Raw genomic sequence first — 71,447 nt, forward strand, 5'->3', positions numbered from 1 at the left:
TGAAAGCTAAGACCAACAAAACTGATCGAAATCGACTTTTTTTCTTGCTCTGTTGCTCTGTTGCTCTGTTGCCATGTTGCCGTCACTTAAAAAAAAAAAAAAACATTTAAAACATTATCACTTTTTGTTGCTCTTTTGTGGCCTTTTTGTCATTTTTTTGTCTTTCTTGTGGCTTTTTTGTCACTTTTTTGTGGCTCTTCGGTCACTTTTTTTGGTTGCTCTTTTGTAGCTGTTTTGACTCTTTGTTCACTTTTAGCGGCTCTTTTTCCACTCTTTTTTTTGCTCTTTGTAGCTCCCTTTGCTATTTTGATGCTTTTTTTCCAAGAAACTTTTAGATTTGGGTAAAGCCAAACTGGAGAAATGTGCTTGGTTCAGGTGGGGGTTAACGGGTTGAACCACTGTCAGAACAATGTGGTCGACTGCTTCAGGAAGGGCATCCAGTGTAGTAAATGAATCATACAACCAATTCAATTCAACAACAAAAATCAGGATGATAAAAAGTGAAATGTATTTTTTTATTATTAAAATTAAAATTGTTCTGTCTATACTCTCCAATAATTATAACGATAAATAAAACATGAGACAAATAAATCTCATCGAAATCTGTGTGCTGCCTCGGCTTCCGTAGGAGACCGAGCGTGCGCAGAGTGACGCAGAGGCGCTGATCGGGCAGAACATTTCTACTGTTCAAGATGGCAACGTCGGAGCCGGTAAGACCCGCGGGAGAGGGATGAAATTCAGCGCATAGGGAGCACATCTCGCACGCACGCATCACCGCTCTCTTAGGAAACATTGTAATCGTTGATAACCGGCCGTCACGGCGGCAGATTTCCGTAACAAACGCCATGTTTCGTGTCGCAGCTGTGGCATCGGCGTGGATCGGAGTTAGCGCTAGCTCGGAGCAGCAATGTGATGATGAGGCTGACTTTGTGGAGCAGGGAGCGGCGTTCATTCAAACTCCACTCGGGGCTGTGCTCGTATCACGCCTGACCATCATCACCAACACTTGTTTTAGCCTAAAATGTAGCACGTTTGTCAATAATGAATCAGCCAAAAGACGACGTGATCGGTCTTTATAACCGATTTGGACACGTGTGTTGTATCGCGTTGGTCGCTAGCTTAGCCCCATCTGCTAAAACTACGGCTAATGAATGATAAACTTCATGGAAAATGTAGATTACGTTTACACCAACAACAAAGCCGCGCACTGTGTTGTTGTTTAATCTGTGTCTTCGCGTGTGTTTATAGTTTAGATCTGGCTCCTGAAGGCAAAACACTGAATGAATGAATGTCGTGTGCTATAATAGTGTGGCTGTAGTCTCTCTAACGTATATTGCGTAATGCTGCTGGTCTTTATGTACCCATTTGATTTTAATAGCCTGTACAAATACTTTAAACGTGGCATTAAAAGTATAATCATATTATAGGACGCGACACCAAAGCAGATCGTAGTATACTACTTCAGTTGGTGCGTATATGGGTAATGGCACACTGACTGAAACCTTATCACTTCCACCTCAGTGTTGGCACTGTACTTCATTCATTTACAGTACAAGCCAATCCCGATCACAACTACTTTATGACATTGTGACCCAGGATAACTGATAACATCCGCTCTTTCAGCAATGTTATCTATTTAATAATACAACAGTGCATTTATGAGTCCCCTGTGTTATCTGTATTTTACTGCTATATTAATTTGTGAGCTCTTAACCACATTCCTCATGCTTATTTGAGTAATCCTCTATATTCACCACACTTTAATCGCAAAATATCAATCAGCAAAATTCAACTACGATCACATCCTTCATACTGGTGCTGCTGTATCAATCACCCATCACCAATCATAGGTGTCCAAAAGGTGACCACCACCAGCAGCAGCAGCCACTTATCGCGTGCATGAAAAGGACAGAGTATTAAATGTTCACATTTACACAATTTTTGTTGAAACATAGTTAACACCTTTATGTTTAAGATTTTGCTAAAGATTGTACCCAGCTTTCTTTAGTTGCCTGGCTTTGCCCATCCTTTCAGATTACTTTAGTGCTTAAATTGCCACTAAACATAATTAAGATTCCGGCTTTTTATTCTTAGGATTCATACTGGTTCATTTACCCGTGTGAAATAATAATAACTCCCATGCTAAGGTGTAGAAGTAGGTGAGCACAAATAAGGCCTAAAAGAGAGGGCCTATAAGGTGGTAGTAGGATTGTGGATGTGGATGTGTATTGCAGAGTCATGCAAACTGCCCTGGCTCGTTTGTTGTGAAAGCCGGCTGTAAAACGTGTTACTTTTGTGTGTGTTTCCACAGAAAGCAGCTGATACTGAAACAACTGAACAAACTGAAAGCCCAGTCGTTGCGAACCCCGAGCCGGATATCAAGCACCCTTTGCAAAACAGGTGAGGATGAAGTTTGCTGAGGAGTTGGATACAAAGTGTGGATTACTAAGTGCTTTAAATACAGTGAGGTGTACTGGGTTTGGTGGGGGAGGTGTGTGGTCAGAAATCAGGCTGACGGGATCATGAGTATGTCACATTGTTGTTCATTGTCCTGTGGGTTTGAGGCAGGTCAGCATTAGGCCTCTGCTTTGACCCCTGACATAATAATATGGCTGTTTCAACTTAAAAATGTAGGTAATTTTTTATCAAAATGCCAGTCAGTTGCATCAAAGTTAGTATTTTTTGTTTAATGAGAGGCAAGGTGGGAAATGTCCATCTGTCGACAGTGAAGCAGGCAGGAGAATTGTCCCCGTCTCCAGGATGTTCCCTTAGAGACAAGTCCTTCACCAAATTTCCTTCTTTACGCGTTGCCATGAATGCAGTCGTATTATGTGTATGTGCTGCTTCACAAATCTACTCATATACTCATATTTCATGTGGGGTACCTCAGGGTTCAATACTCGGTCCAGTTGTTTTTGCTTTACTTAAATTACTTATGTGAACTATCAAAGAAAACAAAAATGGTAATATTTGCAGATGATACTGCCCTGCTGTTTTCAGGAAAGAATCTACAGCAGCTAATGGTTGACGTGAACATATAACTTCATAGGTTTAAACAGTGGTTTTACATAGATAGATAATCACTCAAACAAAGAAAGCTCGGCTTATGGTGTTTGTAAATAAGAAAATCGATGTGCACATACAAATTACCATTAATAATGAAGTGACCGAACAAGCCGATTAATAGTTTTTTGGGAGTAGTCCTGGATCAAAAACTCAGTTGGAGATCCCACCTAACTAATATAAAAATAAGATTATTAGTAGTGTATAAGATAAGATAAGATAAGATAAGATAAACCTTTATTCATCTCACAAAGGAGAAATTCACTTGTTACAGTCGGCGTTACTTCACAGTCTTATTGTACAGTCTGACAGCAGTGGGGATGAAGGCTTTGCGGTAGCGCTCCGTCCTGCACTGAGGGTGTCTCAGTCTGCCACTGAGAGAGCTGCACAGCTCTTCTACAGTCCCGTGCAGTGGGTGGGAGGTGTTGTCCATGATGGAGGTGAGCTTGGCTAACACCCTCCTGTCCCTCACCTCCTCCACAGAGTCCAGGGGGCAGCCCAGGACGGAGCTGGCCCTCCTGACCAGCTTGTTCAGTCTGTTCTTGTCCCGCTCTGTGCTGCCCGGGGCCCAGCACATTGCAGCGTAGTGGAGAGCAGAGGCCACCACAGAGTCATAAAAAGTCCTGAGCAGAGGCCTGCTCACTCCGAACGACCTCAGTCTCCTCAGAAGGTGGAGGCGACTTTGGCCCTTCTTGTACAGGGCGTTGGTGTTGTGGGACCAGTCCAGTTTATTGTTGAGGTGAACACCCAGGTACTTGAAACTGTCCACCTCCTCAATGTCCTCCCCCTGGATGTTCAGCGGTGTGTGCGGTAGTGGCTTCCTCGTGAAGTCCATCACCATCTCCTTCGTCTTACTGATGTTCAAGCACAGGTGGTTGCGCTCACACCAGTCCACAAAGTCTAGGATGACTGACCGGTACTCCAGGTCGTTCCCCTTAGACACACAGCCCACGATGGCGGAGTCGTCGGAGAACTTCTGGAGATGACAACTGTCCGTGTTGTATGTGAAGTCCGATGTATAGATGGTGAAGGTATATAGGGTATATAGTATTTGTATATACTATATACCCTATATACTCTTTATTGTACTCTTGTATTGCCTCATAAGTTATGGTATTGAAGTCTGGGGAAATACTTTTAAAAAAAAACATATAAATACTCTTACTGTACTCGAGAATCACACAAACCCTCTTTTTCTAAAGTCGCGTGCATTAAAAGTAGAGGATTTGATCAAATTCAAAACTCCTGATAATGTTTAAAGTCAAACATAATCCGCTTCCTTCAAATATTCAGAAGATGTTCAGCATCAGAGATGAAAGATGTAATCTTTGAGGAAAAATGAACTTTGAAGAAAAAAAAAACGGTCCGCACATCTGTTCCTAACTCGGAAGAGGGTAAATCTTCAGAATGACCAAGATGAGGAACTTAAGGTTCGCACCTCATATGAGCAATTCAAACATAACTGTAAAAAAGCAATACTTGAGCAAAATACTACTGTCAAACCATGACCTAAAATGTTCTGCGTCTGCATCTTAATAATGTGATCGTATTTAGGTGGACTTTATTGTCGTCATGATCTGCGAATGAATTGTATCAATGAAATGAATGTCAGCAGCTATGTTTTGACAATGTATGAGGGGGTTGGCATAAGTTTTCTTCCGCCTACTCCCTTTGAGAATATTGTTGTTACAAATATAACGACTCTATCTGTGACCTTGAAGCCCAAACAAACTAAACTAATTTCTGACTTTAGGGTTCTCTTAAAACCCCATCCGTGTTCGTGTGCGCTCTGTCACACCAGAGTTTTGGAAAAGAGAGACAAACATCTTCATTGATAAAACAGAAGAAAATGCCTGGTTTAAATAACTACTTGAAAACCTGTAGGAGCTGTTTACGCTGTTGCGAACAGCAGTATGTTGGTATGGGACGCACATATCTTTTGCAATACAACACACAACATGTCTCAGCCGCTCATGTCGACTGCACAGAACAAGGACTGACGGAGGCCGGTCATGTGACAGCGCCTGTCCTAACACCGATTGGCTGACCCACGATGGCAAAATGTCGTCTTTTCAAGCGTCTCACATTTATATTTAGTCAAACAACAGTCTTGCCTCAAAAAGCCACAACATCCAAAGGTAGTTGAAACATGGCTAAACCGTCTTCCTCTGTCCAAGTATGTAGAAGTATGGTTTGGGCATCAAGGCTTGCATTGCAGTTTTTGTTCAGAAGCAGATCGGGAAAGGACTGGACCGCTGCGTTTTCTCAGACTATAAACAGCCTCCTAAAATCTAGCTGTTGTGGACAAATCCAGCTGTAGATCCATTATTGTTAATCGCTCACTACACACGAGTCAGGACTGCCTTTCATTATGCCAAACTATTTACAAATCCGTCCCTCGTGCTGTTGGCCACAGTTCAAATGATCGTATTTCTCAATAATCATGTGCTAATGTTGTGATGACAGGCACATGCGGCGGTAATAAATGGAACAATTGGTTTAGCCTGGTTCACAAAGGGATGCAGTGTGTGGCCTTTGAAACATCTGTAGTTTTATTCAAGGACGCATATCATATAAAGGGTTTTGTGGGTTGGTGTTGAATAAAGAGAATGCAGGAAAGTTAATGCGTTTCAAAAGTTGCCTGTTTAAAATCTCAAATGTCACGAAGTGCATGTCGTAATACAAGAGTGTCGTCATGTTTGAGTCAGAAACCCACTAGCTAAGCTTAAAATAACTGGGGGTTAAAATACACTAAACCTCAAATGAATAGCAAAGCCAAATTTAAAGTGGATTCTCACATCCATGTATTGAGGATGCCACATTTAGAAAGTTAAAGGTGCACTATACAACTTTTTAGGCAGAAAAAAAGTGTGTTTCATCTCTAGTGACACAGTGGCTGTATGAGTGGTCAGCAATGACGCCTTTACTTTCCATCACAGCGGTCTCTACAATGCACCGGGATCAATTGTTTTGTAGGTTTTCAGGTGAGAGGCTCCGTCAACAGTGTAAACCTTCCAAACAGTTGATCCTGGTGCGTTGTAGAGAGCACTGTCACAGAAAGCAAAGGCATCATGCTGACCTGTCATACAGCCGCTGTGTCACTACAAGGTGAAATACGCACAAATATCAACTTTTTTTTTCCACATAAAAAGTTGCATAATGCGGCTTTAATTTAACAACTAGACGGTTGATGATATTTTCAGGCTTGTGTGAATTTTCGCGAGCGCGTCCTGCCTTTAATGTCAAACGAGGCCGGCCTGACCCAGTGCCCTGTGTGTTTACGGCTCTGATACTACACCAGCCGCTCAGCGTGGCCTTACGTAACGCCAGTTAGTTGGCGACAGGCCGCGGGTGCACAGGGTTCAGCCGGTGTCCTCCGCTTGCCCCCGGGACGCCCCACCCTTCCTCCCCTCCCTCCCTCCCACAGATAAAAGACAGCAGCGTCGTAAACAAAAGCATTTTGTTTGTGTCTTCCTGTTGCTCTCATTCATATGGAACTGCAGTGGAGTTTTTTATTATAGTTAAAGGTGTGTTTTACGTTGGTGAAATGTGAAAAATATGTTACTTTTTTGATAAAGTACCTGAACGTTTTCCTAATATTTGTATTTGTATCTAGTTCAACAAAACCTCCTTAAGTCTGTGACAATGAAAAATTGACATTCACAATACAAAAGTTAATGCTACTTACAGGCAGAACAACATTTATTTTGAATATTTGAATGGATTTCACAAATGATATGCTGTTTTACACTCAAAAATATACTAAAAACTATAGCATTTTTCTTTTTTAAGTCATCTGGGGACCCCCACCCAAGGCCTGGCGACCCCCAGTTTGGGAACCTCTGGCCTAGTCGTTGTTTCTAGACTTGGAGGCTGTGGCGTCTGGAAAAGTTTCAGTTTGGCCTGAATCTTTTCTTTTCGCGTAGATCTTTAGTGTTTTCTTACTCTGGGTTAAAATGTGTTTTTGTTTCGTTGTCTTCCTCCAGGTGGGCCTTGTGGTATTTCAAAAATGACAAGAGCAAAAGTTGGACAGAAAACCTGCGTCTGATTTCAAAGTTCGACACAGTGGAAGATTTTTGGGCGTAAGTAAAAGCTGCTAAACCATCAATGTCTTAATGTGTAAAAGAAATACAGTTTGTTACAGAAATACAGTAAAGCTGAAATCCGAGTAGCAGGCTGGCTCATTTATACAGATTTAGTCACTTTATCATTGTTTATTCTAAAACTGCTCTCACTTCCATTGTTTTGTGGGTATCAGTTATGCCCATGTAAACAAAGACTAGTTTTCGTCATGTTGACCTGACCTGGACAGGGCTACAAATTAACTCTTTTTCTTGGTAGTGCTTGTCAAAAAAAAACAGGGAGGCTACTAATAAACACCATAAACATCGTGTTATGCAGTGCAGCCCGCCATCTCTGCCTCGGGTGACCAGTCCTATGGCACTGAACAGTTGGAAACTTTAGACCAAAAGTGAGGTCACATACGAAACCCACAGAAAAAAGGCTTTTAAAAAAAAAAAAATGTTACATTACATTATTGAAATGTACAAAACATCAGTATTGTTGCATTTTAGAAGCAGAAAACGTCATTTAGTCACATGGTGCACCTATGAATTCGGTGGCGAGTCACGGGTCTCCATGGTAACGCTGAGAGGAGGGGGCTGACTCTCTCCTTTTTCCTCACATGCTTTGTGAAGGACACAAACAAACAGAGCGATAGATACGTGATACCCGTCTCTTCCCTGTTTTTCAGTTCGCTCACTCAGAGTGTGAGTGGAAAATGTCCAAAAAAAACGTTCCAAAGTCCGCTTCATTCTCCGCGCCTCTAGTTAATTCAGCGTTCGTAAAAAAGGACGACGCAAGATTATTTAAGGTAGCACGAGAAGGCTTTCTTTTAAGGTGGACCAGAGCATGTGCATTCTGCACTGCAACGAGGAAGAAAACATGCAGCCAATTGTATTTATATATTTTTAGATCGCTTAAAGGGACTATAGGGAGTTTAAAAATGTTAAAATGATGTATTTTCCTCCCGCTACATGTTCCAGCCATGTCCTAATGTGTAGAATGAGCTCAGACCTGTTCACCACAACTGCCTCTAAAATCCTGCACGGTCACTCAAAAACGTGTCACTTTGGCCCGAATTGCCGTCATGCACGAGCTTAATATAGAAGGTGCAGTTACACATATGGCCTGAGGTGGCAGTAGTGAGTATAAAATGGCGAACTTGCATCCAGCCCCTTTAAGCATGAATTTTTAATTTGGAGCCCCGTCTGGGAAGTGGCACTGCATCATTAGCTGGGCGGCCACTCGTCTGGCCTTTGTAGACTAATGTAAGAGCGGAGCAAAGCGAAGGCAGCTGTTTCAGCAGGTTAATAGTTAGAAACAGAAGTTCCAGCACTGAGCGGGAGTTTCCCTGCAGCTCTCATCTCTGCCCATGGATATAACTGAAAATATTTTATCTGCACTCTTGCCTTTTACTGTAATTGATCAATTTTACTTGTTTTCTTGTATTTATGCAACTGTGAAGCACTTTGAATTGCCTTGTGTATGAATTGTGCTCTACAAATAAACTTGCCTTGCCTCTGTCCTAGAGTTTACAGCGGTCACTGTGTCTGGCACAGACCTGATAAACTGCCTCTGCAGTAGGGCTGCAACTAACGATTATTTTGTAATCGATTAATCTATCGATTATTTTTACAATTAATCGAGTAATCGCTTGGCTGTGAATGGTGTAGGAAAATTGTATTTTTTCCAAAAAAATTCTCACATATAGCTTAAGTGGCGCTGCTTGAAGATGTGTTGATGGAGTAAACTAAAGAGACATGTTTGTTGGAGGCTCTATTCATGAAATTTACACAGACCCTAACTATATAAACAAAGTAGGTTTTCATCAAAAATACTAAATTATTATGTCATTTTTGCTTCATTTGAGTCTGTGTGAACCAGAAAACGATTAATCGATTACTAAAATAGTTGTCAACTATTTAAATAATCGATTAGTCGTTGATTAATCGATTAGTCGTTTCAGCCCTACTCTGCAGAAATGCAAGGAGCTGTTAGACACATGCGTCCATCCTTCATCCACACACATAAGGGCTCCATGTTAGATAGGGACTCCAAAAGTGGAACTTTGTTTTTTTATTAAAATCAGCTGACTCAAAATGGCGTCTGTTCCGGATAAACCTTGAGGTCGGCTCACACTTCCTCACTGACGTTGACCACATGTGTTTGTGTTTACAGGTTATACAACCACATACAGCAGCCTAGCAAACTCGGATTCGGCTGCGATTATTGTTTATTTAAGGTAAGCAAACGTAACTCAACTAAAACTGTACAAGAACATACTCTCTATCAAGAAACCTTTAACCTGCATAGTTTTCAACTTAAATGTATTGAAATGGGCTGAAACATCTCGAATGTACAATAAAAAAGTCAACACATTAAATTTGTGTTGAATTAGTCAGTATCAAATGTACAATATATTTTGGATCATTATAGCGGGAACTGTAGTGTAAAATGTTTTTCTGTGTTGTACTGGTGTCAGGACGGGATCAAACCCATGTGGGAGGACGACCGGAACAAGCTGGGCGGCCGGTGGCTCATGACCCTCAACAAGCAACAGAGACACAACGACCTGGACCGCTTCTGGATGGAGACGGTGAGGCTCGCGATACTGAATGTGAACTACTAATGTGAACATACATCGTCCTGGTCCCTGAAGTCGCTGTCCTCTTTTCCCGCAGCTCTTGTGTTTAGTGGGCGAGTCGTTCGACGAGGCGAGCGAGGACGTGTGCGGAGCCGTCGTCAACGTCAGACCTAAAGGAGACAAAATCGCCATCTGGACGAGCAACTGCCAAAACAGAGACTCCATCATGACGATAGGGTGAGTAACTCGGTCCTATGGAACATCAATGAGCTGCGTTTGCGTGATGACGTAATGTGCAAAAGAGCCCTTGGGTTTCAATCACTGGACTTTCTTCTTTTTATCAGAGACAGTTTTTAACCAATATACAAGTCTCATCGACCTATATCCCACTGTATTTTTTTAGCTGCCTTTACGTAGCAAAAATGGCAAAGACTTAAAGGAATAGGCCACCATTTTTACATACTGAGATTTGTTCTTACCTGAGCTTAGACGAGTTCATTTGCACCTGTCTGGTCTTCACGTGTGCCCTTAGTCACAAAAACACAGCACAGACGGCGTTAGCATTTAGCCTCTCCTCCTTTCCTCTATAGCTCCAAACCAGGTGAAGATAGAAGCTACCAAGCTCTTCCACGTTTTCCCTATTTACATATGGTTATGTGAAGTGTTTCACAATAAAGTATAATTACACAAAATTAAACTGTGGATTTTCTAAGCAGATAGAAAAGGGAACTATATTGTAAGGCGTAATAATACCAGGAGTACATCGGCGTCCGCGCAGTAAACTGAAGATATTACTGCGCGGACGCCAAAGTACTCCTGGTATTATTACGAGCTTGGTAGCTTCTATCTTCACCTGGTTTGGAGCTATAGAGGAGAGGAGGAGAGGCTAACGCCGTCTGTGCTGTGTTTACGTGACTGAGGGCTCGCGTGAAGACCAGACAGGTACAAATGAACTCGTCTAAGCTAAGGTAAGAACATATCTCAGTATGTAAAAATGGCGGCCTGTTTAAGGCTCATTCATAGTTCATAAGATGCAAGAACTTTGTTCTTACACCGAGAGCTTCAAGAACAAAATGCAATTTTTGTCTAACACGGAAATGTTATCAGTTAGAAGGCATTTCGAAAGCATTTTAACAATAGATTCAGACGGCATCGCGTCATACAAGGGGGCGTGGCCTCACAGAGGAGGAAGGACGTATGTTTAGGAAAACTCTTTTTAACCATTTTCTGGCAGAATATTAACTTATTGATCACACACAAATCATCAGTAAATCAGGTCCATATGGATGTTTTTTTCACAGCAGATTGTTCAGTAGAAGCAAAAAAAACGGCAGTCATAGGTAGCGTTACTAGGTAGCATGATAGAAAACGGACACTGCTAACATAATGATACTAAGTATTCATGGGCTGTTGAACGACTTTGCTCCTGCTCCTTTGTATAAACCTATATTGATAATTCAGCATTTGTTAAAGTAGTTTTGGAGAAATTATAGAAAGTTTAGATTTTTCTCCTCTTTGTTTCACCCTCAACTGCTTCAAACATGACCATATATGGGCGACTCCAGCGATGCCGTCTGTATCTATAGGAATATTACCTGTGCCACATCTCCATTCATCTCTTAACCCCCGCCTCAACCGAGCACTTTTTCTCCAGTTTGGCTTTACCCAAATCTAAAAGCTTCTTACAGCCTGTAGGCCAGTGCCTCATTTGAAAGCTAAGACCCACAAAACTGATCTAAATTGATCCTTTTCCTTGTGTTGTTGACGCATATTCACTTTTTGTTGCTTTTATATTGCATTTTCACCTTCGTTTTTGTCACTATTTTGACGCTTTTTCTCAAGACGCTTTTATTTGAGCAACACCAAACTGGAGAGAATCTGCTCGGTTAAGGTGGGGGTTAAGGGGTTAAATACTAAAGGCTAAGGGAATGTCGTCATGTCTGAAGATTCTACAACACCATGTACACAGCCCGTTCAGCCACTAGATGGGGACCTTGCACTAAAACTCTGCCTACTCTTGTGTCCACAGGCAGCTGTACAAAGAGCGGCTCAACATCCCCATCAAAGCCCTGATCGGATACCAGTCACACGACGACACGTCCAGCAAAAGCGGCTCAACCACCAAGAACATGTACTCAGTTTAACCATTTCAAACACGTGTAGATCTAAACAATTCCCCCCCCCAGCCCAGCACCACCACATTAACACCTCCATCTTCAGTTGTCGGCTACTGTAGTGTTTCCCTCCTTTTTTTTAAAAACGAGAGTCGAGCGTGTTCACGAGCAGCCGCCCGTGTGTGAAAAAAGAAAGTTACTTGAGAGAAAATGTAAAAAAAGAAAAAAAAAAAGGTAGATTTAAGCGCAGGGGAACACGCCGAGTTTACTTTTAAATCGAAAGAGCGCTGGAAGGCTTTTTTGTTTTTCCGTCACTCCCGTTAAAGTGTTACACAGAAGAAAAGATTACTGCTGCTCATTCTCCGCAGAACGATATTTTAAGGGCAATTTTATCAAATCCGAAGTGTTAGAAATCAAAGCGGGGCTCGTACATGCACCAGCGTTCGAATCTACAGTATCTTAAACACGAAAAAAGCGGTGGTCATGCTCCAAAATGACACAGGTTTTTTTTTTGACTTAAAGGCCACTTGTTGTTTCAGCCAGGCTGGAATCTTTTGTGAAATATTGCTTGTAGTTTCTTTGAACTCTTTTTCTTTCTTCCCATGACTTTTTATTTATAATGTATGCATTGCAGTTAGTTGGAAGACATTTTGACTTGTGTTTTTTTTTTTTCCCCCAATGCCCCCTTCCTCCTTTTGTTATTGAAGTTGATAATGTGGACTACTGCATAGAGATCATTTTCGGCAGCGTACCGTTCAGGATTAGGTGTGCTTCTCACTGTTTCTTCCTAACAGACTGTAGATATAAGGCCCTGCTCGGGGGCAGGGTCACTAAAGAAAAGATAATATTCATTGTGAAATGATTTTTGCTCATATTGTATCTTTATTCTCTGTAATTCCAGGATGTATATTACCTTCTTTCAAGTAAAGGTTAAGTGCTTTGCATTAAAACCACACGCTTGCCGTCTCCTTGACTGTTTTGCTCTTGTCTCGGATCTCACTTTTAGTTTGAATGAAAAACGATATCAGGTCCTTAAAGGGACTATACGGAGTTTAAAAATGTTAAAACTAAGTATTTTCCTCCCCCTATATGTTCCAGCCATGTCCTAATGTGTAGAATGAGCTCAGACCTGTTCACCACAACTGCCTCTAAAATCCTGCACTCAAAGTTGTTACGAAGTGCCGTCATGCACAAGCTTAATATAGAAGGTGCATTTACACGTATGACCTGAGGTGGCAGTAGTGAGTATAAAATGGCCAACTTGCATATAGTCTCTTTAAAGGTGCATTGTGCAACTTTTTATGAGGAAAAGAAAAAAAAAAGTTGATATTTGTGCGTATTTGACCTTGTAGTGACCGAGCAGCTTTATGACTGATTGTTTCGATCATGGCGGTCTCTACAACGCTCCAGGATCAACTGTTTTGCAGGCTTTCTGGCGAGAGGATCCGTCAGTAGTAAAAACCTTCCAAACAATTGATCCTGGAGCGTTGTAGAGACCACTGTGATCGAAAGTAAAGGCGCCATGCTGACCACTCGTGCAGCTCCCGGGTCAATACAAGGTCAAATAAGCACAAATATCAACTTTTTTTTCAACATAAAAAGTTACAAAATGCACCTTTTAAAAGCGCCACCCTGAGAAAATTAGCCGCCTTTCAACTAGAAAGTAGATGTATTGTGTTTTTTGTTAAAGTGCATCAAACAAACCCTGCAAAATAACAAGGGCATCACTGTAAAAACCGAAAGGTCACTGTGCAGTTTGTGACAGAGTTTTAAATATCTAATATAATAATTTCTCTTTGGCTCCAGTTTACAACTATGTTCAACCTCTTCACCGTTTTCTCCAGTTTGGCCTTACCCAAATCTAAAAGCGTCATAAAAAAGCGATGAAAACGCAACTAAAAAAGTGACAGAGATGGAAAAAGAACGTATATAAAGGCGGGTAGTTAGAGGCGCAATGGCAGGGAAACGCCATTTTGTTTTATATATTTCATGTCAGGAGAGTATTCAGTGTGGCTTATGTGTGTAATGTATTTCTCTCTTTCCAAACAAGAGACACATCCATGGGGCACTTACGTTTTTTCCTCCAAATTCTCATAAATTTTGCCCAACGATCTACAAATAACAGTGACTCTTGTTTATTACACAAATTCACATAAAGTTAATGTCAAACCCAAACTCTGTGATGTGGCGGTGGACAACATTTGGAGGCCCAGTCTTTTGGATCCACCGCTCTAAGCGATTGTTCAAGCGGAAGCAGCTGTTGTCAATAAGCTAGCTTTGTTTTTGACATTTCGGCTCAACATTAACTTGCCATTCTCACGTAATACGACGCTGATCACCAAAACAGGTCAGTACTTACAGCTGTCTTTATGTCTGGAAACGCGGCCGTTTTTTGGTGTAAACAAACAGTATAACTATGGCAACACATTCCTTTGACAGGAGGGAGTGAGTCAGACGGGCGGAGAAATCAACTTACCGCAAAGCGTTTTCGACCAGGACCTTTTTTGAAGCGAGATGCTGCTTTAGTGCCTCCTCTCGATGAGGGATCAGTGGCTCTACTCTGTGCTCCTTCATTTTGACTGCTCATGTCCAATATCTCTGTCCTTTAGGGCTGTTTATGACAACCACTTAAGTATTCATTTTTCAAACTCGTCAGTGAGGTGTTCTATCACATTTCAAAGTATTGGAGGTCAGTGACAAGTTACGTTTTATTTCACTTATTGCCAACAATAGCAAATGTGAAGAAATTAACACACAAGTTAGAACCAAGTTTGCCAGAATGCAGAAATGTATTCTCTTTCTTCTTTGCTTAACGACTGTGCCACCTTAATAGGTTACATTCACCTGACATAGATATAAGATAGAGGAGATACCCGGTTCAAAAGCCCCTTATGAGAGACCAACAGGCCCAGTTTGAATCGTGAGGCCGTCCTTCTGTGGACCCACCACCTGCAGAAGGAGCCATAAGGGGCTGGTGCAATGTGATTTGGGCATCTCCAACGGCTGCCCCCCCGACCCGGAGACGGAGAAGTGGAAGAATATGGATGGGTGGAGATAACCGATGTTCCAGTCAGCCCCATTCGTACTGATCCCGAGTGGTCTGTGAAATAAACATGGCTGCTCAATCTCCTCCTACACAGCCTGTTCCTTAAAAAAGGCGGGAAGCCCCGCCCTCGCAAGGCATAGACTTAGGCTTACACTTTTTAGTGCTGATGTACAAAAAACAACGGTTAATAATATGATGCATAATCCAGTGTTGTCACATGGGTCACAGCATTTTTTTTTTTTAAAAGAAAGAAAAAAAAAACTAATTTGGGCAGTGCAAATGAGGTCCAAAGCTACATAGGAACCCTGTTTACCAAGTGTCTTTTGGAGTCACCCCTGGCCACAGGGGGTGGTATTAGAACAATGTCAGCTCCCCGTCGTGAGAACCAAAAAGTCTTTTATTGATTATTTCTCTGTAATTCCTGAGCCAATTCACATAAAGTAGAAACGACCGCGAAGTTCAACGTCATCTCTTCCAGCACATATCAACTATTGTCTAATTATTTTCTCATAAATGTGTCCAAAAGTTGTGACAATATACAAAAAAAACGTGTGATGTTGGCCAGTAGAAATTACTTTCAGCCATAAGGATAAAATGGCAGGTTTGTGAAAAGGGAAAATATTTGGACCTTTTTTTTTGGGGGGGGGGGGGGAATGTCTTTCAAAAACTGTTTTCTCTCCCATAGAGTTGTACTGGCATCTGCCCTTCAACTGAAATTTAATTCTTTAACATGAACACAACCTATTAAAAGATTCTGGACGGGCTACTGTGCTGAAAGTGCGTTATTCATTTACAATGCTACTCTTTGTGTTAAGAATAGAATAAAAATACATTGTTAAGATTTGCGTGTAACTATTTGTCAATTATAACAGGTGACTAGTCATAAATAATCCAATTGGCATTTAAAAAAAACAACTGCGATTTAAGGGTTCGATTCACTGAATGTTTTTGGCTGACTTCCAGTGTAGGGCAAAGGCTACTTCCTCCTGTCTCCATTTCCAGCAATAATTTGATCCTAGATAAAGATACGTTTGAACAGCTGAATGATTCTGTTGACTTATAGAACCGTGAACACACATCCCTGGACTTCATGTCGTCTCTCACGCTGATAGTATGAGATGTTCCTGAAGATAATAACTCGTCAGTCAGCACCAGCTCCTCAGTAAATACTTGTCCCCTGCTCACCCACACTGAACACAACGCTCCGCACGCACCTATTGCTTTTGCTATTGTGACGATGACAATCACTGTTCTTTAAGCCGTTGTGCGTCTAACCAGGCCAGTTTCCCCACATTGTTGGCGGTTTAGTCATTGAACTGAGCAGGGGTGGGGAAATCAGCCAACCGAAAAAAGAAAATGTCAGGGCTCAACTCAAAGTCCCTCAACTCATTATTCAGTAACTTAAAGCCACGCTGCGTAACATTTCACCCAATAAACATGTGGAAATACAAACATCAATTTCTGTACGGGTGTTTTTATTGGTGACAAAAATACCTAAAAAAAAGCATACATCCACATGTGCAGGCTTTTTTTCTGTTCTCGTAGCTTTAATGGGAGCCGAAAATCGCCCGCTTGTCTCCATGGAGATGTAGCTGCTTTGCCTTGACTGCATGTAGCCAAAAAGATTTAAAATGTTACATCCAAATAGTTTGTTTATATTGTGAGATTTACGTCATTTTAGCTGCTCTTCTGACGCAGCGACATTTCCTGGAACATTCTGCAGTGTGGCTTTAACCTATATTATGTATGCTATAACTAGCCCAGAGGACAACTTATTGAAGACCAAATGTATCTAAACAAAAACAACATTGTTTTTTTAAATATATGTATACATTTTATTAAAGTGCAAAGGCATTAGAAGAACTAAAGCACAAAAAAGAAAAGGCAAAGATTCTTATAAAAGTTGTACGATCTTTGGCTTTACATTTTGAAATACGTTATGACACAGTTGGTTTGCATTGTTCTGTTGGCATCTGATATGTTGTATTGAGCAGTGTTGAGTCTTAATAAATAACTAGAAAGCCGACCTACAAAGTAACACAATGTCCCAAGTGAGGCTTCCTTCAGACCTGGCATTTGCAGCTGTGTTTTTTCATTGTGATATTTACACGCGTGCACACGCACACGCACACACACACACACACACACACACACACACACACACACACACACGCTCTCTGCACAGCAACTTCCTGTTGGCCAGTGTAGGGTAAAGACTACTTCCTGTCTAACAGCTGCTCATTACCTGGATAATTACAACATATTATAAACTTTCTCAGGATGTAATTACTTAACCAGAGGAGGCATCTTTGTTTATATCTGTGTTTTTTTATTCCAGTTTAAACATGGACAGGAAGTAGTCTTTACCCTGTACTCCCCAACAGCCCGGCCAAAGCATCTCATTTAATTCACAAAGGACCAATGAAAAGGTGGGAGGAGGACAGAGGCCTCGATGGCGGTACAGTACGACTTTCCCCGCTCCCAGCTGTAAGTGTTCGGTCAGCGGTTCCCAAACTGTGGTGCGTGTCTCACTGGTGCTGCAATCTTGGACTTCACTGTAATTTGTGGTATTTGCACTCATGCTTCAGCACAAGGTTTCTATAGGTAGCATGTTTTTTAAATGCCAAATAATATATTTTAATGCGCAAAATAAAAAAAGGTACATATCAAATTTCTTAAAGGAACTTTTTATGTGGAAAAAAAAAGTTGACCTTGTAGTGACCCAGTGGCTGTATGGGTGTTTTTCTTTTCCAGCACGCTCTGGGATCAATTGTTTTTAAGGTTTCTTGTAAGTCCACATAAAATGTTACATAATGCACCTTTAAGATTCCATCAGAGGAATGTGGGGAAATATCCATATTCAAAAGCAAATTGGACACAGCCTTTTGAGGTAAGACCTTTTACTGACCCAGTGGAGCTCCCATGATCGAAGGTAAAGGCGCCATGCTAACCTCACTTACCATTGGGTCACATTTAGGTCAGTCGTACAAATATAAAGTTTTTTCTCTATTAAAAAGTTTCATAATACACCTTTAAAAATTATGTATTTCTAAAGCCCCTCCCTTTGCCGACCTCTGCAATTTATCACAATCCTCCGCTGTAGTGACTTTTATGGACGCGCCAACGAAACATTAGGTACACATTGATCAACTTTAAAGTGTGATTATAATAGTGGTACACACTGAAATTGCCTTATTGATTTGTATGTGGACCTGTTTCTGTACAATCAGTCACTGTGTGTTCTCTGCACCCCCCAATCTAATCTCTCAGTAAACATTCAGTCCACTGTCTGCCTGTCTGTCTAATCCCTCTGTCCTGCTCTTAATGCCAGGTCTGAAGGAGGCGTCTGTGCAAAACCTTAGTCCTGTTAATAAATACAAACACTTCTGTTGGTCCAGCCACAGCCCCACCATTGTCTCTCAGTCCATTCTGTTGGTAGTTTCCCCAAAGATGGTCGCCGTTTGTCATCAGGACAGTGTCATCATGAGCGGCCTCTGCTCCTCCCTCTGACCCAGCACATTGGAGATCATGTACGAAGAGAAATAGTAGAACTCTATGGCATAGGAGAGCTCGAACAACTGCAGGTTCACACTCAGCATCCACTCAAATATGGCCGACACGTGGAGGTACAGGTAATCCTCCTGTGCAAATAAGATGGTGTCTGTGGGGATCAGGTTAAGGAGAAGTCTGTTCAATGAGGAAACGGCAATTGAAAATGATGCTAAATCATTTGTGCTTCCTGTTGCTTTGATTGTTATCATTATTATTGGCAAAATTACAACCAAATAAAAGCGAATCCTGCTAATCAGCTATGTGCCAACTCATGGACATAGAACACACAAGGTTAAATTGAAGATTTGTCCAAAAGGTAAAATGAAAAGTTATAAAATAATTTCACTGTATTTTCAAGTATTGAGTGTTTTCTTTGGTCGGTGGTTAGCACATAGTGGTTGGTTGTCAACTGCTACAATACCATGATCAACATTTCAACTTATTCAGTGAGTATGGAAAAACAATTAACTATTCCTTTAAATAAACAACTATCTGCCAGAAAATACATTATTTTACATTAGATAACAGAGATAAGCTGAAAAGTGTTTAATGTGTTGGAAATCAAGATTCTTATATGGGTTGCGGCTAGTTATTCCAGGGTGATAGTGGAACCACTGCTCTAGACCAAGATCTGCAGGTTGGTCCAGCAATAAAGACAATAAAGTTCAGAGTCACCCTTGATAAAAAAAAAAAGTTTTACATTTTGCAATTTAAATAGCATTTATTTCTGCACCAACACCAATTAAATGAAGTAATCTCAGGATATCTCTGTGGGTCATTTGCCAATACGACCTGTCCTTCTTTGTACATAGACTTGAGTGGATGCACAAGTTACTGCAAAGCTATGTTGCAAGCCCACAATAAGGCCTTTGTGCGTCAGTGTTCACAGGTAAAACCCTGAAGGACTGTTAGTTTTTTATAAAAGGATACAGCAGATGGTGACTATGGCCTGGATGAAGGTGGACACAAGGCGGTACGGGTAGAGGAACTTTTCCAATCCGGACAGCTGGCATCTCCCGGTGAGCGAGGTGAGCAGCATGGTGTAGAAGCAGATGCACACGAAGCTAATGGCAGCGCCCATGTAGTGCAGGAGGGCCAGGGAATCCGGCTGTAGTCGCACACACCAAGATTAGTCAACATGGAAAGCACTGGCCACCATTGTTTGTACGCAAGATTCCAACTTCGTCTTGAGCAACGCTGTTGCTGCTCTTACTGCTTGAAATTGCACATCTCTCCACCCACTAACAAGTGCCTTTGTTAGGAGATCAACTCAAATTTCACCGACTATCGTACACTATTTTTGTGTAGTTGCATTACACTATATATTATATCGGTTCGCCTCATTTAGATGAGCCAACAAGTCCAGTTTTAACAAGTCTTATATACGGACAATCAGACATATATAATTGTCGTCCATGTACTCGTAACTTTTATAAATCTTTCAAATTGATATATGACTTGCGATGTACCATGTCACATGACCCGTGTAATCAAAAGCTGCTATGTCTATAAAGGTGTGTTTGAGCTACTTTGATTGTCTGAAGAAGCGGTGAGCAAATAAAAAAGCTGGTGAGCATATACAGTTGTCCAGATCTTTTCTATTTTTTCATTAGACTTGTTCTTTGATCTGGCACACTGGCTTAGAATTTGTGGATGTGCTTTACTATACCTACAAAGTACATTATATATTAGATCTAATCTATCTTGTTGTATTGACTTTGGGCCCAAACCTTGAGCCACCTCTGTTTGCTCAGCCGCACCAGTCACTGCCCACCTCATAGACGTGTTTCAGGATGTATACTGTGTACCTACATTACAGTTCCCGGCTATAAACGCTCCCAGGCTGGCCACTAATCCCATCACCGCGGCGATCCGGCTCAACATGGAGGAGCCGGCGTGTTTCTCCATCACGTGGGCATGGTGGAAGATGCAGAAGAGCAGAACTGCAGATGAGAAATCAATTTTACTATATAAACACAATATATATAAACTGTTTGTGAGTTTTATGGAAGCAACACATACACACACAAATTGAGTACCAACAAAATGAAACTGACTGACTATTGTTTTTGAGTAAACTGTGTCGCTGCCAATATGTTACACACGTTTTGTACTTAGGAAAGCCTGTATATAGTAAACACACTTACACAGGAATGATCCAGCATTGATTGTTGCTGAAAAAAGGGAGTTTTCCGGTGCATATGTTCCACTCGAGCTGTAATCGTAGATACAAAAAATTTAAATAAAATGGTGCAACTAATAACCATTGGATAATCCAAGTTTGAATGGTTTGTGTGTTGCCTTATGGTGGGGACGTAACAACAGTTGATTGAGGTGTTTCCTGTGCAGAAGTTTTGACCGCTCCTGGGAAAATAATTCTGATTTTTTAGAACAGTTTAATTTTAGCCACAGAACAAAGACTGAGACTATACTCACCAGTCACTGAGGGAGCACACGTGGTTGTTGGAGTAAGCAATGCCATATCTGGAAAAAGAAGAAGAGTTTTGAAATGTTATGTTTGCAAAATAGCACCAATTATCAACTGGTAGGGGAGAATTTAAGACCATTGCGAGTAAAACGTGAAATGATTAGGTGTAACATTTGATTGGAAAATTATATTAGCCAAAGTAAAACAATAATCAACAAAATCCAATCAGACTAGCACAGGTTTGGTTTAGGAAGAAATGTTTGGTGATATGTGCCACACTGTTAGTCCTGAGCAGTATACTATATTTTTGAATTACACATAATCAACAAAAAAGATTGTGAAGAACTTAAAGAGTTACATTAATTTAAAGGTGCATTATGCAACTTTTATGTGCAAAAACAAAGTTGATAATTATACTTATTTGACCTTGAAGTGACCCAGCAGCTGTATGAGCGGTGAGCAAGGCTCCTTTGCTTTGGATCACGTTGGTCTCTCTACAACGCTCCAGGATCAATTGTTTCCACTGTGATGGAAAGTAAAGGCGCCATGCTGACCACTCAAACAGCTGCAGGTCACTACAAGGTCAAATACCCACAAATATCAACTTTGTTTTGCACATAAAAGTTGCATAATGCACCTTTATCAAGCTGAAACAAAATATGCAATACCACACACGACTACTCATACCCAATTTGAAGAGTGAACCCTACGTCACTGATGACCAACATTAGTGATTAAGATTATCTCGAGAGTGCTCAATATATACTACTGCTTCATGATCAATTTTATTTCTGTTTTTTTTTAGGATTTCTGGTAGGTTTTCAGAATGGAATGTATATGTAACCATGGAGACGGTTCATCAGCAGTAAAAACCAAAAATACAATTGAGGGGTGTCCTACAGGCTATTGGGAGTAAAGACACTATGCTAACCATGCAAGCATCCGCCGGGTCACTGATAATACTTATGCGTATTCATATTTAAAAAAATATGATGATATCCGCCATGTTCGTGGGTGTTAGCAAACACCTTCCATTGACTAACATTAGCTAAACACAGTTTAGAAAGTCGAGGGGAAAAGCTGTGGAACAGCTCCGTTAGCTGAGTCACTACTGGTAAATACATCTAACTTACTGTGGTGTCCAAGTGTTTTAATGTGAACAATAACTCCAGTATTTGACCTTTTAAAATCTCCATTGGTTTATTAATGCTGCAAATCCCAAGATGCTTGGCGATATGACATCACGATCCTGAACCCTATTCCTGTTAGTTTCAGAAAGAATGCTATCTTTTAGTTTTAATGTGTTACTGCTGTCTCTAGCTAGGCTCCTCTTACTGTTAGCCAAAGCATCTCTGGAAATATTTGCCAAGTACAGGACTATCGCTACGGCAACTTGGCCACATTTTAGACTTCTCTGCCAAATGGGAAAGTTGGCAACAGATTGGTTAATTATTCATATTAATTAATTATTATTTTTTTAAACATGACTTTGAAATGAATGTTCAAATTGAATTTCAGCCACCCACAGGCGTTCCCGTACGTACTGTACCTCTGACTAAGAAACACTGATGTCCATGACGTAAAGTGACCAAATGACTGATGTCATGTCAAATCAAACGAACAATAGAAAGAGCATGTTCAGCAGGTTGTCCCAACCTCACGCCTCCTTTTCTCACACCTTAGAAAACTGTCCTGATCACATTTTTTGGGCTTGCTAGCTTATGTATGCACAGATGTAAACACTATATTAGCATGATTTCACAATCACATCCATCATCTTGAGTTTAAAGGGCACAAACATCGTTTGAAGAGCATATGATTCAAGAGACGTCATGGCGCATTTGTGGTCAACTGCTCAGGGCTCGCATCATTAGCTTCATCACTACTGTGCACAAGGAGAGAATGTCCATATTTTCATCATCACAAGACAGTTATTATAATCAGGGTAATCAGTGCGGAAAGAGCTCAATATGTGGTTAGCATTGTTATAGAGCAGCCAAAAAGCTTTGGGGTCGAAATTAGTATCGATAATAATAAAAATTGCACATTTGAAAGTATTAAATCCCAAATCATTGAATTTAGACTCTTTCGAAAAATGATTGCAAACAAAATGGTAAACATTTATCTCTATTATTGCTGCAAGATTCCATTTTTTCTATTATAAGCACTACAACATCTACTACTACAATAGGAGGCAACACACATACATCCTGTATGAGGTTTTTGTTGTATATTTCATTTTAAGAATGAAGAGGTCTATAGCCACCTGTGTTGCATGTTATGTTTTGAGTGTCTTGTACGCTCATGCAGGCTGGACACTAAACTTTGTGCATTACACTTAAATAAATCAAATCAAGAACTTTTACAACTTTTACGTCATACTCTTTCACCATATACCGCAAACAATTCAACTTCTAAATACTGCTATCACAGATTTAACTCTGGACTACCAAACACATTTTATTTCATTTATGTATATAAAATACAAAAATGTATATAAAAGACAATATACATATTATATGTAGTTTGAAACCAAAGTAAAGTAGAAGAGGATTTCTAAGAGAAATCATCTGGACTAGGCTGTTTTGATGTAACACTCCTGGACGACTGAGTTACACAGCGAGTGAACACAATCCTAAAGAGATTCTAAACAAACAAAAACTGTACGTTTTTAGAGATATGATAATCCAACTTTTCCTGGTAAATGAAGTAATCTGTGCCATGTACTTACACTGTCCACGTGCCCACGAATGAAATGAAGGCGAGAGTGATTGGGAAAAGTATCCACAGAACCATGTCTTGATGAAAAAAGAAGTGGAAAAGTTTACAAAAATAATGTACAACTGAAATCCCTTTAAGTCTTAGCAGGCGACGTCTTCAAACGGCTGCGAATTCCTCTGTTCAGTCACAACACTGGAGATAAGCTCTGTTCAGGGGTGTGATGGTACTGTCAGTCCTGGTACTTCTGCGAGGAGCCTCCCTTCTCTCCACCGTTCGCTCCGCGGCACTGCCTTCTCTCTGGGTGCGTCTCTATGGGGCTGCCACTCCTCTCTCGCAATACCTTATTTCTGCCAGAACAAACGTTAAGACATGGAAACAGGCTTGGCCCCTCAGGCAAGTGCGCTGTTTGTCTTATTACACAATAGGCATCTGGAATCTGTTGAAGTTATAACCACACTGCGGAAAATTCCAAACTGACGCAAAATGATGGCATATAAACAAACACAACAGCAGACATCCAACAAATGCTATTTTTGAAATGTGTAATCAAAATGAAAGTGTTTGGAGGAGCAACTGATGTATTTAAGCCTCTTGTTTGGCTGTAGTCAAATAGGGCAGGTCTGAGGAGAGATGAGGAGTGAAAACGCGGCAAACAACCGGAATGAAATGAGTTTTTTGACCACTATTTTTCCCCCCCACATATTTTCAAACTCCAAACTGTGTCAAACTCAAAGGCTGTTGGCTTGAAGTGTCCCAGATGATAGCGATGTTTGTAATGAGAGAAAGACATCTGAAAAACTCTGGAACATCACAAATTGTTGAAAGCTGGTCAGTTGGATGCAGCAACTTTGACATTTGAAAACATGTTATGGGAGGAGACTGCAGAACTATCAAACGTTTTGTAGCCAATAGCCAACAGAGTCGTAAGAAGCGTCAGAAAAAGACTCAAAGTAACGGTCAAAGACTTATGAAAATCAAGCATGAAGCCACCAGGAAATGGAATCCATTATCTTCCCATGCTGTCATTTTCAGCAGCTGTAACCGACCTGAAGTGTCCAGAAGTACAAGGTGTTCAGGGCTAAAAGACATCACCAATGTGAGAAAACCGATAACTATTGATCCAAGACACATACAGTGGGGGGGAAAAGTGAGCACACCATTTGGAATTTCTTAAAATGTGTCATAAAATGTGGTCTGATCTTTATTAAAATCCCAAGAATGAGTTAACAGTGTCTGCTTAAACTAATACCACCCAAACAATTACATGTCATCATATTTTTATTGGTCATAACATGTAAACATTCACAGGACAGGGAGGAAAAAGTGAGTGAACCCTTAGATTCAATAGCTGGCTGACGCTCCTTTGGCAGAAACAACTTCATCCAGACGTTTCCTGTAGTTGCAGATTAGACGTGCACAACGATCAGGATGAATCTTGGACCATTCCTCTTTATAAAACTGTTGCAGTTGAGTGAGATTCCTGGGATGTGTGGTGTGAATAATTTTCTTGAGGTCATGCCACAGCATCTGAGACCATTCTGAAGTGGATTTGTTTTTGTGCTTTGGGTCATTGTCTCAATGCAGCACCGTCCTCTGTTGAGCTTCAGCTTTTGGATAAAATGGCCTAATGTTTTTCTGCAAAATATCTTGATAAACTTGTGAATTCATTTTACATTGATGATACCAAGTTGTCCAAGCCTTGAGGCAGCAAAACAGCTCCACACCATGAAGCTCCTGCACAATACTTGACAGTGGGAATAGGGTTTTGATGTGATGTTCTGTTCCATTTTCTTTCCTCACATGACGTTGTGCGTTCCTCCTAAACACTTCAACTTTGGTTTCATCAAACCACAGAATATTTTCCAGTAGTGCTGTGGAGCATCCAAGTGCTCTTTTGCAAAGTTCAAATGTGCAGAAATGTTTTTTTTTAGACAGCAGTGGCTTCCTCCATGGCGTTCTCCCATGAGCCTCATTCTTGTTCAATGTTTTACATATGGTAGTTGTAAATGTTGGCCTGTGCCAGTGGTTTCTGTAAGTCTTTAGCTGACACTAGGGTTCCTTTTTACCTCACTGAGTATACGCTGTGCCCTTGGAGTCATATACAGGACGACCACTCCTTGGAAGTGAAGCAACAGTACTGAGCTGTCTCCATTTATAGACAATTTGTCTAACCGTGGATTTCAAGACTTTTAAATATGGTTCTGTAACCTTTTCCAGCTTTATACATGTCAACAATTACTGATCGGTCCTGAGAGAGCTCTTTTCAGCAAGGTATGGTGCACATCAGACAATGATTCTCAGCTAGTGATACTTCTTAACTAGTGTGTGTTTTTCAGTGGGGAGGGCAGCTTTCAGCCACACCTCAGTGATTGGACTTCAGGTTGGCTCACACCTGACTCGAAAGGTCTTCATAAATTTGTCTAATTAGCTCTTGGAGAATTCTTAGCCAGGAGGTGTACTCACTATTCCACGCTGTCATGTGAATGTTTACATGTTATGGCCATTCAAAATAGGATAAAATGTAAATGCTTGGGTGGTATTAGTTTAAGCAGACACTGTTTACTCATTCCTGTGATTTTAATGAAGATCAGACCACATTTTATGAACAATTTAGGCAGAAATGTAAGAAATTCCACTCACTTATCCTCCCACTTCAGCACTTCAAATAGGGATAAAACAAAGGCTACCTATTAAACATGACATACAGTATTTTGCAGTGGATGCATTTGACTGCTGAAGCAAATCTGAAGGTGTCTGGTCTTTACAATCAGAGAAGCACATCACCTCATGACATAAGCACAGAGTGTTTTGAGCTCTTCAGAGGACAAACAGAATATGCAGGATTACTCAAACATGCATAATGTAAACATGATGATCTACAGGTCCTTCAGGGACTGGTCTGCAGGGGAAGGAGAACTCAAGAAGTAGCAGCGTTTACAGAAGGGATAATCGGACAGTTCAAACATACCAAGAATTCTTTGGGCAGCGGTGCTTTGTTCCTGATGCCATCCAGGTGTCGACTCCAAACACCCTGGAAAAAATGGTTTATATTATCACAACCGGTAAGCAGTTGCAAGTATTTTAGGATGTTTCGGGGCATTTTCAAGGTGGTGCACATAAATTATGCCACTCACAACCCGTCGCCAACTCTTATCACTGTAAACACTGATCAGAATGTACACAGCTGTCACGCGAAGCACTCCATAAACTCAGGCTCAAACTGACTGTCCGCACTTTAGATTAGGCTTTTAATGGAGTTTTCAACATGCACGACTGTGAAATATGAATTGATTGAGCAAATTGCTAGATATTCAATATTAACAAGAATTGGCAAGTAGTGAATCTTCAAATAAGTTAAAATAATATTCACTTAAGTTTAAGCTTTTTCATTTTCATATATCACATGGCGCTTCTGTCGCCAATAAACTTGCTCACAATGGAGAGAGTAACTGCATTTCACTCGATTAAGAGTACTGTTACTTCAATACAATCAGGAGCAATAACTACTGTTACCTACACAACTTTACTGAGCACTCCCTTGGTGTAACATTTAATAGTGACGCTTGGACTAACTACTGTAGAAACATTCTTCCAATTCTTGTTTTCTTGAGGCCACATGCCCAGACACCTAAGGAACGCATCATTATATAACTTTGTTTTTTAACTTCACAATGCAGTAAAGAGTTATTCAACTTGCCTGCGGGCTATTCCTGGCAGATACAAAACCTTAGCAGCAGCGTAACACTGACACACAAGACTTACTTATCTTGATGGTTCACACACTGGCCACTAAGACAAGTCTAACCAAAAGTGACTTCAATGAATCAGTATACAATTTAATTAGTTAAAAAAATATTTTTAATCTAAATGAGTTTTATCCTGGATAAATAGATGATTTGTTCGACATTTGAAACCTCTTGCGGTGAGCCAAACTCTTCTGAAGAATCAGCGAGAACTAAAGAAGCCCCTTGGATGAGAGGTGAAACAAAAATCTAAACAGTGCAGATGACTATTTTAGAAATATTTTGCAACAATTTAGCATTTTAACTTTAATTCTATATTTTATAATAAGGGCTACATTATATAAAGCTTATAATACAAGTTTTAGATATATTATATGTAGCAAAATAATACTGTGCTGGAGAATAGTACCTTTTTGCTTTTGACTTTTCTCAATTCATGATCAAATAGGCCCTCGGGCACAATACACTGATGATCTTTCAAGTATCATTTCAAGCAAACCAAAAAAATAAGGGTTTTATTTCTTAAGGAAAATCACTTTGACCAAAGTGGTAAGTGGACGCTGCGTGACACCTGTTGATATCTATAAACTAATTGTGTGAAACATAAAACACAAGAAATACTTCAGAAATCTATGAACATTCAACACAAACGTACCAGATATATCCCATCAAAGATGAGTGAAGTCCGAGGAAGCGCATGGTGTTGAGGTGAGTCAGGAGTTCGCCTCGTCTACCACACGGGGTCCTCATTTCCAAAACAAACAAGATGGCGGCGCGCATCAGTTGGGCTCTCCTTCAGTTGTTACGGACAAGAAATGTGGCTCAAATTCGGTATGAGACCAAACTCAAAACGTTGTGAAGGATATATGAATTTTAAAAAATGTAGTGTTATAAGAAATCTTAGCGCTATTGTTCCTAAATACAGTCGTAATGCTAAAGCTAGCCATTTTTGTAGTGTCGCAATGCTAACAATAGTGGTTCATTATTTCTTTCTGGTGTTTAGGACCATGTTGGTTTTAGTCTAGTCTTACATGTTGAAGCATCAAGTTTGTCGCTCATACTGGATAATAATTTACTACATTTGTTGCCGGTCTCTTTTGATGTGCGTTATTGTTTTATTGTGCCTTAGTCATTACTGTTGTTTATTTTCAGGATCCCCGACATACCAGGGGCCTCGTATCACACGCAGACCGGGGGACAAGCGTTTAGAAGACTCCATCCTTTGACACGGACCACACATTTGTCCAGTGAGAACCAACACTTTCACTCTAAACACATCTAGTATATAATACAATGCAAGAATGTTTAATGTTTCTTGTGCAGTTAGGACTTTCTCCATTGAAACACAAGACACTCCAAACCCCAGGAGCCTGAAGTTTCTGCCTGGTAAAGCTGTTCTGGGGAGTGGGACGCAAGACTTTCCTACACCGAGCGCAGCTGAAAGCTCAGCTTTAGCCAGGTTTGTTTGCTGAATTGTAAACAAATAAAGTTCTTCTTCTAAAGGTGTAAAATAATTATAGGCCCAATAACTCATTAATTATCTTGGATTAAATTTTTATATATTTTTTTATTTATATAGCACCCAGTGAAAGAGATACAACAGGAAGAAAAAAAAATGCTGTGTGTTCATCTCTTGAATAGAACAAGTGAATACATATTATGAACTATTTTAATCAATTGTAAAGTCAAAAGTAGCACCAATGCTAACGAAACATAGAGGCCACTGATGTCTAGTTTTTGCTAATTATTACATTATTACAGTGCTCCCTGAAAGGTGTGTGAAATTTGCTCTTTCCCATGATGAATGATGATGTTAGGAATGCATTATTGAAGTTATTCGTAGTTTTAATTATAATTATAATAATTAGTTTTTGACTAAAATTTACAGTTTGAACCAGTGGTTCTCTGCTGGTATGGCATCGGGGCCCACAATCACCCTGGGATGACAAGACTTGACCAAAATATGACCCAGACTTATAAAATATAATGTAAAAATAATATCAAATATTGTGTTTTCCTCAAATTGTTGTTGAATGAGCATTACATAAGCCAAAAACAGCTGAAGTTATGATAAAAACAACCCAATAACAGTCATTTTAACAGACTCCAGTAGTGATAATATTCTTTTTCTGTACATAAATATTCATGACACACTGAAAACAGTTCTGCGACCCACTTTTTTTTGGAAATGGGAACATTTGGTTCCAACAGCCCATTTAAATCTCATTTGATGCTAATTCAAAGCCTGTATAAATTAATAATAGTGAAGTTAATATAATCTAAGCAAAATGAAAACGTTGACCACAAACAACTAGGGTTTTTGCTCTTGTAATATAAATATAGATATATTAATTTATATTTTCAAGGTGCTCTATGCAACTGTTTATGTTTAAAAAAAGTTCATATTAGTGCGTACAACCCCATGAACTGCTACCTTAACGTGGTGGGGTTGTTTGAGTGCCCGATTGATCCGAGGAGCTATGTTGTCTGGGGCTTTATGCCCCTGGTAGGGTCTCCCATGGCAAACAGGTCCGAGGTGACGGGTCAGACGAAGAGCAGTTCAAAAGACCCATATGGACGTACAATATTCAAGGACCGTGACGTCGCCCGGCATGGCGCAGCCGGGGCCCCACCCTGGAGCCAGACCTGGGGTTGGGGCCCGAACGCGAGCGTCTGGTGGCCGGGTCTCTGCCCACGGGGCCCGGCCGGGCCCAGCCCGAAGGGACGACGTGGGCCCGCCCTCCTGTGGACCCACCACCCGCAGAGGGATCCGTAGGGGTCGGGTGCGGAGAGGACTGGGTGGCAGTCAGAGGCAGGTGCCTCGACGACCTGGTCCGCATGCACAGCTTCTGGCGTTCGGGACATGGAACGTCACCTCACTGGGGGGGAAGGAGCCTGAGCTTGTGCGGGAGGTTGAGAGATACCGACTAGATATAGTCGGGCTCACCTCCACGCACAGCTTGGGTTCCGGATCCCAACTCCTGGAGAGAGGCTGGACTCTCCATTTTTCTGGAGTTGCCCGCGGGGAGAGGCGGCGGGCTGGGGTGGGTTTGCTCATATCCCCCCAGCTCAGCCGCCACGTGTTGGAGTTCACCCCGGTGGACGAGAGGGTCGCGTCCCTACGCCTTCGGGTCGGGGACAGGTCTCTCACCGTTGTTTCGGCCTATGGGCCCAACATCGGTGCAGAGTACCCGGCCTTCTTGGAGTCCCTGGGAGGGGTACTAGATGGTGCTCCGACTGGGGACTCCATTGTTCTGCTGGGGGACTTCAACGCCCACGTGGGTAACGACAGTGAGACCTGGGAGGGGGTGATTGGGAAGAACGGCCTCCCCGATCTGAACCCGAGTGGTGTTCTGTTATTGGACTTCTGTGCTAGTCACAGTTTGTCCATAACGAACACCATGTTCGAGCACAAGGGTGTCCATAAGTGCACGTGGCACCAGGACACCCTAGGCAGGAGGTCAATGATCGACTTTGTAGTTGTGTCGTCTGACCTCCGGCCGCGTGTCTCGGACACTCGGGTGAAGAGAGGGGCGGAGCTGTCAACTGATCACCACCTGGTGGTGAGCTGGATCCGCTGGCAGGGGAGGAAGCCGGTCAGACCTGGCAGGCCCAAGCGTGTTGTGAGGGTCTGCTGGGAACGTCTGGTGGATCCCTCTGTCAGTGGGGTCTTCAACTCCCACCTCCGGAAGAGCTTCACCCAGATTCCGGGGGAGGCGGGGGACATGGAGTCAGAGTGGACTCTGTTCTCCTCCTCCATTGTCGATGCGGCTGCTCGTAGTTGTGGCCGTAAGGTCTCTGGTGCCTGTCGCGGCGGCAATCCCCGAACCCGGTGGTGGCGCCCGGAAGTAAGGGATGCCGTCAAGCTGAAGAAGGAGTCCTACCTGGCCTTGTTGGCTTGTGGGACTCCTGGGGCAGCTGAGAGGTACCGGCAGGCCAAGCGTGCTGCAGCTCGTGCGGTCGCGGAGGCTAAAACTCGGGTCTGGGAGGAGTTCGGGGAGGCCATGGAGGAAGACTATCGGTCGGCCTCGAAGAGATTCTGGCAAACCATCCGGCGCCTCAGGAGGGGGAAGCAGTGCTTCACCAACACTGTTTACAGTGCGGGTGGGGGGCTGCTGACCTCGACTGGGGATGTCGTCGGGCGGTGGAAGGAGTACTTCGAGGACCTCCTCAATCCCGTCGTCACGTCTTCCAATGAGGAAGCAGAGGCTGAGGACTCGGAAGTGGGCTCGCCCATCACCGGGGCTGAAGTCACCAGGGTGGTGAGAAAGCTCCTTGGTGGCAAGGCTCCGGGGGTGGATGAGATTCGCCTTAAGTCTCTGGATGTTGTAGGACTGTCTTGGCTGACACGTCTCTGCAACATCGCGTGGCGGTCGGGGACAGTGCCCCTGGATTGGCAGACCGGGGTGGTGGTCCCTCTCTTTAAAAAGGGGGATCGGAGGGTGTGTTCCAATTACAGAGGAATCACCCTCCTTAGCCTCCCCGGTAAGGTCTATTCCGGGGTGCTGGAGAGGAGGATCCGTCCGATAGTTGAACCTCGGATCCAGGAGGAACAATGCGGTTTTCGTCCTGGTCGTGGCACACTGGACCAACTCTATACCCTTCATCGGGTACTCGAGGGTTCGTGGGAGTTCGCCCAACCAGTCCACATGTGTTTTGTGGATCTGGAGAAAGCGTTCGACCGCGTCCCTCGTGGTGCCCTGTGGGGGGTGCTCCGGGAGTATGGGGTCCGGGGCCCTCTGCTAAGGGCTGTCCGTTCCCTGTATGACCGCAGCAGGAGCTTGGTTCGCATTGCCGGCAGTAAGTCAGACCTGTTCCCGGTGCGTGTTGGTCTCCACCAGGGCTGCCCTTTGTCACCGGTTCTGTTCATTACTTTTATGGACAGAATTTCTAGGCGCAGCCAGGGGCCGGAGGGTGTCCGGTTTGGGAGCCTCAGAGTCTCATCTCTACTGTTTGCGGACGATGTTGTTCTGATGGCTTCAACGAACCAGGACCTTCAGCACGCACTGGGGCGGTTTGCAGCCGAGTGTGTAGCGGCCGGGATGAGGATCAGCACCTCCAAATCCGAGGCCATGGTTCTCCACCGGAAAAAGGTGGCTTCCCCTCTTCAGGTCGGTGGGGAGTCCTTGCCTCAAGTGGAGGAGTTCAAGTATCTCGGGGTCTTGTTCACGAGTGGGGGACGGATGGAGCGTGAGATCGATAGACGGATCGGTGCGGCGTCAGCAGTGATGCGGTCGCTGTATCGGTCTGTCGTGGTGAAGAGGGAGCTGAGTCGGAGGGCAAAGCTCTCGATTTACCGATCGATCTACGTTCCCACCCTCACCTATGGTCATGAGATTTGGGTCATGACCGAAAGGACAAGATCGCGAATACAAGCGGCCGAAATGAGTTTCCTTCGCAGGGTGGCTGGGCGCACCCTCCGAGATCGGGTGAGGAGCTCAGTTACCCGGGAGGAGCTCGGAGTAGAGTCGCTGCTCCTTCACGTCGAAAGGAGCCAGCTGAGGTGGCATCTGTTTCGGATGCCTCCTGGTCGCCTCCCGCGGGAGGTGTTCCAGGCATGTCCTAGTGGGACAAGGCCTCGTGGAAGGCCCAGGACACGGTGGTGGGACTATGTCTCCGAGCTGGCCTGGTGTCGCCTCGGGGTCCCCCCAGAACAGCTGGAGGAGGTGTGTGTGGATCGGGAAGTTTGGGCATCTCTGCTGAGACTGCTGCCCCCGCGACCCGACCCCGGATAAAGCGGAAGAAAATGGATGGATGGATGGATGGATTAGTGCGTATATGACATTTGACCTTGGCTTACCATCCTGATGGCCTGTAGGACACTACAGGATCAATTGTTTTTTAGGTTTTCACTACTGATCGAACTGTATCCATGGTTGCATTCCAAAAAACAGAAACCAGATAATTCTAAACAAATCTGAGATAAAATAAATCCTGAAGCATCATAGGAGCCACCAGGATGGAAAGTAAAGGCGCTAAAGTCCTCCCAGTTTGCTGCTGCTGACCTTCCATATCAAAGATATATTCTACATAATTTCACAGGATGAACAAACTTGAAAATAAACAGTTCATAAAAATACAGGAAAAACATCCCAATCATGTTTCTAAACCAAGCTTGTATCAACATTTTACACTCGGAATTCTATTTAAAAAGACTGATAGTGTAACTCAAAAATGAGTCATTACATCTTTTTCTGAAGTCAGTATTGTCATATTATCAGTGTCATGGCTTATCTTCTCTAAACGTAGCTACGAGTGGTTCTTATCAAAGATGTGAACGTAGACTTCCAGCTCTGTGTTGCCCATGTTTGTTAACGTGATAATATGTTCCCTTTAGGAATCTGTTTGACATCGAAGGAGTAAAGAGTGTGTTCTTTGGCCCTGATTTCATAACACTTACTAAGGTAAAAACAAAAACAAGTTCATGGACGTTTTGTTATTAAAACATCCATAAATAGCAACATGTGCGACTTGTGTAGGCAGATGAGGACGTGGAGTGGACGGACATCAAGCGTCACGCCGTGGAGACTATTACAAAGTTTTTTGAAAGCGGTGACCCCATATCAACTGGTGCAATACATAAGGAAAGCAGTAAGTGTTGACAGATTAGCTTAAAGGCCCTTTACCTTATATGTTTTATATTAGTGGAACAGAGAATGGACTTTACACATCAAATACGAAGACGAAGGAGCAACCCATTGTAACATTGATAAGGAAACTTGCAAAAATATATTTGATTTTATGAGGATATTAACACCAAGTTTTGGCACTATGGCCTTAAATTTTTCTGATCAACAGTAGGATTTTTTTCTGATCTGTTATTTTAGTGGGACAAAATTAGTTACTTCCATCAGTGTATTATATACTATAACTCGGTAATTAGTATAAAAATACTTTGCATCTTATTATAAAGCATTTGTATACATTTCATGAGCTTGCAGGCTAGTTCATTAGCATTTCTGTGACAGTGACGCTCAAAAGTGACCCTGCAAGTTGTGAAAAGTGCTAATAAACTCATCCCGGTGAAGAATTTCAAGTTAGGAATGAGTTTGGTCACAACTATCAAATTTACTCTCTCTCTCCATCATTGTTTGTAAACCAATCAGGTACTAGGCCTTTAACTGTGGGTCTAGAATAAGTAAGCCATTTGAAAGAGGGTATTCTTTATTCTGTCAATATCATTGGATTAAGTTAAATACAAATAGTGAATACATGTTTTAATATACTTTTCTTATGCAAATAGGGATGTATCAAAAAGTATTATAAAAATTTGGGTACCATAATCATTCAAATTGAAAAACAAATTCAAACTTCTTTTTTTTTTATCTTTGCAGGTCATTGTGAAGATGATGACGATATAGTGTCACTCATAAAAGAACTCCTGGACACCAGAATCAGGTCTAAGCTCAACAGCGTATGAAGCATCAACATCCATTAATGAATTACCGTATTTGTATAAACTGTTCAACAACTTGTTTGTTCGCAGGCCAACGGTGCAGGAGGACGGAGGGGACGTCGTCTTTAAAGGCTTTGAGAATGGAGTCGTCCAACTAAAACTGGTCGGCTCCTGCACTGGCTGTCCAAGCTCCTCGGTTACTCTGCGAAATGGCATTCAGAATATGATGCAGTTTTATATCCCCGAGGTTGATGCAGTTGAACAGGTTAGTTACTAGTATCTCCTTCAACTCTTTTGTAAAGATTATAAGTTTGTTGTTGTTGTTTTTTAATGCAAAGGTTGAAGATGAAGTTGATGAGGTCAACGCAAAGGTTTTCCAAGAGGTTGAGCGCAAACTACAGGAGTGAACAAAGCAATGGTTATATCTTGAAGTTGAACTGAAAACATTGAAGAGAGCAAGGTTTTCATGTAACTAGTATGTAGCTCGTAAGCTTTGTTGTACCTGCTATTTGCACTTGTTCTGTAATTATTTTCAATGCACCCGTGACTACTGCATGCACAGATGTATTTTATTGGAAGGAAGATGAAGTGTGACAGTAATTATTTTTATTAAACCAGTGCACTATTTTTCATACTTCACCGTTACAAGCTTTGAACGCTTCCTGCACCCTTCCCTCAGAAGAGTCACATGATGTCTTCTTGTGAGGAAGAGTGGAGGACGCATTCGAAATATGTCAATGTATGAAAAACAGGTGTGATTAAAAATAACCAGTGTAATGTATTTGAAAGACCAAAAGACGTTTTCACTTTGATGTGTCAATCCGGTATTGCATCTGCTTCATATTATGCGCACTGTATATGTATATGGAATTGCGGATGATACATTGCTTATAAGTATAAAACTATATAATAAAGTCAAATTTCGCACCCACAGAATAAATGCTTGTCCCTACACTTAAATTATTAACCGCTAAATATTTATTCCTAGCAGTCAATTAATTTTGATCATGTATTTATTACATAAGTATTATTTATTATTATTTATTTAGTCGCGGTGGATGTCGTCCACTTTAAGAAAATGTCCTCTAGTGCGCATGCGCATTGTACTCTTCGGCCGGTGTTGGACAGAGGTGAGCTGAGCGCAGTCATCACATTTATTACAACATTTTAATGCTAAGAAGTCGTCCATTTCAAGATTTTAGCAGCTGTTCTTTCACTGTAGTAAATATGCGTTCAATAAATGCCAGGGTTTGGTGCATGTTTAAATAATTAATCTGCAGCATTTGTCGTACACATTAGCCCAGGCCTCGTGCTAAACAATCGGAGCACGAGCGTCTCTAGACAAAGCTAACAGTTATATAACTTGGCTTGACGCGCACACACTTTGCTGTCTCTTTGTGGATGCATGTGCACCAGAGGTTTACACTGCCCAAACAAACGAGAGCCCACGATATACCGCAGTAAGACATTTGTATCTAACAAATTGGACAAATCTGCTTGCTCAGCATAACGGGCTAGCAAAAGGCAGCACGCGTAGAAGCTAAAGACATAAGCTAATGCTAGCTGCGGTCCCTGAGCCTGGAGCACAGCTGTGTCAGCGAAATCTGCTAATGGTTCTGAGCAGCATAAAGCACGATGACTCCGGTCAAGAACATTTTATACATAAAAAACTTGCGCGACCAATCATTGGGGCGACTCGTCTTGGTTTTGTAGTATGTGTAGCTATTGAAATACGTTACTTCTATGTCATCAAATCAGTGAGTGGCTCTGAGTTTTTTTATTGATGCAAATTGTGCTTTTTCAGGTTAAGAGCATCAGTCCGTGGCGCACGACGTTGATTTCAGTGAGTCATGGCCCAGTTCGGGGGACAGAAGAACCCTCCGTGGGCGACTCAGTTTGCAGCCACTGCAGTGTCCCAGCCAGGGCACTCTGGGCAGTCTCTGGACCTCAACAGTCTGCACTGTGAGTATGAGCAGCACCTTTGTTTGTTTTGAGACCTTCTAACTGTTTTGTGTCTTGCTTATGTGCCTGCAGCTCTGGGAGTTCAGCAGCCGTCTCTTCTGGGCGCATCTCCTTCAGTGTACTCCCAACAGTCAGCTCTGGCTGCAGCGTCTCTCAGCAGTCAGTCTGCTGCCAACTATCAGCTTTCTCAGCAGACGGCGGCTCTGCAGCAGCAAGCAGCCGCGGCAGCTGCAGCGGCAGCTCTTCAGCAGGTTAGACTCGGACTTGGTGTTCACTTGTGTGTGCATTGATGACCGTCTCATGGCATGTGTCATTTATAGTCTCAGATCAATTCAGCCCTTCAGCAGTATCAACAACAGCAGCAGCAGCAGCAACAACAGCAGCAGCAGCAGCAGCAGCAGCAGCCTCCACCACAGCAGCAGCAGCTCTACAATGTGCCCCATCAGGTGAAGCTCTTTAAATAACACACAGACTTCCCTTTGTGGACTTCTATCACAAGTAAAACAATGCTAAACTAATAACTATTAATTAGTTTAGCTATTAATTTACTATTTACTATTAATATTTATTAAGCCCATAACTCGTAGCACATAAACAAACTACGTTGTAATTATTTGACTTTTTTTCACTTTATTTTTGCTTTCCTGTCTTTCAGCTTCCCCAACCACAGCAAGCGCTGATGTCTCAGGTATTTTACAGTTATAAGATAGATGTTTTTCATGCATTAAGTGATGATATTCTAACAAGCGACATGGAAACTGCCAGGAAAAGTAATGAGTTTCATGTGTTTTCCCCTCAGCCTCCTGTTGCCTTGCCAACTAGTCTGAGCCTTTCCAACCCTCAACAGACGGCTCAGATAACCGTGTCGTACCCGACCCCGCGCTCGAGTCACCAGCAGCAGGCACAGCCGCAGAAGCAGCGCGTCTTCACCGGTGTGGTCAACAAGCTGCACGACACGTTCGGCTTTGTGGATGAAGACGTCTTCTTTCAACTGAGGTGCCATGAAGAAATCTGGCATCATTGCATTTGTTGTTTTAGCCCTCGTCATGATGCACTCGATTGCTGACATGTTTGTTGTCTTTTTATCTTTAGCGCTGTAAAAGGGAAAACTCCCCAAGTGGGTGACAGGGTCCTTGTAGAAGCCGTGTACAACCCGAACATGCCATTCAAGTGGAATGCCCAGCGCATCCAGACCTTACCTCAGCTGGGCAACCAGACGGTGAGCTCAGCTGCTTTTAGGAACCTCTGTAATCGCTTTTGTTATTGTACACTGAGATTAGAGCCCATACAGAGTACCATCATAATGTAATTTCTTAAATCCCTGTATAATTCTTAAACCCATGAGTACCATGGGTTTAAGAATGCTGTCAGCATCATATCGTGGTTTATTTTTTATTTATTTATTTGATTGGGACAACACACATCAATGAACAATAATATACAATTCGTTCACAGATTGTAAATGTGCCAGGTTATAACAAAATCGCTTATTTACATCACACAAGTGTGTTCCTTGTAATTGTTGTTGGAGTAATATTTTGTAAAATTTGCCTCTGTTTAAGAATCAGCCTCAAGCTCAAAACATGATGAAGCCTGCACCAGCCATGCTGCAGTCTATGCCCCCTCCAAACACGTTCAGTGTCCAGGCCCAGGCGCCCCCTCCCTCTTTACTGCAGGCCCAGCTTTCTGCTGCTTCTTTGGCTCCACTTCTACAGAACCCTCCACAGCCGCTGCTGCCACAACCCCCTCCCAAAGGTTCAGGAGAAACCTGTCTGAAGTTGAACTGGATGTGGGTGTGGAATTGAAAAATGAAATGTTCTCTCTTGTGTGTTAGATGTGTTTTCTGGTGGTCTGCTGCAGCCCCCTGTCAGAATGATGGCACAGCCTCAGCCTGTCCGAAGAATAGAGCCGCCTCCTCGCTTCCCCAATCGCGACCGTGGGCCCGAGCTCATCCTGAGGCCCAAAGAGGAACGCAGGTCTGACTGGGGCTCACGCCTTAGATTGACATGTAATCTACGGGTGTTTTCTGATGTGCTGCTTTTATTTCCCAGAGACAGAGAGCGTGAGCGCAGGAGGTCCAGAGAGCGCTCCCCCACACGCAAACGCTCTAGAGACCGCTCTCCACGAAGAGAGCGCTCCCCTCGCCGGCCGCGCAGAGCACAGCCACGCTACACTGTGCAGTTCTCCAAGTTCAGCTTGGATGGGTGAGTGAAAGTGTCCATGGTGTAGTGATGTTAAACAGAGCAAAATATTAATGTGTTTTTTCTCCTGATGTGCAGCACGAGCTGTGACCTGATGGAGCTGCGCAGGCGCTATCAGAGCCTCTACATCCCCAGTGACTTCTTTGATGCAGCCTTCACCTGGGTGGATGCCTTTCCGGTCAGCAGGCCGTTTCAGCTGAGCAACACCTGCAATTTCCACATCTTGCACAAAGAGGTGGATCCTATGGTTAAGAACACAGCGGTGTTGGACCCACCAGATGCTAATCACAGCTACAGTGCTAAGGTAGACCTCAGTTTAAACTACAGACACCAGTCACTGCTGTCAGACCGGTTCTTTAATCTGCTTCTGTCCTCAGGTTATGCTGTTAGCTACACCAAGCATTGAAGAGCTTTATCACAAGTCCTGTGCGTTAGCAGAGGACCCTCAGGAGGTCCGGGACGCTTTCCAGCATCCTGCCAGGCTTGTTAAGGTAAACACAATGAGAGTGTGCTACAGTGCTGTCTCAGCAGTGATTTAAAGTAAAAGGTTAACGGTGATGCATTCCTATTCCATTTCTTAATGTTACATGTGGAAAAAACAAACTGAGTTTACACCAAACCCTGAAACCAGCTGCCCTTCCAGATACAAACAAGCATCTAATCTGCTGGTGTTTATGTCTTTGTCCTGCAGTTCCTGGTGGGCATGAGGGGTAAAGACGAGGCCATGGCCATAGGTGGTCACTGGTCTCCCTCTTTGGACGGCGCGGAACCCGAAAAGGACCCCTCAGTGCTTATAAAGACAGCCATACGCTGTTGCAAGGCTCTCACAGGCATAGATCTTAGTCTGTGCACTCAGTGGTAAGATCTGTTTATCAGTCCTTCTCTCAACTCTTTCCTTTCACAAATCAAGAACTATCAATCTCTTACAACCTGGCATTTTGTGACTACTAGATACTAAATTTCATTCTTGATTCCAATTTGTCTTTACAATTTTTCTTTTAATTTGCTACCCTTTTTTGCAATGTTATTTTTGCCTCTGTCTGCCGGCATCTTGCCGCTTTCTGTCATAAAAATTCATGTGCATATTCTATACTGTGATGGGAAAACGCATGGACTTTGTGGCTGGAAGCAGTAGCCTGGACCAGAAGACGCTGCTGATATTTATAATTTTTAAAGTTTTCTTTGAATTTACTGTTAAATATTCCACATATTTAACTGGCTTTCACTGTCCTGTCGATGCTTCTCCTTCGCACAACCCTAATGTGGTGCGTTACCCCTAGTACTCCAGGTTAATGCCGAACTCACCATCTATAATTGGCTGGAGATGGCTTATAATCGGGCCAATGATGAGTGTCAATCATTTCGATGTGATTTTGATTTTTTTTTGTTTCGTCGACCTTCTCAAAATGGCTGCCATAACCCGTGACACGAGTTGGAGAGCTGCAGATGTGTGTGTTGGTGGTGGGGCGGGGGCTCAGTGTTTTTGACTATTCTGAAAGTGTGTCCTGACAACAATGTTTCTTTCCAATGCGCCCTTCTTCCTTTGCGGCAGGTATCGATTTGCAGAGATCCGCTATCACCGGCCGGAGGAGAGCCACAAGGGGCGGACTGTCCCCGCTCATGTGGAGACAGTGGTTTTGTTTCTGCCGGATGTGTGGCATTGTCTTCCCACCCGCTCAGAGTGGGAGGTGCTGTCACGGCGACTCCGGGAGCAGCTGGCGGAGAAGCTCGTGGCCGAGCGCAAGGAGGCAGATGGAGAACAGGCACTGAACCGCTAATCCTCCCTTCTTCTTCATTTTCCGCTTCTCACAGGAAGGCACAGGACTTTTTTAGAACAAATACCAAACAAAAAAGTCCAGATAGCACACTCTTCACCCATAAAGACACACTTAGGCCGACCTCATCTAGGCTTCTTCTGTTTCGATCCTTCACCTGTCCTCCTCTCCTCCATCCCACCCCCACCTCCTCCGTATCCAGCGACACATAACAGTGGGAGCAGAATAGGCCCTAATGGCAGCTGGTGAAACAACTTCCAGTTCCCAAAACGCCACTTGCACGTCTAATTCTTCCTCAATTTGGCCAAAAAAATTTGCTCTAAATCTCACCTTTTCAATGCTGGAATGTGTGGAGTCGGCTGCGCATTTAAGTGTCGTAGACGTGTGTTCTTTTTCGTTCACATCCGGGTCCGTCCCATCTGAAAAGACCTCCCCCCCACGCCCCACCCCCCTCTCTCCTGTCTGTCCTCAATGTTTGCTTTGACATTTTCATTTGAACGACATCTAGAGCTCGATGTTTCCAGGACAGATGCACAGGCGGCCACACGTAACGTAGGCCTTAAAGCATATTGTATATAATTTGTAGCTGACACTAGGGCCCACCCCAGTCCACTGTGTTTGGAGACCAGCTTCAGTTCACCTGCTGTTACCCACATCGCACCTCTCATTGATTTGACCTTTTTTGTGTTCCACAGATTGGTTGATTGGCCGCTGGGCAGGGGGGGCGGGCATTTGTGTCAGTCTTTTATAAAGGCTAGAGAGCTTTACTGTGTACGCCTCAGTAGCAGTGGACTTAAAGCACAGTCCAGCTCACTAGGACCGACTAAAATAAGAGACATGTGGTGGCGCTTCTTGCACGGATCTACTTTAAAAACACTGCCCGTCTCCACTGTTGCCATACTGACTGTTCTCTCCCACCCCCTTTCTCTCTCTGCCTGTCTCTGAACGATCGCTCTTCAAGGAGGAAGACGACAAGGAAGACGGCGAGTCCAAGGACGTCAGCACCCCCACGCACTGGTCCAAGCTCGATCCCAAGTCCATGAAGGTGAGTCCGTCCAGACAAAGTCCATCTTTCTCAAGATTCAACCTGTGGAAGTATTCACCCGGCAGATCTTTGAAAAGGGCAAACAATGATGTTTTATTCCTATTCCATTTCTTAATACTTAATGTGGAAAAGTCCAAGCTGAGTTTGCTCAAACCTTCGAGTCTGTTCTCAAACTTTTCACACCAGGACGTATAAGATGTGTGAGAACCATTTCTAAACCTGTAAGCATCTCCATTTCTTTGAAGGTGAGCGACCTCCGCAAAGAGCTGGACTGCCGCTCTTTAAGCTCCAAAGGCCTGAAGTCGCAGCTGATCGCACGGCTCACCAAGCAGCTGAAGGTGGAGGAGCAGGTGGAGGAGTCCAAAGAGCCGGAGAAAGAAGAGCCTAAAGTCCCAGAGGAAGAGGAGCCAGTGCGCACTGAGGAAGACCGAGAGGTAGGCTGTCAATCCATATGACAGATGTTTGACTGTCACCAATCAGTATAATCACACTAAGGTCACTTTTTAGGAAGAGGAGAGGAAGAAACAGGAGGAACTGGAGCGCCAGCGGAGAGAAAGGCGCTACATTCTCCCGGACGAGCCCACCATCCTGGTCTACCCCAACTGGGCGGCCAAAAGCGGCAAGTTCGACTGCAGCGTCATGTCTCTGAGCGTGCTGCTGGACTACCGGCTGGAGGACAACAAGGAGCACTCCTTTGAGGTGAGAACGGTCGAGAAGGCACGAGAGGAGATCGAGCAGAAGCTCTTTGTTGAGGACAAAAAAATGGGTATGACTGCGGTTGTTACTGCGGTGGCTTGGATTCCTTCTCTTACTTGGTCTTCAGACTCATGGATGTCCAGTCTAATATTCTCCTCTCGCTGCAAGCTACACTCTGTGTCAGTAGTCCGTCAGGATGATGATCTGGCTCAATTTGAGTTTTGCAACAGTGAAGTCCAGTTCTGTCCCACACAGTGTTCACTCCTGTGTGACCGCTGTGGGTGAGCAGACTGGTACATACGTACTGAATATGCTGTGAAGATTAAAAATCTAGAAGCCTATTTGGCTCTTTTAGGGGCTTTGTTGTTACTTATATATATTTATGTTTTTCCATTATAACATTGGGCGTTTTGGAGAGTTTTGTTGCATAAAAGTAATAAAATATAGCATAAGGAAAATGTAATGTTTCCAACTCCAACATACCTAGACTTAGACTTAAGAAATCGTACTCACATGGTGGGTTCTAGTAAGTTCTCCTTTGAGAAGAGAAACTACCACATTGGACACTATTCAGAGTTTTATATTTTTTTTATTTCCAGGTTTCACTGTTTGCGGAGCTCTTCAATGAAATGCTCCAGCGAGACTTTGGCTACCTCATTTATAAATCCCTCGCCGTTCTGCCCTCCAAAGACGAGAAGAAGGAAAAGGAGAAGAAGGTGAAAAAAGACTCTGAAAAGAAAGAGGTGGAAAAACGTGAAATAAAGAAGGAGGAAACCGATGAACCGGTGACAAAGAAGGCCAAGGAGGACGAGGAAGACAAACGCAAGGTGAAAATACTGCTCGATTACCTGTGGGCTGCATTCATGACACCGACCATTTAGGCTCGTTTCATACGTATAGTATTTAGAACGATATTAGCCATAAACCAGCTGTCTGTCGTTCCCCAGCCCGAGGAGAAAGTGGTGAAGAAGGAGAACTCTCGAGACGAGGAGGACAACGAAGATGACGGCAGCCCGGCCAACGCTGAAGAGTACGACCCCCTGGAGGCGGAGGATGAAGACGACGATGACGGTAACTGTCTAATCTCACACACACGGGACATGCACCGACGAGGTCCTTGAGGAGAAACCATGCACCACGCTGAGATGTGATGGACAACACTTCCACATTCGTCTGAGGCCTAACATTCGCACAGGGCTTCACCGACAACCACTGCATTTGGAACATGACTTACATTTGGAGTTTGTCGTTTTAGATAAAGATGAAGTGGATTCCAACGGCCGGGACAAGAAGGATCGGAAAGATGACCGGAAAGCTTCAAAAGAACGCTCGTCCAAAGACAAGGTGGATAAATAATGGTTTATTCTTATTCCATTTCTTTATCCAGATAATGTGGAATTTCCAGTAACTAAAACTTAAATTAATCAGTCCTGCCCTGTGGCTTGTTTCATTGTTGCCACTTTCCCGAGTTGGTCTCCCTCTTGACACACTTGTTTTGTGCCTCTCAGGAGAAGAAGCAGATGGTGACGTACAATAGGGAGCTGCTGATGGCGTTCGTGTATTTTGACCAGAGTCATGTGGGATACCTGCTGGAGCGGGACCTGGAGGAGATCCTCTACACACTCGGACTGCACCTGTCCAGAGCTCAGGTCAGTCACGGTGCCACTGAATGAGCGATGACCTATCCAGGGAGTGCGTGTGGAAAGTACTCGGTCTGTTTGAGTATAGAATGACGTGCGGGACCTGTTGTGTACAGATAAAGAAGCTGCTGAATAAACCTGTGGTGCGGGAGTCGTGTTACTACCGCAAACTCACAGACCGGGGCAAAGACGAGCCCACGCCTTCACCCATCGAGACGCAAGCAGACAACCTGCTCGGTGAGTTTTACTGAAGGTCATCGACCACACGCACATGCAGCTGTTTATTTGGTCAATGAGGAGAAATCATGCACCACGCTGAAGCTGTGATGGACAACGCTACCACATTTATCTGAGGCCGGCCAAAGCGGCGTAAATGTTGAATCCTGTTTGTTTCTGCTCACTCAAGACTTAATTTCCTTCTCCAGGGAACAAGGCTCTTCTTCCTTCCTCCAATGGCCATCCTCAGTCCTCACCCAGCGAGTCTGGGAGCCTGATCGTGTACAATGGGGCCATGGTGGACGTCGGCAGCATGATGCAAAAACTGGAGAAGAGCGAGAAGGCACGAGAGGAGATCGAACAGAAGCTCTTTGTTCAGGACAACAAAATGGGTATGACTGCGCTGCGTTGTTCATGTGACTGCGGTGGCTTGGGTTCCTTCTCTTACTGGGTCTTCAGACTCATGGATGTCCAGTCTAATATTCTCCTCTCGCTGCAAGCTACACTCTGTGTCAGTAGTCCGTCAGGATGATGATCTGGCTCAATTTGAGTTTTGCAACAGTGAAGTCCAGTTCTGTCCCACACAGTGTTCACTCCTGTGTGACCGCTGTGGGTGAGCAGACTGGTACATGCGTACTGAGTATAATGCCAAAATGTGAAGATTTAAATCTATTCGGGACCTCTTTTGGGAGCTTTGTCGTTACTTTTGCACTCTGTGAAAACATCTTCCCCATTTTAACAGCAGGCATTTTGGAGACGTGAATAAAAGTAAGGAAAAGGAAAAGTTTCCAACTCCAACATTCCTGGACCTAGACTTGTACACACATGGTGGTTTCTAGTAATGCTATAACAGTAGTGATTTTGGGGTGTCTGATATGAAGTATAGAGAGCAATTTTGATTATGTAAAAAAACAGACTAACCTATATCTTTACTTTTTAGAACTAAAGAACATGGTTTTCCTCACAATGACCTCCTAAATATCCATGGAAGCCATTTTCCTGTTACCTGAGCATTTTGGTTGAAGTATTTTGCTTTAATGGATGTTTTAATTTGGCCTGGGGGAAAGAGTGAATCAAAATAGGTCCTGAACAGGGTTAAACTTTAAGTAGCATGTGATGTTGTGGTGGTTGCATTACGGATTCTGTTCACAAGTCCCCCATTTGATTGAAAATGGCTTAGATTTATATTTAAAAAAATAACACATGTTTTACCTTTTTGTTCCCGTGTTTTCCAGGGGAGGATGTGAAGGTGATCACGCAGCTGGAGCAGGCCAAAAGCGCCTTGTCCAAAGAGCTGGAGCAGGTGAAGGAAGCTCTGAGCTGCGCCGAGGAGGCCTTAAAATCCACAGAGGAGCAGAAGTCCGTTTACCACAGTCACATCAGCAAAACGTCCAGCACGCTCCTGACTACGGTCAAAGAGCTGCTGGTTGTGCTCAAGAAGGTTTGTCACTCATCCAGTTTTCTTCACTCTCACTAGAAATGCAATTACAAATGTGTTTTTCTGGCAGGACTCGGACGTGGAAGAGGCGGAGAAGATGTCCACTGAACTTCAAAACTGCACTAATCAAAAAAGCTAATCGGTCACTAACTTATCAATTGTAAATAGTAAAAATCGACTTTTATTTGGACCTACTGACTTTGAAGGCAATTTGTTTCTGAATAGTTTTGTGGTATGTTCTGTGGCGATGTTTCTAGGTTGACTGCAGAGGAAGAGCATTGACTTATTTTCTTACGCTGAAATCGTGTGCGGTTGAGCGTGAAGTTTCAAATGAGCAATAACAGTTGCTAAACATTGCGCGGGAGATTTCAGTAAAGCTATATTTATACACTGAAAGAGGGAGAAATTGAGTGGTAGCGATTCTTACATTGGTTATAACACGTGGCTATGCATTTCAGACTTGTACACTTTAGTCGAGCGTTTTCTTCTCACTTAGAAAATCAAACCAAAACTTTCTGAATGTGCGACTCTGAAGGAAACTGCTGCGATGAAGACGTTTTCTGAACCGCTCGAATACATCCGTTCCCAGTGCGGCCAAAGCGGGCAATTTTATTTTTCTATTGTAAAGGATGTGTTGTGAAGAAGAGTAAAGTGGTCATTTTAACTTGAGCAAGTGAGTTTGTCTTTTTTTTTCTTTCTTTAATGCAGTCATTTTTTTGCTGGTTTAATATGGAACATTTTATTTGTAGTCTCTTTGGGATTTTCCTTCTTTAAAAATATACCTTTTCCCTGGTCATAGCAGATTTTTTAGCCAAATGGCATCAAACAGAGCGTGCCATGAGTGAGTATAGCTATACAAATTCAGTATTTTAGACATTACTTCTACATTACTTGGCTTCATCACTTGCTGTGATTGTTAGACAGATGAGAAAGCTACTTTTGGAGTAACCTGTACTGTAGTACGTTAAAGTGGTAGTAATATGTCAATATTTCTCTGCTCAATGGAAAAGGAATTGAAGGTGGTGTACAGTACTCATAGTCTGTGTGTATATATAACAGTATATATGACTACTGCGGAATTTGGTTTCTTAAGGTAATGAGCACATTTACCACAAGGGGGCAGCAGCGTCTAATGTCCACGCTTTATTTTTAATGGAACAAATTTTAATTTTGCCCTTTTTATTTTATTGTAAATTCAAGCGTTTGTGGGAAAAACACAGTCCATCTAATAAAACCTTTGTTTCAATTTTCAGAAGTCCCAGGCGACTTTTCTAGCATGTCTTTGACCCTGCAAAATATGAAATGTGACTCTAAAAAAGTCCTTGAGAAGAATCGTGATATTACAAATGTTAGGACCACAACTAACATTTTAAACTAGTGGCGCATTGAATTGCCTTGTGTGTGGAATGCTCATTGATTGTGATCAAATAAAAATCTGTTTTATTCAAATTTCTAAAATACTGAAGCTCCTCAAAATAGGGTCTATTCATTTGTAATCAATAGACAAATGTGATGCCTATTTTTTTACACCATCACCTATACTCATACAGCCTATAGGCCAGAGCCTCATTTGAAAGCCAAGACCTACAAAATTGATCCAAACAGATGTGCACTTTTATTGATTTGTTTCATGACTTTTTTTGCCGACCATTCATTTTCTTTTCTTGTTCACTTTCTTGTTGCATTTTTGTTCATTTTTGTGGCTTTTTTTATTGCGTTTTTGTTGCATTTTTGCCAGATGCCTTTTTTCTAGAAACCTACAAAGGGTGAAGCCAAACTGGAGATGATGGGCTCCGTTCAGGTGCGGAGGTTAAGCTCTTACCGAGTACATTTTCTCCAATTCGGCTTTACCCAAATCTAAAATCTCCTGGACTGGAGAGTTTACATGGAGGGACTGCAGATGAAGTCATAGCTTGGTATCAGAAACCAAATGGGGGTGGTGTCATTTGGCTTCTGTTTCCATGCTGATAACTGACTCAATAAAATATCAATGAGCCAGAACAAGTCCAGCACGGTGGTTTGGACTTCAAAAACACACAGGAGCACCACTGTTTGAGCTCTGAATCAAACAACACTGCTCCAGGTCTGTTTTTGATGAGGTGTTTGTATGACATGCTCAGAAGGGTTTATCAAGCCAAACATCTGACATTTTAATCTTGCATGCGATTTGCTGCAGGCCAAGACCCATGACAAATGTAAACGACAGTTGAAGTCACTCCTCTGCATCCATCAGGTGAGGTAAAAGCCTGTAGGTGTGGGTGGGACCACAGCTGAGACACTTGCGTTAATAATGTTTCTCCTCCTAGACAGTCGGATCATTTACTTTTGAAGCTTTGTTCTGCTCAGACGTCTGTTTTAAAGATGGATCCTTTATGTCTTGAGGCAGCGGGACAGTTCCTATTGCCTGTGCCTCCTGTCTGTGGAATACTAGCGGGCTCCCTATTCCCACCAGTCCCTTTGACAAACAAGCATTTTGCCTAAAACATATTGACCTTGCTTTGCTTGCTCCTATATGCTGACTTTTGTTGGCAGAATTTTGAACAAGGTAGGAGCTGTTTCAAAGAATAGTTTAGTTACACTGGTGTTGGGGACAAGATTTTCTACACATGGAAACGGTTTGAGTTTGGAAATTTAGCCAGATCATAGTCACTTTTCAACCTGTGTTCACCACAAAAGAAATCGTGAAGCCAAAATATTTTATGCTATTTGTAGGTATACTGGGACGAAAATGTATGTGAACGCTTTGGAATTTCTCACATTTCTGCCACGTTTCTAAATTGGTCATAAAATGTGGTCCGATCTTTATCAAAATCATAATAATGTATAAACAGTCTCTGACTCTTGGACCATTCCTCTTTTCAAAACTGTTGCGGTTCAGCGAGATTCCTGGGTTCACTTACTTTTTCCTCCCTGTCCTGTGAGTGTTTACATGTTATGGCCAATAAAAAAACATGTAATTGTTTGGGTGGTATTAGTTTAAGCAGACACTGTTTATTCATTCTTAGGATTTTGATGAAGATCAGACCACAGTGTATGACCAATTTAGGCAGAAATGTGAGAAATTCCAAAGCGTTCATACATTTTCCTCCCACTGTATATAGTACATCTTTATCACTATCTTCCACTTGTTTAGAAAATGCAATATTAATCTAAAGGGGCTGAAACAAAATCGTAAGGCAGAAGTGTGCACTTCCTGATTTTTAAGCAATGTCACAACTAAGCACCTCCCACCCACCCCTCCCCTTGGATCACTTTGCTATTTCAAAAAAGAGAAAAAAAAAATAGACCGTTCAAATGACACTATGTGGAGTATTTTTACTCTGCAATGAAAGGATTAAGCTTAGCAAGAGAGACGTGAGGGAAAAATGGCAGGAAAGAGGCATCAAAGATTTTGTAAGTAATATTTATTTATGAAGCACCTTTCACAGACAGAAGTCACAAAGTGCTTCCCAAAATTACAATAGACAAAGAATAGTAACAGCCACAAAACACGATGGTCATTAAACGGCCCTTAATCCACAGGAATGAAAACATTGTCTGAAACAAATAGTTAAGTTTTATATAAAATGTGTTTTAATTTAATGTCTGTTATTACATTGTCTTAACAGGTCTCTCTTGCAAATGAGACACTGAGTCTCAAGAGACCACCTGTATAAACAAATAATGCATAAGACCTCAGGAGGTGCCGTCGCGATTACTCAAAGATGCGCGAGTGCCTCGAAACACAGCTCAGGTATGTTTTTGATCAGAGAGGGAACATGAAAATTAAAAACAAGGAAATACAATTCGAAGATGAGATGTAACATTAAGTGAAGTTTAGACTACAAAAACAATGAGTTTCATGTCACACTTTTGTTAACTCCAGATTTACTCACTTTTGGAAAAAAGTAAACAAATATTTCACTGGGTAGGGGTTTCCAGAAGAAGTAAAACTATTCCAAGCGAATTTTAGCAGTGTATATTTCTTCTCTCAAATATCAATTCTTCTGACGCTGTGTGTAAGCTGAATATTTTTATCTTTTAAACCTCCCCCAAAAAACATAAAAAACCTCAAAGCAAGTTTCTTTATTTTTAAGTTTATTTTTCGAACAAATAATATCAACCTCGTCGCCCCATTTTCCCACAGTAAAGAGTCCCAGCTGTGTTGCCCTGCAGCTTATTTGAACAAGAACCTTTCTCCTATCTGCAGCCTGGCGGTTATGTCACTTCCTACTCCACAATAGCTATATGTGCCTCAGCATTTCGCCCATGTGAGTGCTTTTGTTGTGCTCTGAATGTCCTTTTTGTCCCCCAGGAGACACCGTAGAGGCCTGTGCTGCAGTGTTTGGGTTGGGTCCCCCTGCACTTGCTGTTGCTGAAATGGGAGAAGTGTCCAGGTAATGCCACCCGTCAGGTCACAACAGAGGGCTTTCTGTCGAGGGATATACGGTCATGGTGATAGGAATAAGCGGCGGATCAAAACAGTACATTTAAAGCCACCTTGTCGCACGTCGCTACGTCACAACAATAACAAAACACTGATAAAGTGATAAAAAGCCTCCGAGACAAACATTTGCCAAGCCAGATATAAAAATAAAAATAAATTCAAATGTTTTTAAAGCATATGTTTGGCTACATGTAGACAAAGGGTATTTCAGGTGTATTTCAATAACATTAGTGTAGAATGTAGCTCTATTTTAAAATGTGTTTGCGTCAAATTAGCCTTTAGCTTCAGGGCTAAAGTACCTACAGTTATAAACACAGGAGTCTCCTCTTTACACGGGCTGTAAATACTTCACTTCTGCGTTTATAACTGTAGCTGTTTTAGCCCTGAAGCTAAAGGCCAACTTTAATTTGATGCTAACAAATAGCGGAAAAATCTTAACAATTTTATAGGCTATATACAGCGGGAACCATAATGTTTACATACACTTTATAAAAAGACGAATTTGCATTTCTTTCTCACTCTCTGACATGAAACCAGAATTAACTTTTCTTTTCTTTTTTAGGTCAGTTAGAATTTAAAAAAATATTTCTATTTGTCAAATTCCAGATGAATGAGAAACTGATATTTTCTACACAATTTTGTATTACTGTTTACAAAACCAAAAGTTCACATACATTTAGTATTTTTTAATAGTATTTTTCTTTAAACAGTATAACTTGGGTCAATCGTTTTGGATTTCCTTCCAGAAGCTTCTCACAATAGTTGGAAAGAATGTTGGTGCATTCCTCCAAACAGAACTGGTGTAACTGGGCCACATTTGTCGGCCACCGTGCATGCACATGCCTGCACTGACTTTGTTTTCCTTAGGCCACTTTGTAACCAGTATTGGCCATATGCTTTGGGAATTGTCCATTTGGAAGACCCATCTGTGCCCAAGCTTTAACTTCCTGGCTGATGTCTTGAGATGCTGCTCCAATATTTCCACATAGTGTTCTTTCTTCATGATGGCATCTATTTTGTGAGCAAAAACAACCCCACAGCATGATGCTGCCACCCCCGTATTTCCCTGATGGTGTTGTCAGGCAGAGTTTCCTCTCAGCCCATGTCGGTGCAGGACTTGTTTCACTCTGGATAATGACAAACTCTTACCAGGTTCAGCATCTTCACCAGGTTTTTGCATTTGTTCTTGGGTTGATCTTCACATTTCAGACACAGCTCGTTTATCTCTGGGACACAGAACCCGCCTTCTTTCTAAACTGTATGATGGCTGGTCATTTCCATCATTGTTTTAACCAATGAAGCTGGACCTTCAAGTTTCTTGAAATTGAACCCAAGGATGAACCAGACTTGTGCTTCCAAGGTCATGACATCATCATCTGGGCTTTCCCACATTGTATAAAGGTATAGTCATTTTAAATGTCACTTCCTACTCCACAATAGCTATATGTGCCTCAGCATTTCGCCCATGTGAGTGCTTTTGTTGTGCTCTGAATGTCCTTTTTGTCCCCCAGGAGACACCGTAGAGGCCTGTGCTGCAGTGTTTGGGTTGGGTCCCCCTGCACTTGCTGTTGCTGAAATGGGAGAAGTGTCCAGGTAATGCCACCCGTCAGGTCACAACAGAGGGCTTTCTGTCGAGGGATATACGGTCATGGTGATAGGAATAAGCGGCGGATCAAAACAGTACATTTAAAGCCACCTTGTCGCACGTCGCTACGTCACAACAATAACAAAACACTGATAAAGTGATAAAAAGCCTCCGAGACAAACATTTGCCAAGCCAGATATAAAAATAAAAATAAATTCAAATGTTTTTAAAGCATATGTTTGGCTACATGTAGACAAAGGGTATTTCAGGTGTATTTCAATAACATTAGTGTAGAATGTAGCTCTATTTTAAAATGTGTTTGCGTCAAATTAGCCTTTAGCTTCAGGGCTAAAGTACCTACAGTTATAAACACAGGAGTCTCCTCTTTACACGGGCTGTAAATACTTCACTTCTGCGTTTATAACTGTAGCTGTTTTAGCCCTGAAGCTAAAGGCCAACTTTAATTTGATGCTAACAAATAGCGGAAAAATCTTAACAATTTTATAGGCTATATACAGCGGGAACCATAATGTTTACATACACTTTATAAAAAGACGAATTTGCATTTCTTTCTCACTCTCTGACATGAAACCAGAATTAACTTTTCTTTTCTTTTTTAGGTCAGTTAGAATTTAAAAAAATATTTCTATTTGTCAAATTCCAGATGAATGAGAAACTGATATTTTCTACACAATTTTGTATTACTGTTTACAAAACCAAAAGTTCACATACATTTAGTATTTTTTAATAGTATTTTTCTTTAAACAGTATAACTTGGGTCAATCGTTTTGGATTTCCTTCCAGAAGCTTCTCACAATAGTTGGAAAGAATGTTGGTGCATTCCTCCAAACAGAACTGGTGTAACTGGGCCACATTTGTCGGCCACCGTGCATGCACATGCCTGCACTGACTTTGTTTTCCTTAGGCCACTTTGTAACCAGTATTGGCCATATGCTTTGGGAATTGTCCATTTGGAAGACCCATCTGTGCCCAAGCTTTAACTTCCTGGCTGATGTCTTGAGATGCTGCTCCAATATTTCCACATAGTGTTCTTTCTTCATGATGGCATCTATTTTGTGAGCAAAAACAACCCCACAGCATGATGCTGCCACCCCCGTATTTCCCTGATGGTGTTGTCAGGCAGAGTTTCCTCTCAGCCCATGTCGGTGCAGGACTTGTTTCACTCTGGATAATGACAAACTCTTACCAGGTTCAGCATCTTCACCAGGTTTTTGCATTTGTTCTTGGGTTGATCTTCACATTTCAGACACAGCTCGTTTATCTCTGGGACACAGAACCCGCCTTCTTTCTAAACTGTATGATGGCTGGTCATTTCCATCATTGTTTTAACCAATGAAGCTGGACCTTCAAGTTTCTTGAAATTGAACCCAAGGATGAACCAGACTTGTGCTTCCAAGGTCATGACATCATCATCTGGGCTTTCCCACATTGTATAAAGGTATAGTCATTTTAAATGTGAAAAGTTTAGGTCAAAACAAATATCTCTATGAATATAGAGGGATCCATATTCCAAGGCTAGAACACAGAGTTCTTTACTTCAGGTGTTGGGGGTAAAAATGTAATCTATCCCATGCAATCTAAGTCCATATTTAAAATATCTTCAATGGACTGCACAGGGCTCTGATGTCATGAATCCGTTTTTTTTTGTCCTGATCATGTTTCTGTGGTCAAAGCCTGGGTGTGGTCACATGACGTTAACATCTCATCAGCACTTTCCAATAGCTGGCTTTTTGTGCAGTAAGACCCATTGTGTGTTTATTGCCAAGTGTGTGTGTGTGTGTGTGCACGTCAAAAGCTCAGAGGCCCACCATGACAGGTTATGCACACTCTGGGCAGTCCCGCACTGGGCTGCTGTCTGCTGACCACGGCTTTGTTTAGGATTCTTAACTCTCATGGAACTTGATAAGATTTTTTTTTATTTTAGCATCATTTATGTATTGTGAAAATTGGGTAAAATATGTACTAACAGTGAAACGCAGACTTGTACAATGCAATAAATAAAAGCATTTAAGAACAAAAAAGTTGATCATCCAACCGACCATAGGCAGGTAAAACACATGAGCGGAGCAAAGGGGATGCTGCAATTCCAGAGCAGCAGAAGAAGTATATTAAGAGAACACTTGATTGTGTATATGGTGTATGGTGTATGGTCTTATGTAGGCCTACTTGGGCTTTTTAAACCGGTCCTTCGCAGTGGAATGGCAGAAACTCTGGAGTTGCGCTGAATCACAAACATACGCCTATTCAAGGCCAGGCTAAAGACCTTTTTATTCGGATCAGCCTCAACATTTGAGTCTTTTCTTTTCCATCCATTAGAATGACTATACAGTTTTACAGTCCGGCACAAGCACAATGGTTGAATGCTTATTGTTCTTGACTCACAGCAAGAATTTCCCATTAATAGAAGAAAACTTAAATATACATCAAGCCAGGTGTGTTTCATAGAAATTTGCTAGCTAGCTAGTGATGCTATTTTATAATTAGCCTTTAGCTTTAAGGCTGCAACAATGGTGCTAACTTCTTGTGTTATATTCATATGCAGAGTTAGCTTTGACTTGCTGAAATAAATATCCTAACAGTGCGTGGCAGAAAACATGCAGCTTTTAGATAAATACAACATATTAAAAACTTTACTCAGGATGTAAATGCTTCACTGAAGGACTTTTGAATTTATAACTAGGTGTTTTAGCCCTCAAGCTAAAGGCTAACGTTAACGCTAAAAAATGTTAAAATAACGACACTAAACAAATTTATATGAAACACACTTGAGATGATAAATATAAGTCGTACACGGCACAAGTCTGGCCTTTGTCAGAGTGGCATTTTTAAAAGAAAACCACAAGAGGTCCTGTTTTCTGTTTGCCAGAAGCCACATGGAGGCTACATGGTGGCTCCTGGCAAACAGAAAACAGGATTTTCTTTCAAAATTGTCTTGTTCTCGCCACTCTGCCATAATTGCCACATTTGTGCAGTGTGCGACTAATAGTTGTTCCTTGTGCAGTTTCCCCCACCTGAGCTGTAGCTCTCTGCAGTTCATTCACTGTCATCATGGGCTTCTTGGTAACAGCTCTGGTCAGTTCGGTCAGTAAGTTGAGGAGGACGGCCGGGTCTTGGTAGGTTTGCAGTGATGCCAGACTCTTTCCATTCCTGGATGGTGTATTTAACTGTACATTGAGAGATGTTCAAAGCTTTGGAAATCTTTTTATAACCTAACCCGGCTTTATACTTCTTAATAACTTCATCCCGGACCTGTCTGGTGTGTTCTTGGACTTCATGATGCTTCTGCTCCACAATAGTCTCTTAACAGACCTCTGAGACCATCACTGAGCAGCTGTACATTAGATTAGATTAGATTAGACATTAGATTACACACAAGTAGACTCTATTTAGTCATTGGGTCAACATGTGATCGTTCAGAAATCATCAGACAACTTCAGATGGCAATTGGATGCACTAAAAGGAAAGGGGGCCTTTTACACATCACACTTTTCAGTTTTTTATTTATAAAAAAATCTAAATCATGTATAAATTTAATTTCACTTCATGATTGTGCGTCACTTTGTGTGTGTCTTTCACATAAAATTTCAATTAAATATATTTGTTTATGGTCCATAGTATGGTAAAATGTCTAAAAGTTAAGTGGTATGCACTATATACAGTATATAAGTTTTCTTCTGTTTTATTATTTATTTCAGTTTTGATCGGTTTTATTTTTTGTTAACAATTAAATTATCTTATTACAATGATTGAAATGTGGCCAGGAAGTAGCTGGTCTTTCACCCTACACTGGCCAACAGGAAGTTAACCAAAACATATTGTGCACAGATGCGATCGAGTGGAATATATTGTGTGGAATTTGTAGGCTCTCCACGTTTCTGTTCATATTTCCTCTGGGTGCAACCAGTTTTCAACCTAAGAACTTGCAGAATAGGCCAATCTTCCAGCTATAGGAACTCCTGACCGAAACAAGGCGTGAACCTTTTACAAACTGTTGCTCTCACTTTTCTCCTCTGAATGATTGAGGCAGACAACAGTGCCCCTTCTGACTTTGCAAAACAATATTCAGCGAAGACGTATTGAGTTAACACCCCCTACGCTGGTGTGGACGCTCTCTGCTCCACAAAGCTCCATTAGCCGAGGTCTAGCGAGGCCTACACTCCGATCACCTCCTGCCCCCCGCTGTCAAAAACATACCGCTAAACTTTCTCACACTGTAACTCGGTACTCCCAGGGAAAGTCCTTTAGAGAGGGAGGGGGGGGTCATTTCCTCAGCTGCTCCCTTCACCACGTCCCACCAAAGGAAGCCGGGCTGGTTCCTGTTGCCCCCCACCACACACACCCTCTGGCCCATCAATGGAGCCCTCTCATGTATCAATTACCTGGAATATCAAACAGCAGCGGAGAGCGGTTGGCCGTGTTTGTTTGGACTTAGGTGGTCAGACCGTACCTGTGGAGGCTCACACAGGACGTGGGGAGAGGGGGGGGGGGTTGGGGAGGTGGAGAGGTGACCTATAGGAGGCGCGTAAAGGCAGTCGGCACATCATACGCAGAGACAATGAATGGATGAGAGAGCGGTCGAGGAGGTGAGAGTGCGGTCACATCATTCTCAGCCTCGAAGTGTAACGCACTTTCAACGGATGAAAGAGCACGAGCCGCAACACGACGTGGATAAACGAGATGCTTTCATTTCTTGTGGTAAAAACTCTAGAGCAGGGATCCCGGGTCTAGATCTGGACCTCCAGAGGCTTTAGTCTGGACCCCAAAGCCTTTTCATCCTCCCAATATACTTAATTTTTCTGGCTGAATCAAACATTATCAAAACAATTTCAATAACATTGAAATAAGAACATTTTTCATTCATTAATCAGTTCTGCTTTGTAAATAGACAACCTGTGTTCATCTTTTAACAGCAAAAAAGCAATGACTGTATATGTCTGGACCTTGGACATATGTCGAAGGTTATGAAAGAAAAGTTTGTGGACCTCGAACTGTTTTAGTTGGGGACACCTGATCTAGAGGTTTTCAAATGTTTCACACCAAGCGCCACTCATGACTTGGCTGACCAAGTCCTGCTAAATCCGGACTAAACCTGAGAGTCTAAAATCAAACTAATTGATGTCTAAGCTGGGTTTAACCATGTCTAAATCAGTGAATTAAACAAAAGTCTTAAGATTGCCGAAGACCTTGAGTAGCACCCGAAGAAGTATCACCGGTACCACAGTTCGAGGAACACTGGTATTTGTGCAAAGTAGTCCTTGACTTATTTGGTCCGCCATCAGGAGATAAGAAGAACTCCACCAAACCAGCTTTCTGGTCCAGATGTAAGGGTATTCAGACATTTGATGACATCAAGGCAATTCCACAAAGCCGTTCTGTATGTCAGGGTTAGCTCTAGCCGCACGGAGGCAAAACAAATGTTCTCTTTGAGTGTTGTGCTGCAGAGGCTCACACGGTTTGGGAAACAAAGCTGTATTGGATTGTTTTTTAATAGTACAAGATCAAGTGCATATAGAACAATAGCAAAAATATGTTCACAATAGAGGGCAATGAAGGAAGGGAAGGGGAGAGTTCGGAAGCGGTCCCTCAGCCCAGATTGAGACTCCCTTTTCCATGATGGCAAGACTGAAGAGGCTGTGAGACGGGTCCCTGGTGGCAGGTGCTGGTTTCAAGTTTCAATATTATAGTCAGCATACCCAAGTAAAGTTTGTGTACTTAAAAAGACTGAATAACTGGCAAGGACTAACAGACAAAACTGTCCTAAAGTGGAAAAACTAAAACAATTTTCCTGCTTAAGTTACGGTGAGCAGATCCAGTCCAGCAACCTGCCAAACCGACGTATTTCCTTGTAGGTCTATGTACAGCAACAGAATACAGGCCGTTGCCTGTTTAGTGACACCGTACACCTCTTCCCTTGGTTTTCGAACATGTTTCCCCTTACAGCACTCAACAATGGCATCACAAAGCTGCGCATTCATGTGGGCCATACTATCTACACTCTGGAGGTGAAGCACAGATTCCTTAATTGCATGTGCTCTCTTCCCTCAGGCCAAGAGCGTCACTCTATAAGATAATCATACAGTGGGAAACTAAAGAGACAAACATCAGCATTGGAAATCAGCTTCTCGATAAGTTACTTGAGATTTGTTTTTCAAAGGGCCCATTCCACTCCCAACTTTTTAAAGAAACATGATACATGTTGTTCCCTCTCGAAATAAATAAACATACTGTATGTTTATACAGTATGTCATTAAAAGAGTTATGCCAAAATTAAGACCTTAAAACGAAAATACAACATGGTCCAGATCGGGTTCAAATGCAGATTTTGCTAATGTTTCCTGACTTTTTCTTTCAATTTTATTTTTTGCTCAAAAACTTCCCGTCGTGTCCAATTTACTTTTATTCATTCCATATTTATATCTATATCCGATTCTTTAAACGTATAATGTCTTGCTGCTACTTGTAGAAACCCTGCACTAGTAGAGAAATGTAATATGTCCTTTGTAATTAGAGAATTACAAAAGACTTATTGTCAATCATGAAGTCGCAGGGAAGGTTGTTGTCAGCATTACTGTTGCCGTTTTCCAAAGTTGATTTACACTTGTATTGCGCTTTACAAACCCGTTTTACCAAGTTTCTCAAAGTGCTGCACTGTCGTCATTATTCACTCACTCCATACTCTGTGGCGGTAAACTACTGTTGTAGCCACAGCTGCCCTGGGGTAGACTGACGGAAGCAGCATTGAATAGTTCCAGTTCCAGCGATCAGTTACAAAATTGGGTGAAGTGGTTTACATGAGGCTAAAAATGGCATCAATCAATCAATCAATTTGGCTGTTAGATGTAGAAGGATTATACCTCAAGTGGACAAATGGTCAAAAGTAAGTAAGTGCTTTATTTCACATTGTGCAATCGTACAAAATTGCAGGTGTTGGGTTAGTCCTGAGCCACTGCCAGTGTGGGCCAGCCTGAGTAGCATGATTTTGGAGGTAGAGGAAGCCAGAGTACTGCCTTCAGTGCTCCTCTGAAACGGTGCAGCGCCTCTTGGCTATGTCCCTGTTTCAGAGAGCGTGGTGTCCTGCACTGGTCAGCTCCTCCTCCTTCCTCGTCCTCCTGCGCAGCTCCCTCCGCTCCACTACAGTCTTTCACCATCTTCTCCTCGTTTTTTTGTTTCCTGTAGCTCCTCTTGTGACGCCTCCACTGTGCTGCAGCTGTGGGGGGCTCTTGGTGCCTCTTCAATGTTTCAGAAGAAGAAAATGTGTAGGTCTCTTTAGGTTTTCAACTAACGTCAGCTGTTTGTTTTCTTTTCATTTAAGCAAGCTTGGTCCTTCATCGCTAGTATGGACTCTCTGCAGTAAAAAAAAGAAATCCACTGAAAAAAGGCAAAAAACACAGCTGTACCAAGAGAGAGAGGGAAGTTGCTGCTAAAAAAGAACCTTCGCAACTTGAGCAAGATTTAAGCTGATCTGAACCTCTGAGCACAACAGGCGGCGTTAAAGATGTCACTATTTCGGATCTAAACTTTGAAGCATTTGCTTTTCCAGAGAATTTGTTAAAGGCTAAGCAGAAACATGCCTGCAGTGGACTATCTCATGTTCTGTGTGGCGTCAGACACAGAGCAGAGCAGCATTAGACAGTGACACATGTGAGAACAGTCTCCCACCAGCACACAGCTCACACATGTCAAGCTAAAGCCCAGGGGTATGTCAGTCTATGCACAGCTTAACACATCTTATGAAGGTGGACATTCTCCTTGAGTGTTTTCTAAGACGAGAGTTAATCAATGTTCAGCTACAAACTGCGTTATCTCCAGGTCACATGTGAGGTTAAATTTAAGTTAAATTTAAGTTAAGGGTCCTTAACATAGTGAACATTTAATAATATTAGGAGGTGGTATTGACAGACAAGATTAGCAGTGTATTTCGGGGAATTCCAGTAATGGGACTGAATCTTTGGTTTGTAAATTGGATGAGAAAAGACAGAAAAGTATACAGAAACTATGGATACAGAAGGGGGCCGAAAACCTGTGAATCACAATTTCACTCTTTTAGCTGTTTTCTATAAACATATTTATCACACACCAATAAAGTCAAGCCAAAATCAGGTCCATATGGATGTTTATTCGCAGCAAATTGTTCAAAAGAAGCGAAAATGATTCATCACTCATTTGCCAAAGTTAGCATACATGAAGCTGTAGCTTCCTGGTTAGCATTGTCTGTTTTTTAAGTATTTATGGGGCTGTTGAAGCTCTTTGCTGCTCTCCATGTCTCTGTATCTTTATTTAGTTGAAAATTATATTCGTAATTCAGCCTTTGTTAAAGTAATAGTGGAGAAATGGATGAAAATGAAGTTTGTTCTTTTTGTTTTCCCCCTTTGGCTGCTTTGGACATGACCATATATGGGCATTTGCAAAGATGCAGTCTGTATCTCTTGTATATTTCCTTGTCCACATAGACATTTGACCCATCCATGTTACATGTTACATGTGGAGTTTGTCAGCAGCACCTGAGCACCCATCTCCAGATCTTGAGCCAGGTTTGACCAGACAAACGTCACCGAGAGCAGCTCAACCTCAGCAGCTGCAGCTCGGCCTCCGAATGTATCTAGCCTGGCCAGCCAGACGACACACTTTACAACTCTTTATAAAGATATGGTGTTATCACAGTGAGTTCTGAAAGCCAAGATTGACAGGCGGATTAACCAATCAGAGAAACGCATCATCCGTCCAAATAGTGCGTAAACATTGAATTTAACTTTACTGTTGGAGCCATTTCAGCCCCGTTTGATCCTCCTGCCACCGTGTGGTGCTGTGTGTGTGTGTTTACGTAATTACCTGCCCTATATAAGGGGCGAGGAACGCGCACTCAGGTGTTGCAGTATGGAGGCATACATCTTTTTGACCGTGTCTACTGTTGGAAACTCCTGTGTAATTGTCGATGGCTGTGAGGTATGCCAAATAAACCTTTGAAGTACATTATTTTCCGTCTATTTGGTTTGGAAGACACGCGTCCGAGACGCCTAACTACTGTAATCTGAGCGGACCTTTGCATAGGGCAAATCCTGGCCGCTACATTTACATATAATGAATATAGATCGCACTGAAAATTCCCCTTCTTTTGCCAAATCAACAGGTGAACTTTTAAGCAATTTTATTACAGGTTTGAGCGCTACGTTACAAATTTGCATCTGTGATCAGAGTGATATAAAACATAGCAGGTAATGATTGGCACCGAGCCCGGATGCTCCTGATCAGAAAGCAGGAGCGTCTGGCTAGACAGGATAGTCCATAGAACTGATCGAGAGTGACAGTTAGGTAAAAATGTCTTAAATCATTGTCAATCAGTATTTATTCTGATGTTTATGCAATGCATGAGGGCATGTCATGTCAAGTAGTAATTTTTGTGCTGTTGTTTATTGATACTCGCCAAAATTGCTGAGATAAAACGTCCTCCCTCAATAAGCACAGACGTTTCCAGCTTCAAGAATTTACATCCAACATAATGTTTTTAACACGTAGCCAGTGACTTCCATCAGTGTCTCAGTGTCAGGGATGTTTGGTTGAACTATTCGGTGATTTGTGCAAGACATCGTTAATCCTTACTGGGAAAATAATGAAAGAGGAAGGACCACAGCGTCCGGAGATCGCACTCGAAGTCACGTGTCATTTACGCGCATAGAGCCTGTACATGAAGGGAACATGAGAACTAGGAATCCAATCCGGGAACTTAAAAAAAAAAAAAAAATGTGATTTACCTATACATACGTTTCCAATGACCTCACGCATGGTTCCGGCCGCTACTTTGAATACCAAAGTAGAATTATACAGTACTACAACATGTAACAATATCTCTACTCAGGATTAAAATGAAAGACAAACTGATTGACAGTGGCATTTTTATGTACTTGCAATCATTGCTCAAGAAGAAAACAGTTAAAACACGGCCCCAGAGAGCGCACAGAAAACCTTTCTCTGTGATTTTTACAGTTTGTCATGTCAACAGAGACTCGGTCTGAGTCAGTGTTTAAGCTGCTCAAGACGTTCGCATACTACCGGTTAGCATTTAGCTTCAACCATTGACAGCCAAACACATATGCGGCTCACATCTATGAACACTGAGGAAATACTACAGTATCAGCTCAGCTCTGACCTCTGTCACATGTTGTATCCAAGGCTAAATGTTTGGAGTGTGGTTCAGGGCTTTCTCTTAGAGAGGCTTATCGTGTTGAAGATAAATGCTATCCTGTAGCATGCTAACATCCTGAGCAGCTTAAACACTCACTGGTTTCTTCACATTAACATGCGCTTTCTGTGGCCGTGTTTTTACTGTTTTCTTCTTGAGCCATGATTACAAGTACATAAAAAATGCCATTGTCAATCAGTTGTCTTTCCTTTGTATCCTGAGTAGAGATATTGTTACATGTTGTAGTACTGTATAATTCTACTTTGGTATTCAAAATGGCCACCATAACAACAGAAGTCACATGACTGAAAAGCATGTATAATTATGCGCTTCAAAGTAGAGAAGGCCTGTAAAAAACAAAGGTGAAGTAATATAGTGTCCCTGTCACAAATGTCATGACCGTTCTTAGGTACTAATGTTTCATCTTGTAAACCGGAGGATCAAAATTTGGTACAGATACAACTACAGGTTGTGGTACAAGCCTATCCGTTATATCTTTTGGTCGTACAGGCTGGTTTACACAATATACTACTTATTACCATCAAACTACTTCTTCAAATATGACTGAAATGCCCCTCCAGCTGTGGCCATTGTCTCCCGCCTCCTCATCCTTTTCCTGTCCTATTGCCTTGACCCAGACCAGGAAGTGACTTTTGAGGCCTCTCCTGCATACTTTGCTTCACCCTGTAACACGCACGTCTGTGGGAACAACACAAGGGTGGGCCAGCCCTACGTGGCTCCTACACTGCACTCTCCCCTCTCAGCGGGCGGTGCAGCGGGCTAATGAAGCTCATATGTTCCCCCCCGTCTTTGAAGTGGCATTACAGCCGTGCTTCAAAGCCCCCCTCCCCTCTTTAATATGGAGAGTGTCCGCTGGATGGCCGCGCTGGGGCAGGTGACACTTTACAGGCAGCAGATTGAGCCGCGATGTCGGCCAATCGCAGCCCAGTGCATTAAGGAAGTAACCGGAGCCAAATAATGACTACAGGAGCTCGCAAAACTAATTGGCGAGGCAATGGGGAGGTCAGGGTGGACTTGATTAGCGGTACACGACTCTTTCAAGGCATAATTCAGAAAAAGTAGACAGTAAAATGTATACATTGAACTGAAGCTCGTTCATGCTAGCAGTTATAGCATATTATAGCATATTCCTATAAAAGGCGAAAATCCAAAATAGACGATGACGATGTAGCACGTGTTAAGAGGTATGAATGACAAGCGTGTTCAATAATGACTTATAGAAGGGCAAAAACATTTTACAGCAATGAACGTCCGGAGCCTGCCCCCGTTTCCTATCAGGCTTCAGCAGCTGATAGCAATGCTATGTCTATGTCTTTCACAGGTTAGCGCTTTAATATACAGCACAGTGATGCGAGGTGGAAATAGCATTGTAATAACATAACTCAAGGAAGCAGGACACATGCCATTCCTAACCCTAAACAGGTATAAAGACTGTCTAATATCAGGAAACATAGTTGGCATTTTCTGCTAATGCTAATTCCACTCTATTATTACTGTGCTGTGAAGTCCGACAGATATAAAACATATTTTTGTTAAATTGAATGCTATTTATATGCTGCTTTGTTTGCTCTGCTAAAATGTTGTCTTTCTTTCTTTTGTTTTACAGAATCCGTTATTGCTCCTTCTCGAGCCGTAATTTGGCTGACTGGGTCTCTCTTTAACCTTTACTTTTACTTACGGTAGAGAGACGTCAGCTGCTCCGCTTCACATAATGACAGTGGTTTGCCTATAAAAGCTGATTACTCCAGTCTGCCCTATAATACACTCAGGTGGCTTTAGGAGTCTGGATGGAGGTAACCCACGGGTGCTCACAGATGCACAAAACTGGAAACCGTTCATACTGTATAAGTCTTTTTCCAAAATTGCTCAGCTTTAGTGCTATGTTAAAGATTTCCTTGACTCGGCGCTGAGTGATCGGTGACGCCCACTTCTCTCTGTAGTGCCCTCGGGACACGCTCCACATCGCGACTGCTTGAGACTTGTCAACACTGCACTTTGAGCTCAGAGAGGGGAGATCTTTTTTTTTACTCCATGAGCATTGTGTCTAGGCCTCACAGGTGCAGGAGGCCAGCGCCAAACAATGAGCAAGTCACCTTTTATGTGTTCTCAAGTAGCTGGGCAAATGACTGGTCATGTAGGAGGGACGTTTTCTGAATGGGAACTTTGGATCTTGAGCTTAAAAGTCCTCCTAAAACAATTAAGCAATGGGTTTTACGACACGGAGTCAAGAGACACACAGTGGGGTGCGAAGGTTTAGGCACCCAGGATCAAAATTTCAATTAATGTGAACAATGAAAGGGAAGATAGAATGTTTCCTAGGCAAGAAGATACGAATGAGACGGTTCTACTTTAAAAAGAAAAAAATAAATCAAGGTTTTGCCCTCAAAAAAACGCTTTTCTTGGCAATTCTAGCTTGAGGGATTTGTAGCCTTTCTTCCTTACAAAAATCATCCATAGCTGAGCGATTTCCAGGGCTGTCTTGCATGCGCTTCTTTTTGGAAGGCCATCCACAGATCTTCAATAATGTTTAGGTCAGGAGTCTTTGAAGGCCATGGGGAAACCTTCAGACGGCACCTCTACGGAGAGGTCGTCCATTATGGATTTTGAAGTGTGTTTATGATCATCACCCATTGTAGGCGCTATTTGATGGTGTTATGTTAACCTCCAGAATTTGAAGGAATTTAACTGAACTAATTCTTTGTTCTATGAAATGTGTTCCATTGAAATGTTCCCCATGCCACTGGCTGCAATACAACCCCAAAAGATGATCAATCCACACCTAGGCTTAACGCTTGGGCAGGTGTTCTTTTTCAGATGTTCAAAGGTTAAAATAGAACTGTTTGAAGAAGAAGGGGAAGAGATAGCTACTTCAGCCCCTCCATCTTTCACCTCTGTTTTGAAACCAGGACACAAAAAAAATCCTTCCGTCTATCGCTTCTCTTGTGCTAAAGTTTGTCCATTTAGTAATGTATTCATCACACCTCAGAAATTCATCTCTTTTTTTACCTGATTGAAATCATTTGTCCCAGTTCTGTACGTCAAAAGTCAAAATACTTTTTCCTGACTACTACATTATGCTTGCCAGACCCCTGTTCAAACTGCATTGATTAGCCCTGGTGCATACATTACTGTCTTGAAGCTGACACAAGCCATCCACCGACCCTTTTGATCTCCTACACTCTCGCGCTGCGCTCATATAATCAAATTGCTACAACAGACCGTAGAGGCAAGGCAGTGGGACATGTTCACTCAAGCACAAATCCAAGCATTGCTGATCCAAGTGGAGAAATATGGTGCCGTCAAGTTAGATTTATAGCGTCCAGCCGCGATGCGTGGAGGGCTTTTGCATGGAAGGCGGTTCATTAAAGTGCTGTAACGGTACATAACAAATAAAACAGTCCACAGTCGTCAGTCAGTAACACAGGGTCATTTGTAAAAGGGTTGTCAAGCTGAAAGTTCATGTGTCGTAGTTTAGCCAAGTCCTCAAACTGAATATAGTAATGGACGTAATTTACAATATGTGTTTATGGGAAAATGTCATTTTGGGGCCATAGAAAAGATTCAAGGTCCAAATAATATATTTATTTATTTATTCTCTCACTTTGGGCTCTTGCCTTTTCGATGTACATTTGTGACATCATATAGAAAGTCATATACTGTATATTGTTCTGTGGTTACTGCACACTTTTAAGGAACTGGAGTTCAGAAAATGATATTCAAGTTTAGGTTTAGTAAAGTGAAGTTGCTGAATTAAGTGTGTTTATTTCCTGATTAGAACCTCATTTGTTGAGCATGTCCCCAGTCTATTGTGTTGGTGACACTTCATGTGCATTGTGGCTGGTGACAGCAGCAAGATACTCCAGCAATAAAGAAATAAATGAAATAAAAATCCTTTTATGAACTCATAAACTGTTTCCTGCTTACACATTATATGGAGCCCAGGTGTAATAATTCAGAACTTGCTTACAATCCCTTACTCATCAAATCTCCAATGGACAGATTTTGATATAGTCCTGCACCAGGAAAAGCACACTATGGCATCCCCGGTCCCAACTACTCCCGTACTGTATCTTTCTTATGTAACTGTCGAATGTTGGTAGCTCTAGACAAAATTACCTTACTAACAACAACAGCAGACTCTGGTGTCCCACAGGGGACAGTCTTCTAGCCGTTATTGTTTTCAGTTTTGACCTGCCCTTACTCGAAAGCCCAGGAACCACCATCCACTTTTTTTATGCAAACAATTGTCTAGTTCAGTGGTTTTCCAAAGGCATATCTGTTAAGAGTTTGCCGATTAAATAATAGGAAAAGAAGAACCACTTGTCAAATCGTTTCTGCCTTTTTCTCACAATAACTGTATTATATAAATAACTCGATTCATGCCATTGATCCCCATAACACGGTACTTCATTGGAGGTATGCCGTCTTTTCACTTTCAAACCTGCTCTGGTCTCAGGAGTAAATTGACCCCGTTGTGTTGTAAATTTTGTATATGCATCTGAAATGTTGGGTTTTAAAGTGGGCTGGATTGTTGAGCTCCATACAGACTTTCAGTGTATACTAGCAGTTCATGCTTAACTATGCCATACTCTTTGACCTTTTATGCAAGTGTCACTAACCATTCTTACTTCCTCCTCCATTGACATACCACAGTGCATCCCGTGCGAACACAGGGGCCAGTGTGCATCCCAACACATGTTACAAACGATGTGGGTCAAATTTAGTCCTGGCACGACACTAAAGACCATTCCAACATCTCAAGACCACATGTTGAAGGCTTGGAGATCTGCGGTTGAGTGGAAATTAGCATATTGAAAATACACATGTCGTGATCAAGAGGAGGTCGGTGAACCCTTTGGAGTCACCTGATACCATGACCAAATTGCTTCAATGCGCAGGCACGAGGAAAATGCATGTATGCTAATTGGAAAGTCTGGAATGATGAGCGAAATTACCGTAAGTAAGGCTTGAACTTTGGTTTGTGGTAATCAGTCTGACCAACAAACTAAACTCATTGGAAGATTTTCAGATTTTGGGGATTAAAGCGTGTGCTAATGTTCAGCGCAAAGTGATACAGCATTCATGGGTGTGTCCTGGAAAAACATGGATCCATTAGCAACCCTTTTAAGAGTGTGGACTTCCCACAATGCAATACTAAAATACCAATGATCACAATACTGAATAATGTACAAATGATTGTTACGTATATTACTTTGTTACGCCACCACCTTAATAAACTATCTATTCATTTTTCTATCATTTATCTGAGGCCAGGTCAAGGAGGCAGCAGTTTAAGCAGAGATACACACCATACACTTTCCAGCTCTTCCAGGACTTCACAGCCCAACCACACTACAGTCCCATGGCCCAAACAGCCCACAGGGGGTGTCCAGAAGGCATCCCAAACAGATGCACAAGCCGCCTCAGCTTACTCCTCCTAACATGGAGGAGCGGCGGCTTTACTCTGAGCTCCTCTAAGCTCCTCTAAGCGTGCACCCAGCCACTCTGTGGAGGAAACTCATTTTGACCAATCAATCGTATCTGGGAACTTGTCCTTTTTGGTCATGTCCCTGAGCTAATGACTCATGACGCTTATGACGTGAGAGTATAGGAGATTTGATCATTGAACATTGTACATTAATCAGTAAATCAGGAGTTTTGATTACTCCACAACAAGACATTAACAACATCCTTATCCATTTGATCAATGCTTTCAAACAGCAGGAAAAAGTACAAAATGTGTATGTTAAAGTTGCCCTTCAGCGAGGCTTTTGAGGACTGGGGGAAGCATGGGACATGATAGCTTATGTGTCCATGTTGCAAAGACAAAAATATCCCAGAGAGAAGAAGTTCGCAATTTCCCCAATTCTCTCTTCAACATGTGTTTTGGTTTTGTAATGTTTTTACATCCACAGACCACAGTCATAAAAGATTTGGAAAATCATTCCACAGAATTTATGACAATCCGATGGCATTATTTTCATAGTTCTGGTCCACGGGAATCTTTGGGGAAAAATAGCGTTATGCCTATTCATGTCAATCACATACCAAAACAGAGGGGAAGCAAGAATGAGACTGGAGGGTCACCAAACCACAAATGTACTCACAATGGTAGAACACAGGCAAAAAAACAAAAGAAAAAGGCCATTCGGGACATTTTTTCCCCTCTGTTTGAGAGTACGGTTTCAACATTTGATTGTTGCCAATGATATTTTAACAATCATTTCCAAAATATGTTTTTTCATTCACATGGCACATCCAGCTGGCACATATAACACAGTAAGAACATGCCAACAAGAAAAGTTTAGTTGTCAAAGCATGAGATTAGTTAATGATCGCTTCAATGTGTTGAAAAATGTATTTTCAGTTTAATACAAAATTATGTCAAAGCGATGAAAAAGAAATTCTTAATCTCAGTGGGACTTTCCTGATTAAATAAAGGGCAAATAAAGAAATATATTTACTAATAAATTAAGATTTAATGCCAGTTTCAACCTAATTTAATCCGTTTTTATGATATTTAAAGGCTTAAGTTTTAGAGCTTTTTACTATGTTACAATGTTGTTCTCTCTGGAGTTGTGCTTCGACCACTTGCACAACTTTGAGCAATCGTTGACTCTTCCCGGAGGTTATTAGCATTGTGGTGACAGCCCCCAAAAAGCTCCTCCTGTGTTTCTACGTATCCAGGGAATGCTTATCCCACTTCTCCATTTCTTCCTAAGCTTAATCCGATACCTGAACGATACTCTTTCCGATACAGACACTAAAATATTTGTCATCTGGAACCAGAAAACAGAACAATAATGTGTGTGGAAGATTTACAATATTGGGTTCCTCTCCAATGTCAATAAACGTGTGGAAAAATGAGGAAGAAAATGAAAAGATGGGGTAAAACTGGGAGAAATAGTGGCGAAAAATAAGGAACATTTTAGTAGAAAAATAAATGTTGCTTAGATTCGATTAACCTTACTTATCATACCACACAGTACAGCACATGAACCGGAGTCTGTTTCCCTCTATAAAACATGTAAAGCTCGTGACTCACGCACCGCCCTGTTCGGCCGACGCATAACTCCCCAGCGCTAACCTAATGTATTCTTTCATGTTCAGAGGAAGCACAATATCCTGTTCCTAATGCCACTCTTAAGGCGGGACGTCCCCTCCAGGCTGCGCCCCTCCACCCCCCCCCTCCCCCTGATATACGAGGTGAGTGTGTGCGCCGGCCCGGGACACAGTCACCGAACACACAGGGGGATGGTTCTCATTTGAGGAGAAATGATTGTTCCCCCGTGGCACGATTTGCAACGAGGAGTTATTTGGAAATGCAATATTGTAAGGCAAACACGAAACATCTGAAACCGGTGATGGTGACGAAACAATCTATAAGTCTGACTGTCAAATCATGGAAAAACGCTTTCAACGTTTACAGAAAAGGGGTTCCAGGTAAATAAGCAGTGGGCATACATTTTAATTCCAATAAATACAATACAAGTATCAAATGGCTGACGTGCTTCGCTTGGAGATGAAGTGTTAACAACAGATGTGTGTTTTGGGCAAGGTTTGAACCAACAAGCCCCTGTTTGTAGAATGAATAGGCTCAGGGCACGCAAATAACACGTGACTCCAAGTGCGATCTCCCATTTTCCCATTAAAGGGATATTTCAGGATATTTGACATAGGGCCTCATTTCCTAGTTATCCTGAATGTTGCTAATTTCTGGAGATTTGTTTTTTGTAGTTTATGCAATGCTCTTCTGTTTGGAGAGTTACGTGGCGCTAGGCTAATGCAAGGCTAGTGCATTTCTACGATATCAGCCTGCATTAAAAACAGTCTGACCCGCTCCACAGTGCACCTGAGGCAAATCACTTATAACACCAGACTAACCATATAAATGTTTGTGTTGATAGAAACATTTTGACCATTTTGCTTTTAAAATAACTTATATTTAGCAGCATCAGCTTCGTGGTCGTATAAGCTACGCGGCGGCGGAGTGATCTGCTAGAAAATAGTCCCTCAAAATGCGATCATTCATGTGACGCAAGGTCAGGCGCATTGAGTGGTCAGGCGCATTGAGTTGCCTTGTGTACGAAATGCGCGGTATAAATAAAGTTGCCTTGCCTTGCCTCAGTTATATTCCAAAAATTATTCGACACATTTATATTGTTAGTCTGGCGTTATAAGTGATTTGCCTCAGGTGCACTGTGGAGCGGGCCAGACTGTTTTTAATGCAGGCTAGCTGATACCATAGAAATGTGCTAGCCTTGTACTAGCCTAGCACCACGAAACTCTTCAAATATAAGAACTGCATATCTCCAGAAATCAGCAACACTCTAGATAACTAGGAAATGAGGCCCTATGTCAAAAATCCTGAAATATCCTTTTAAGGATTACCGATGTCTTGCACAAATCAACAATAGTTCAGGAAAACATCACAAACAGTGAGATACTGATCCAAAGTCACTGGGACATGTTAAAACATTACGTTGGATGTAAATTCTTGACTGCAGGAAACGTATGTGTTTATTGAGGTAGGACTGTTTGTCTCAGAGCTAACGGCGAGTATCAAAAAACAACACCACAAAAACTTAACATCTAAAAAGTATTCACACAAAAGACAGGCTTCAAGACAAAAACACCTGCAGTGATGAACACAGAAGACTCCTCCTGTGAACTCTTTGCTCGTGACGCAATGTTTCTAACATGATGCTGTGACAGTCCACTAGTAACTCACTGCCTGCCATGTAATCTTGAGCTACTTCTTTTTTTAGACAGGACGCTGCTACTAACTCATATGGAAATAACGGAGACAGGAAGAGCAGCGACTTCTGATGATCCACTTGGAGTCATTCTTACTGACAAAGCCACAAATACCTGAAGCTTTTTTCACAGTAAAATTCTCTTCTTGATGCTGCAGAAACAAGAAATCCACTTGCCACAAATGATGGCAAATTGCTTAGAATTATAGGACCCCAAAGTTTGTCTACTACTGTACAAATATTTGCTGAATGTTACTACTTTAAAGAGGGGGTATTATGCTTTTTTCAGCCACATAGCACCAGTCTATAGCACACTACAATGATGACCAAACCTTCTGTTGGTCTGTAAATGCAGTAAATTAGAATAACTGCCTTGTATAAAATTGCTCTTTCAAAATGGCGGTTGCAAATGACTTGAAATAGGCCCCTGTCTCTTTAAGAACCTCTGACCCTTTCCGACACGCCCCCTCCACACGCTGTCTGTGGCATCACAACACTCCGCTTGTCTCCACAGTATTGAAACTACGATCGGTGCATTTTATTTTTTATTGTTGGAAAGGAGCTACTGTTTATCACTTTGTGAACAATGGCCACACAGGATATTATTTGGAGACGAACCTTCCACACCGGACGCTTGGAAGGGGCTCTTGCCTGAAAAATAACTGCTGTTTGGAGGCTATCTCTTTGCATCTGCCATGCCCTATGGATCTCTAACTATACCCCCATGGACGACACCAGGATCTGCAGGAGCCCATACAATTCAAAGACGGACATTATCT

General features: G+C 42.2%; 4 protein-coding genes across 4 annotated transcripts; 3 read left to right on the forward strand and 1 right to left on the reverse strand.

Annotated features, from left to right (window-relative positions):
* Positions 1-649: 649 nt before the first annotated feature.
* On the forward strand, positions 650-11,969 carry eif4e1c (eukaryotic translation initiation factor 4E family member 1c). The gene is made up of 7 exons (XM_079560374.1): positions 650-710; positions 2,312-2,400; positions 7,050-7,145; positions 9,304-9,367; positions 9,608-9,721; positions 9,807-9,946; positions 11,739-11,969. Exons 1-7 carry the CDS (start codon positions 693-695, stop codon positions 11,851-11,853), a joined length of 636 nt encoding a protein of 211 aa, XP_079416500.1. The 5' UTR covers positions 650-692; the 3' UTR covers positions 11,854-11,969.
* A 5,967-nt stretch (positions 11,970-17,936) lies between these two features.
* Positions 17,937-23,866, reverse strand: LOC306965637 (transmembrane protein 150A). Its single transcript, XM_079560159.1, has 7 exons — positions 23,581-23,866; positions 20,858-20,905; positions 20,723-20,785; positions 20,569-20,636; positions 20,234-20,364; positions 19,352-19,529; positions 17,937-18,530 (listed from the first exon to the last, which is right to left on the reverse strand). Exons 1-7 carry the CDS (start codon positions 23,643-23,645, stop codon positions 18,337-18,339), a joined length of 747 nt encoding a protein of 248 aa, XP_079416285.1. The 5' UTR covers positions 23,646-23,866; the 3' UTR covers positions 17,937-18,336.
* Positions 23,867-28,061: 4,195 nt separating this feature from the next.
* Positions 28,062-35,529, forward strand: LOC306965511 (NFU1 iron-sulfur cluster scaffold homolog, mitochondrial). Its single transcript, XM_079559993.1, has 8 exons — positions 28,062-28,144; positions 28,466-28,560; positions 28,637-28,772; positions 33,651-33,717; positions 33,793-33,904; positions 34,648-34,711; positions 34,800-34,974; positions 35,048-35,529. Exons 1-8 carry the CDS (start codon positions 28,080-28,082, stop codon positions 35,114-35,116), a joined length of 783 nt encoding a protein of 260 aa, XP_079416119.1. The 5' UTR covers positions 28,062-28,079; the 3' UTR covers positions 35,117-35,529.
* A 283-nt stretch (positions 35,530-35,812) lies between these two features.
* On the forward strand, positions 35,813-46,351 carry ccar1 (cell division cycle and apoptosis regulator 1). The gene is made up of 24 exons (XM_079559867.1): positions 35,813-35,839; positions 36,514-36,671; positions 36,744-36,922; positions 36,992-37,117; positions 37,327-37,359; positions 37,471-37,667; positions 37,764-37,890; positions 38,234-38,426; positions 38,506-38,875; positions 38,951-39,176; positions 39,250-39,363; positions 39,564-39,730; positions 40,425-40,635; positions 41,609-41,692; positions 41,938-42,126; positions 42,200-42,391; positions 42,988-43,215; positions 43,336-43,459; positions 43,644-43,732; positions 43,897-44,037; positions 44,145-44,265; positions 44,454-44,636; positions 45,480-45,685; positions 45,753-46,351. The coding sequence occupies exons 2-24, from the start codon at positions 36,560-36,562 to the stop codon at positions 45,819-45,821; spliced, it is 3,681 nt and encodes a 1,226-aa protein (XP_079415993.1). The 5' UTR covers positions 35,813-35,839; positions 36,514-36,559; the 3' UTR covers positions 45,822-46,351.
* Positions 46,352-71,447: the final 25,096 nt, after the last annotated feature.

The sequence above is a fragment of the Gobius niger genome (genome assembly GCF_951799975.1).
Source record: "Gobius niger genome assembly, chromosome: 7".
NCBI classification, from domain to species: domain Eukaryota; kingdom Metazoa; phylum Chordata; class Actinopteri; order Gobiiformes; family Gobiidae; genus Gobius; species Gobius niger.

Coding starts and splice junctions, on each gene's coding strand:
- LOC306965511 (XM_079559993.1), top strand. CDS start 28,080: ATGGCGGCGCGCATCAGTTGGGCTCTCCTTCAGTTGTTACGGACAAGA. Junction 28,561..28,636: donor ACGGACCACACATTTGTCCA/GTGAGAACCAAC, acceptor TTTCTTGTGCAG/TTAGGACTTTCTCCATTGAA. Junction 33,905..34,647: donor TGCAATACATAAGGAAAGCA/GTAAGTGTTGAC, acceptor TTATCTTTGCAG/GTCATTGTGAAGATGATGAC.
- LOC306965637 (XM_079560159.1), bottom strand. CDS start 23,645: ATGGTTCTGTGGATACTTTTCCCAATCACTCTCGCCTTCATTTCATTC. Junction 20,365..20,568: donor CAATGCTGGATCATTCCTGT/GTAAGTGTGTTT, acceptor TCTCATCTGCAG/TTCTGCTCTTCTGCATCTTC. Junction 18,531..19,351: donor GGCCATAGTCACCATCTGCT/GTATCCTTTTAT, acceptor TGATCCCCACAG/ACACCATCTTATTTGCACAG.
- ccar1 (XM_079559867.1), top strand. CDS start 36,560: ATGGCCCAGTTCGGGGGACAGAAGAACCCTCCGTGGGCGACTCAGTTT. Junction 38,427..38,505: donor GCCACAACCCCCTCCCAAAG/GTTCAGGAGAAA, acceptor CTTGTGTGTTAG/ATGTGTTTTCTGGTGGTCTG. Junction 39,177..39,249: donor ATCACAGCTACAGTGCTAAG/GTAGACCTCAGT, acceptor TTCTGTCCTCAG/GTTATGCTGTTAGCTACACC.
- eif4e1c (XM_079560374.1), top strand. Junction 9,368..9,607: donor GCGATTATTGTTTATTTAAG/GTAAGCAAACGT, acceptor TACTGGTGTCAG/GACGGGATCAAACCCATGTG. Junction 9,722..9,806: donor ACCGCTTCTGGATGGAGACG/GTGAGGCTCGCG, acceptor CTTTTCCCGCAG/CTCTTGTGTTTAGTGGGCGA.